At 43.5% G+C, this 72089-nt stretch overlaps 1 long non-coding RNA gene across 2 annotated transcripts; it reads left to right on the top strand.

Annotated features, from left to right (window-relative positions):
* The first annotated feature begins 6837 nt into the window (after positions 1 to 6837).
* On the top strand, positions 6838 to 28375 carry LOC116882198. 2 transcript variants are annotated; one of them, XR_004385578.1, is made up of 4 exons: positions 6838 to 6966; positions 7202 to 7261; positions 26667 to 26727; positions 28339 to 28375. It is a non-coding gene; the product is annotated as an uncharacterized LOC116882198 (long non-coding RNA). The 2 variants fall into 2 exon arrangements; XR_004385579.1 differs by lacking the exons at positions 6838 to 6966; positions 7202 to 7261 and adding an exon at positions 9016 to 9054.
* Positions 28376 to 72089: the final 43714 nt, after the last annotated feature.

Raw genomic sequence — 72089 nt, forward strand, 5'->3', positions numbered from 1 at the left:
GTATTTGATTCTGGGCATCAGAAACAGCTCTCGCTGAGACCGGCTTCTGGTGTCCGTGGGGCACACGGGGTCCCTGTCCGTGCCACTCAAAAGTGTGGTTCACCTGGGAGTTTGCTGAACGTGCACAATCTTGGGCCCCATCCTGCACCGAATGAATCGGTACCTCTGGGGCGGGGCCCGCAATCTGTGGTTTAACGAGCCCTCCCAGTAGTGCCCATCCACGCTCACGAGTAAGAACCACGGGTGTACACATGACGGTTCCAGGAGCTACGGCGACTTCCCCCTCGCCCTCCCTGGCTCCCCCCCGCACCATTCAGATCTCCCTCCACCTGCTACACACCGGCGCTGTCATTGGACTGACATATTCTCCGTCATGTACAGCTTTGGATCCTGCAAGACACACATGGCTACGAGCCTTTCAAGCTGCCATTGGTTATTTATATCTTAGTATGAATGGTTTCCTATTTTTCGTTTTTTATAGAAAGGCAGACTCAAGATGCTGACCTTTGGCTGGGGAGGGATCTCTCCAGCCTTTGAGAGGAAAATAGTACAACCAGGAGGGAGTGGGGACCTGGGTAAAACTCCCTTCAAGTTACGTTTCCCTCAGTGTGAGCTTCGTGTCCTATTCGTCTGAGACACTTTGCAGAGGAACGTCAAAGGACTAAAAACTCCGGGGCGAACCACACGGATATTGAAGGATCCAACCCATGAAACAGGGCAGAGTCTTGTCTTAGAAGTGAAAAGATGAACGTTAGTCAGGGTAGCCCCCAACTATTAACAATGAGGAAGAGAACCCACCAAGGAAAGTGGAGGGGGACAGATACACAGGGGGATGACTGTCTGTCTAGATGTTTTGACTCAGGATTCTTTGAAGGCTTTATCTCCACCGCAGAAAGAAAAAAGAAAGAGGTTATGATCGAATTCCAACCCGTATCACTAGAGCTTGCATCTGCTATGGAAACACAGGGGAATTTCTCTTTTCCTCACTGACGCTGATGGGGCAGCTGGGCGGTGGTCCCAGAAGGCGACGTCTTGCCTGGTGAGCTAAGCGTGGAAATCAGAGACAGGGAACCCAGCGTCCTTAATCCTAACTCCGCCGTCCGCTCAGGCAAGCCTGTGGCTGGTCTCGTAACTTCTCTGTGGCTGTTCCCTCCCTGCAAACCAGGAATAAAAACATTCACCTGCCCCTCAGGGCGACTCTTGGGGACTGACTGGCAGATGACAGGGCTGCCCTTTACATTTTCAATGTGCCACATAAAAGCTGTTTTGCTTGTTGGGGGCACGCTTTTGTCTGGTCTCCTCACAGAGCAACCTTTCATGATGCTTTAGAAAATCAATTCCTTTTGTAAACTCTATCAAGTAATCACACGGAACTTGGAGCTTTAACTTTGAAACTCAAGTTGCACAATAGGAAATTGCCAAATGTGGATATTATAGGAATTTGAACATACGGAACGCGGCCTTGCGCTGGATAATAACGGTATTGAGGAATGTGCAGCTGCTTGTATGGGAGTCCCAGTCCTCGGAGAGCAGGAATGCCAGGAACTGCCTCTAACTATTGTAACCTACAAGATTATCCCATTAATCATATTCGTCTCTGGGAGTACCTTCGTTCTAACTCGAAGTGCTGTTTTTCCCTTGGTACGTCACATGCGAGAAAGCTTCTAATTGAAAACATTACGGGCACAAATTTCAAAATGTTCTTAAATGCAAGAGGAGTTTTGCTTGCCAGTAAAAGTAAACCACACACACCAAAACCGGCTCTGATGACGTTTTTGTTTTTTTTCCTGTCTCCCCTCCCCTTTTTTTAAACCTGTAATATGTTATCACTTGTTAGGATCTGAAACACTCTAGGGTTTTTCTTAGGTATCGCAAAAGCCTGCTAAGTGCTCTAGGCCTGTAGGCCGGTTGGGAAAGGAGGGGGAGTGACCTGTCTTCTCTCCTTTCCACTCAGAATTCAACAAGGCCTGGGAGATGCAGATTAGTCTGGGAACAAAAATTAAAAGCACATTTAAAAAATGAGATTCAGATGCACGAGGATGGGGTGATAAGACTTTTATTAATGACATACTATCGGAGCTGTGCGGCCAATCGCGGCAAGTGTTTCAAAGCTCGGGCAGCTTCCTCTTCAGCAGCTGGTGTGACTTTCCACGCTGCTCTGGGGCTTTCTCCTGCTGAGAACCTGCACAAATTTTAGGGTGTGTGTGTTTCATCTCAGTAGCTGTATAAGAATCCAGCACATGCCCCATCCTGGGAGTCACAGATCCACTCTAGGCATTTGCATGGGTCTGGGCAGTTACATAAGTACGGTGTATGTTCACACACAAGCACACGTGTGCACACACGCATGCATGAGCCATTCACTCGACAGGTTTTCATATAGGTCGGAGCTAAAGACCGAATGCTGACAACAAGGGACAACAAGTAATTTGACTTGTGAGTCTGCACTTGAACTTGAAGCGAATGAGGTAACTTTTTGTTTACCTAACAAGGTCTTGCATTGATTACAGACCTCTGAAGTGTAGAAGCACATTAGTAATTCGGCACAATATTTGATTTCTTGGGTTATAGATAACTGGGAAACGTGGCCCAGCTGGTATGTTCAAACTCGAACTATATTAGGAAAAAAGACGGAGTGGAATAGGAAGACCGCTGTTTCTGCCCCTGAACATACAAACTTCATGGGTTTGTTGACTGTTTTTCTTGCAGTCAACATTACCTAATACTCAAGCCTCAACCAAAATATCTGACTACGACGTCTACCACTATCTGTGGTCTGTGTTTAATGGGCTTATTCATTCAGTAAATATTTATTGGGTGTCAGTGATGTGTCAAGCATGAGGGGGGCACAGCTTTCACTGGGGATCAGACGCGTGTTAAATTTTTTCTTTCTTCACCATTCCATACTATTTTCTCTATCTCTACCTCCCGGACTCCTAAGGATTTGAAAAAATACGATTGCTCTTACAGCTGAATAGGTGGATGCATAACACGTGTCTTTTGTTTGAGAAACCACAGCCTTTTAGAGTTTGCTCCTTTAAAATGGACCCCCAAGCCCTTGCCCTCCCCCTGAGCCGCAGCTGTGCCCTCTTCCAGGCGAGGGAGGGCCAGGTCCCAGTCCGGACCGTCTCTTTCCTGCTGTGTGATCTTCCGCAGTTCACTTCACGTCTCACGCCCCCGCCCCCCAGCTCTTCAGACGGAAAGACAGCAAGAGCCACCCACGCCTTGTAAACGGTCAAGTGCTGCAAAGAGTGGCGAGGACTCCGACCCCAAGGGACACAACCAGCCAAGGTCCCGGTGCTGTCCCATGAGGTGTGGGGCCCGTTGGTTCTAATCCACTTCCTCGCGCCGCAGCCTAAAATAGAGCAGCAACATCTGCAGGCCCTGTGCGAGCTGTGGGGCCGTCTGGCCGGGGGCCACAAGGGGGCCGACGGGCTGCCAGGGGCCCAGGTAACCACATGATGGCAATAAGGGGAACTGAACCTTCTCAGGCTGCCTTCCTGCTGAAGTCAAATGGCCTTTGTCAAGTAGCTTGACAAAGTTGCTGCTTGTCTCTAGTGGACAGTCGCGGGCTGGGAAGAGGCACTGGGTGCACTCTCTGCTCTCAGCCATGAGTTGCTGCTGCTTTGCTTTTAGGAGGGGAAGGAGAATGATGGAGCATGGAGGGGACAGGGTGGGGTGTCCCTTGGGGGGGCCCCCTTTCCCTCAGTGAAATGGCCTCTCGTTGTCACTGTCCCCAGCTCCTTCCTTTCTGACCAAATACGAAAGAGGGCATGGATGTGCACAGAGGCCCAGGAGATGGCCAGAGATGGAGGGCCTGGCTAATTGTGCTCGCTGCTTTCAACCCCAGTTTAGTGATCACCTCTTTCTGGAAGACTTCCCCAAGCTCCCAAGCCTTCCCCAGATCACTGTGGCGCTTAGGACGTGTCACCGGCATTGCCTGCTTACTCCTCTCCTCCCTACCCCGGACCAGACTATAAGCTCCAGGGGGACCAGCTCCAGGTGTATCTTGTTGATCCCCGGGTCCTATACCTGACGGGACCCCAGGTACTGGGAGTCCAAGATGGCTGGGATGCCGGAGAAGCATGCCAGGAAAGGCCTTCTCTTTGCCCCCAGGACTGTCTTCCCTGGGATGGGCCAGGGGAGTTGACATGCCTGGAAACAGCCTGTGTTTTCCGGCAGGGTTGAGGGGGTAGCGGCAGCAACAGGAGGAGGGAGGGGTGTCAGAGCAGAGAGCCGAGGGCATGAGGCGGTGAGCATTTACAAGAAAGGCAAGAAGAGCCGGAGAGGCGGAGGTGGGGGGGGGGTTGACGGTTTTGTGCAAGTTTCCCAGAGAGCACAGTGACTAAGATATCCTCCTCAGCAGCCCTCCCAGCGACCCAGCGATCAGGTCCAAGCACACTCACAGGGAGAAGCGGTTATGGTATGAGCGATTCGCCTTTGCCAAAAGGAACCTGGACTCACAATCCAGCCCACGAGTCAGTCATTGTGCGTAGACACTGATGCAATTCATGGTTCATTGTCATTGCTAAGTACCATCCAGTTAGGGCTGTGTCTTTGTGGTGTAACTCAGTCAGACTCCAGTTTAAGAACTGTAAATGGTGGGGCACCTGGGTGGCTCAGTGGGTTAAGCCTCTGCCTTCGGTTCAGGTCATGATCCCAGGGTCCTGGAATTGAGCCCTGCATTGGGCTCTCTGCTCAGCAGGGAGCCTGCTTCCCCTCCTCTCTCTCTCTGCCTGCCTCTCGGCCTACTTGTGATCTCTTTCTCTGTCAAATAAATAAATAAAATCTTTAAAAAAAAAAGAACTGTAAATGGTTATTGTTTATCTTATTTAATTTTTAATTTTTTATTATTATTATTTTTTAAGATTTCATTTATTTATTTGAAAAGGAGAGTGCACAAGAGCAGGGTGGGAGGCAGAGGGAGAAGCAGTCTCCCCACTGAGCAGGGAGCCCGATGTGGGGGCTTGGTCCCGGGACTTTGGGATCATGACCTGAGCGGAAGGCAGACAGATAATGGACTGAGTAACCCAGGTGCCCTGGTTTTTTGTTTTGTTTTTTCTTTTAATTCATTTGTTTATCTGTGAGAGAGAGAGAGAGTAAGCGAGCAGGTGCACATGCAAGCTGGTGGGGAGGGGCAGAAGGAGAGAATTCCAAGCAGACTCGGCACTGAGTACCAACCCCATGCGGGGCTCAATCCCAGGACCCTGAGATCATGACCTGAGCTGAAATCAAGAGCCACACGCTCAGCCGACTGAGCCACTCTGGTGCCCCTGGTTAGCATTTAGAGCAGAGATGCTCTGGCCTCGGTGATAGCTAACAATGGTGGCTCCCTGTGGTGGAATGTTTTCTATATGCCAAGCCTTGTCCTAAGTGCTTCACGCACAGTAACTGAAAAAATTCCTCATCTCAACAGTGCGAGGTAGACAATACCATTATCTTTCATAGTGGGGAAACTGAGACAATTTGCTTCAAGTCACACGGCTTACATGGCAAGGGTGGGGCTTGGACATGGGAGCCTGTACTTGGGCCCCTTCACATGGGAGGCCCCTGGAGGTGCTACAGTCTCTGCTGGGGTGCTCACAGAAGCCGGGGAGGGGTCTGCTGTCTTCCAGCTATTGGGGCCAGCAGACGGAAGGGTCATTACCAAGGTTGGTGGGCAGTCACTGTTCCTCTCTCCCCTTAGTATCATGGAAGGCCCTGGATTTACCTTCCAGGTTACCGTGGATCGTTTGACCAGCTTGCCTGTTTCTCTGGTTCCCATGGTGGTGACCACAATTTGCCCAAAGTGTGTCATGCATGACCAACGGCAGGTTAGAAAATCTGAGGTCCAGCCTTCTAGCACTGAAATTTGTTGTCTCATATTTTTTTAAGAGCAGTGGTGGCATTTATAATAGAAAGAATGCTGGCTTTGCCTCCCTACTGCCAAAAAGCTTTCTATGCATCTCCTGTTTCGCATCTAACTGATTTTTTTTAGAGGCCTTCATGATTTAAAACTTTTCTTTAGTCATCTACTGTGTAATTTGTATGGCTCTATTCATAGTTTGGAGAATTTGTTCTTTGTCTCTCTCTCTTTTTAGAGATGATATTTATTTATTTGACAGAGAGAGAGAGAGTGAGAGAGTCCGAGCAAGGAGAGCAGCAGGCAGAGGGAGAGGCAGGCTCCCCACCAAGCAGGGAGCCTGATGCGGGGCTCAATGCTAGGACTCTAGGATCATGACCTGAGCTGAAGGCAGTTGCTTAATGAACTGAGCCACCCTGGCACCCCTTTCTCTCTCTTGTTTTTATTTTATTTTATTTTATTTATTTATTTGACAGAGAGAGATCACAAGTAGGCCGAGAGGCAGGCAGAGAGAGAGGAAGGGAAGCAGGCTCCCTGCTGAGCAGGAAGCCAGACACAGGCTCGATTGATCCCAGGACCCTGAGATCATGATCTGAGCCAAAGGCAGGCACTTAACGGACTGAGCCACACCTAATTTAATTAATTTTTTGAGAGAGAACATGTGTGCACACAAGAGGGCGAGGAGGGGCACACAGAGAGAGAATCTCAAGCAGACTCCACATCAAGTGGGAGCCCACTATAGGGGTTGATCTCACGACTGAGATCATGACCTGAGCTGAAACCAAGAGTTGGATGCTTAACCAACTGAGCCACCCAGGCACCCCCTAAAGAGTTTATTTTTAAGTACTCTCTCCTCCCAGCGTGGGGCTCGAACTTAACCATCTGGAGATCAAGAGTCGTGTGCTCCACGGACTGAGCCAGCCCGGTGCCCCTGTGCTCTCTCTTTTTCTAAATTTCAAAATAACCTCCTTCCTGGGCTAGGCAAAATCCTAGCTCAGCAATGTATAACCAAACGACAACCGTCTCTCTAAAAGCAGGAAGCTTTATTGCAGTTGGGGAGAGGCTGCCTGGGAGTCAGGAGACGTGAGGGAATTCCAGGCCTGGTCCTGCCGCCGCTCCGCTGGGTGAGTCCCTGCGTTTTTCTGGTCTCGGTTTCCTCATCTATTACGCTCGAGGGTTGGAATGTGGCAGCATTTACAATGCCAGCCTGCTCTGAAAAGATTCTACGAAATGGCAGGGCAGTGAAACGGTTCTCAGGCTCTTCTGCTGAGACCTCTTGGTTCCTCTCGTTTGTCAGCCTCTAAACTTTAATTTTCTTCCCCTTTCCCGTGACCTGAGTGCCCAATGGAGACACCTCAGTATCCCCTCCACTGTCACGGGCAGGAAGATGCCCCGCGGTTTCCACTGACTCTCTGCCAGGTAACTTGTCTTCCCCTTGGTACGCGAGTCTGTTTCTTAGGTCTGTGGATTGCATAGTGTCCTGGAAACATGAACGGGCAAATCGTTCACAGTTACAGCAGTGCCTTCAGACCCTTTTCTGAGCGCTTTCATGTACATTTCGTAGAATCCCTGCTTCCTGCGAATGCAGAACTTTGCTCTCGGGGAGTGTGGGGTAAATAATTAGCCAAAAGACAATACATAAAGCAAACCCTTTGATTTTACATATAAAGATGTTGAGGCAGAAAGGCAACCTGACTTCCTCAAAGCGCCAGTGACCTGGTGGTCGAACAGGGGCTGTTCCCCAAGTCCGCGTTCAAGCCACGAATCCAGGTCACGCTTTGCGTTCCAGCTGCAGCCGGCATCCCGTTCATGGTCTCATTTTCTAGTTTCGGTGCAGAGTTTCCCGCCTATCTTTCGTGTTCAAGGATGACACCAGCTTCCTAGGCTTTTCCTCAGTGATTTCTCCGACTAGATGGTATGGAGACCGCCCCGTGGTGGCGGCATGCAGTCTGGCCTAAAGGGCTTGCTTGATAAATATCATTGGAACCGAAAGAAAGGAAGATTCACTTCCACCACAGATGTGGAGAGTTGAATAGTTATTGTCAGGGACACGTCTGTAAATCTCATCGTTTAAATCAGTTTCTTCAGCTCTGCTTCTGCTTCCCAAACATTCTCGACTGTCAGTGTTTTTTCAAATACCTGCCACTTCTGGGAACGGATTTATAGGTGGTCTTCAAGAAGTGGCACGGAACCAACCCCCATCTAGTGAACTCCGCTGACGTGGGAGGCCGTGGGATTGATCTCGATGTCTGTCTTACCATTTTGCCGGATGGAGTCTGGGCTGGCAGTGGCAGGAGCGAGCGTAAGGTACCTAAATTCTCCAGGCACCTGCAAATCTTTACATATTTAGAACTTTCACCTTCCTTTTTTTTTTCTTTTCTTAAATATTTTCTCACAACTACTAACAAGAAGCAACACTAATCAATGTGGTTTTCAAGTTCTTTCTTTCCCCTCTCTCTGCCATGCTGGGAAGGGTCCAGTAGTTAAAACAGAGGCTGCAGGAGAGAAAGGGACAGGCAGAGGGACATGTGCAGATCACGGACTGGATCCTCAGCCTCTCTGGCATTCTGGGATCCGGGCATCCTTTCCTCTCCTGCCTGATTCTTAACCCACCCCCCCATCCCCCCGGCAGGTTTCTGTATTCTAGTCACTGCCCTGGGCAAGTGCAAACCTCTAGTGCCTTTCAAGTGGATCCAGAAGCTATTTTTGAACATTTTCTATGTTTAGCTAATTCACCCAAGCACAAAGTATGAAATACAAGAAGCTGTGAATTTTGCTTACACCAGAGCGCTGAGGGGTGTGATATGTGTGTGTGTGTGTGTGTGTGTGTGTGTGTATGTGTGTGTGTATGTGTATATATATGTATATATGAATGATACATATTTAATAAATAGGGAAAATGCACATGTAGTCTATGAATATTTGTTTTAAGGACTCCTAACTTTTGGTCCCATGTGCCCCATGTTTTGCAAGAGAGTCATCTTAGCGAGCATGGCGGCCGCCTCGCCAACATCCTATTCTGGGGAAACTCAATGACTCCTGCATCCATTTCATGCAGGTGAGCTGTGGCTGGGGGAGCCAGGCTGCCTTCCTCTGTGCTCTGCCGCACACCGTGGTTCCTGTGATAGGACCACTGGAGGTGCGCATGAGAAAAGAAGCATACGGCTGCCTACCAACAACCAGGGAACTCTTCATTTATCCCACGTTCAAGGGTGGGTAACCTGCGCTTCAGGGACGTACCCGAGTTCCTGAAATTAACTGCAGGAGAGGCAGAAAGGGTCTTGGGATTCTGATTTCCAATCCCTGGCTGGGTCCTTCCCTGTTGAAAATAAGCTACGTTAATAAACATATTTGATGCTTTCCTCTCTGTCCTGATTGATGCTACCTACCATTTTTCTGTCACCCTGGGACATAAACAAATATACCTAACACTACTCAGCCACTCCCAGCGTGCCTTAGTATCTTCTATCCATTTGGATTTGTGCTTTTTTTCATACAGTAGCTGTTGTTCCTACACGTTCAATACTTCTGCTTCAAGAATGGATGTGTTACCAAAGGATGCTGGGCAATCGTTTTCTTTTTTAAGATTTTATTTACTTATTTGTCAGAGAAAGAGAGAGAGAGAGAGCACAAGCAGGGGGATGTGGCAGGCGGTGGGAGAAGCAGGCTCCCCACTGAGCAAGGACACTGATGCGGGACTTGATCCCAGGACCCCAAGATCATGACCTGAGCCGAAGGCAGACGCTTAACCGACTGAGTCATCCAGGCATTCCGCAATCATTTTTTTAAATTGACTATTTCTCCTTGCACTGTATTTTCTGATGCTATTTTTGTTTCTGATTAGACTTTAATAAATAAGTTCTTCTTACTATCTCAAATTGATCACCTTTGTTATTAATTTTTCTAGCACGTTCTTATATCAAGGTTCCCTATTAAGTGATTATGGATTAGCAAATATTCCATTAAATCTGATTTTTTATAATGGAGATACAGAATAGTACAATGGTCATAGAATGGGATTTGGTGGCAGAAAAGACTTGTGTTTGAATCCTAGCTTTTCCCAGACTACTTGGGTCACTTTATGTAAGTTAGTTAATCGCTCTGTAAAATTAGGATAGTAATCTTCTTAGCGTTGTTGAAGTATAACATGAGATAACATACACACACCTATTAGAGCGCTTGACACATAATAAGTTCTCCGTAAGGGTTATGTATCATTACTGAGCTGCGGTAGGTACTGGGCTAAGCTCTTGAGAACATAAGGGAAAACATGGGAGTGACAGGCATGTAGACAAACAACTATAAAACAGTGTGATACAAGCCATAATGAAAGCTCAAGGTGCTCTAAGGACATGGGAATTCATACAGGGTAGTGATATTTAATTTTCACAAGTCAGATCAGACATGGCTTGCTTTCTCTCTCTTACGTGTGCTAGATGGCTATCTCTTCTCTCTCTCGTTTTATCATATACTGTATCTTCTTATATATTTTATAAATTCGTACCTGCGTATTATAAAAGTGGGTTTTACTCACAAAACTCCACATACTGAACCTCATGGGAGATTTGGGAGATTTTGAAGCATGATTTTAATATTTGTGATTCCAGCCCGATGACTCTGAAACACCCCCTTCCTTCTGAGCTGCTCACCTGTAACCAGATTTGCTCTGGGGAGCCGAGCAAGGTCTGCCAGATGGATTCACGAATCTAGAACATTTACTAACCCAACGGGTCCTGAGCTGACATCACAGCCACCCAGTGTATCAGTTGTCCTCAAGGGCTTCTATCTGAATAGGGGAGACAGCTTGGCAACTCATGCTCAGTGTGTCTCTCGAGGTGTGAGGTAGACGCAGTGGGGTGGGGTGTGATCAATTCCCCTGGGGCAGCCAGTGCAGCAGGAGAGGGCTGGGAAGGCTGGCCAGCGCAGGACGAGTGAGGGATCCCTACCAGGGAGAGGCAGAAAGACCTTTCCTTCCTCAGAGGAAAGTGCTGCAGGTAAGAGCCCACAGGTAGACTGCACGAGATGATTAAGTCAGACAAATACCTCACGGAGTTTCAGTTTCTGGGACTTGAAAAGAAGGTGCCGATCTCAGCGGCAGGCTTTTATCACGGATTTCATGACACCAGTGGGTGTCCAGAGATCTTCGGTGGGGTGGGCAAAACTCATGCTCCCAAACTGACTTTAAGGAGAAATGAACAAGGGAGAAGTGTCCTGCAACCTGCTTGAGGAGTGTTCTTTCCATGTTCATTGAAAATGGAAAGCATCAATGTATTTAATTATGGAAGAAATTGAACACTATGCATAATTTTATAAGAAAGAAGGAGGGGAAAGCCCTGTAATCTGGCCCTTCTAGAAATAACTACCATGGCATTCTAATGACCAGTCTTTCAGGTTTTATAATGTCTGAAAAAGAATGAATATGAGATCAAAGGATACATGCTATTTTGTAAACTCTTTGCTCTTAGCACTCTAGCATAAATATCTTCCTATATAAAAATATGCAGCTTATTTTTTTTAAAGTATTTTCATATACATAGTCACAAGGCAGAATACTTGTGTTATAACTTTAAGAGTGAAAAAAATAGCAATAATAGAAAAATGTTATAATGGCTAGTAAGTATAACTTTGGAGTGTCTGCTAGACCCTGCAAGTCTATTTAAAAAACAAAGAAAGAAAACCACCAAAGAGAGACTAAAAGATAAGGATAGAACCTTATTCTATAATTGCTATTCTATAAAAGTAGTGAGAATTCTCATACAAGACACTGACTGCCTGGGCATCAACCAACATGGGAGACACATGTTCCTGTGGGACAGATAATCAAGTGGACATCCCCTGGGCCCCCTTGCCTTGACCCCAAGAGAAGCAGAACCTCATAGACAGCCTGAATCCCCTCCTCTCTCAAAAGAAGGTCATGGGAGGTCTTCTCCAGCATGTGTTTTGGCTCTGTCAATCTATGGCACTGTCTTCTGGGAAAATGGCTTATTTTAGAAGCATAAAATAACAGTTTAGAAGAAACCTTGCTCCGGAAGGGGCTGCAAGATGCATTTTGGAGAGTCTGAAAAGAGAGCTCATATTGTAGCCCAATTCTAAAATGCCGATTTAGGAGTTCCAGCCCTGGTCCGAGGACCTGAGATCAGGCTGGAGAAGCACTGGGCAGAGGTGGGCTGGGGAGAGGGAGGTGGGCTCTGGTTTCCTTGCTTCTCTTGCCTGCACTGACAGCCACTCCTGTGTTCTTTGGCAGCTCAGGTCCTCCATGATTCTCTGTCTATGTCTCCAGGGAGATGAGATGGCCCACAGGCCGTTTAGGTGGGCCCCCTCATACCCCGGCTGCCACTGCTTGATGGGAGAGAGCCTCGCAAAAATGCCCCCTACCAGGGACTGGAATGGGCAGAGTCTGGAGAGACAGATGCTCGATGCCAGGAAGAGGCTCAGTGTGAACCCCCACGGCTGCCCCATACTTAGAATTTACTAGGTCCTTTCTCTGTCAGGGACGTTGGTCTGCACTTTTGGTCTGCACCAATCCTCAGAGGTAGTCTGAGGATGCTGTCATCATCTTTCCGTGATAAGACAACGGAGACTCACAAGTTAATGAACTTGAGTGAGGTCCCACAGTCCAAGGCAGAACTGGTTTCAGAATTTATGCGATTTCACTCAGGAATCCTTGCCATCGGCACCGTGGCACGCCCCTCTGCAGGTGGAGAGGACTGGGGGGGACACACGGAGGGGGGTGGGAGGGGTGGGCAGGGACAGATGTAAATAAAAACTGACAGAAAGGTCGAAGTCCAGAAAGGAATCTGTTTTGATATTTTGTGTCTCGTCCATGCTTTTTTAATAGTTTGCTTATTTCTCAAATGGGTTTGAAGGCATTTAGATATGATATCCAGATTTCCCAAAATTTTGCTTATGTCCAAAGACTGAATGTCACTAATTTTTAGTCTGGCCCAGTCACAAATTGCATCCCAGGACCTATGAATTTTTTTTTTTTTTTAAACGTATGACTGTCTATTTTTAGGGCTTATTGGGAGTGTATTTTATTACTTGGCTATAGGTACATTTAAGAGTGATTATAATTCCTGATCATATTCAGGTTTCAGAAATGTTGCATTTATGCTAAGAGTTCTGAGGTAGGAGACTTGATTAAGCAAATGAGTACTAATGAGAACAGAAATAAACATAAGGCTGGTTAAGAATAACCAGAAAATGTATCATCTGCTTGGACATCGATTGGTTTTAGCATTAAAATATATGAACCAAAAATAGGGCTTTGTCTTTTTATAAGTAGTTACACTGTGAATATTTGAACTTTATTTTTATGCTTTTGCACGTGAAGCTGTTCCTTTTGTTTGAGTCTCCAGCTGCTAAGCCATAAAATTAATAATAGTCAAAGAGTGGCTCTGGGCACCATTTCCATTTATAAAATAAATAAGTCCTAGGGATGTCCTGTATAGCATAGTGACTATGGTTAACAATACTGTACTATATATTTGGAAGTTATTAAGAGGGTAGATCTAAAAAGTTCTCAACACATGAAAAAAATTGTAACTATGTGAAGTGATGGACATTGACTCAATTTATTGTGGTGGTGATCATTTCATAATATACACACCGCAAATCATTATGTTGTACATCTAAAATGAATACAATGTTATATATCAATTGTATCTAGGTAATAATAAAAAACAATAAGAAAAGAATGGCTCTGGGAATACTGCCTAAGGTTGTGTCCTTTGCCCTTTGGCCATTTTTGTGAGATAGAGAAGAGAAGATGGGATGCTATTTCTAAAGCTGAGCAAGGCAGAGCAAGGCAAAGGTGATGAGAAACGAACCTTCTAGAACCATGTTTAGACTGGGTCCAGTGACTCTGGAGGCAGTGCTCTTTCCAGGAGACTCCTTCTCCTCTCTTCTCTCATTTTAATCAAATTTGAAGACTCCTATGAAAATGAGATATTTGGGACACCTGGGTGACTCAGTCATTAAGCATCTGCCTTCAGCTCAGGTCATGATCCCAGAGTCCTGGGATCAAGCCCCACATCAAGCTCCCTGCTCAGCGGGAAGCCTGCTTCTCCTTCTCCCACTCGCCCTGCTTGTATCCCCATTCTCACTGTCTCTCTCTCTCTGTCAAATAAATAAACAAAATCTTAAAAAAAAGAAAGAAAGAAAGAAAGAAAAGAAAACGAGATATTTGAATGGCCAGAACACACCCAGACAGAATCTCTTGGAAACATTGCAAATGTTTTACAGGGAGAAGGGAGAGCAGGATCACTCCCGAAGTCAGGAGTCCAGACTCTTGTCTCAGTATGGTCACTAACTAGCTGGGTGACCCCAGGTATTTAGTATTGCATGACTAAAGAATTACTATCCTTTAGGTAGTTAGAAAACTACTCTGTGAGTATGAGGTAGAACGATTTTTTCTTTAAGGAAAAATTTCTCCCCTCAGTGGTGAATTTTCTTTTTACTGGCATGGAAAGATTTTTGGCTTGATGGTGGCTTTTCTCTAGGTCTGTACGTATGTCTTTGTCGGGCTAAATAACCATTAAGTTCAGCTAGATCAACTGTCTGGGAATCAATTTTTCATTTTGGAGACTCAGCAGATTATCTTAGCCTATAGTCACAACTACTTCATTCTTTCTTTCCTGGTCTTTGCTTCCAGGTGTCATCTCTTCCTCATGACCTGAAGAGGCTGGGTGTAGAGGGGAAAAAACCAGTGTCTGTTAATTTGGCTACTCCTTGGCATTACTTTTTTTTTTTTTTTTTTGGTGAGTGGAGGTTAAAGCTGACAGAAAAGGTGAGGTGGCTTGGTGAATCTTATTTGTTCAGCCTCTTTCTGTTCCTAACCTCCAAGCAAGGTTGGCTGAAATTCCCAAAGGATTTATGATTTTTTTTTAAGGAAAGCGAAGAAGAAACAAATTTGGTCAAAATTCCCTCAGTTCTTGAGGATTCATTTTGCTTTATGTTTCGTCATTTTGTTTTTACCTCAGGGCTTTGGGGAAAGCAAAGCCAAACTACAATTTTAATATATGGTAACAAATTAGAGGTTCCGCATATATATTCTACAGTTCCCTTCTATGGAAAGAGTTGTGGTTAGTCTTCAGATGATGGGGGATTTTGATTAAAGTCATGGACTGCATGATCAAAAACTAGCATCTGAGATAGGAAATTAAGGCATTTTGTCATAATTTAATTTTTATTCGTTTCTAGAAAAAAAATTGCTCAACATAACATAAGCTGGGCCCACTCAAATGGGGGCATGCATATGTTACCCGTTCTGTCAGGCTTGCAACCAATTGGAGTGTTAGCTATTTATAAATTCAAGGTTGAGTGAAACCATCTCGCCACCACACAGAGCTCCCTCCTTAATAGAAGAAGATCCACTGGTAGGTGTTGGGAGCAAATGTTTAACAAGCATTTTCCGGCCCTGAAATATGGAGGAGGAGAGGAAACGTATGGCAGTAGCAACTGAGGCCATAGACAGCAGTATGAAAGACTGCACAGGAAGGACGGTGTTAGATTCAGTGCACCCATATGGGGACCTTCATTGACGGGGAAACTGGAGGGGGAGGGATGCAATGGAGAAACACAAGGAGAGAAGAATGAGAAATGCACAGACCCCTTTCAAGATGGTGAACAGAAAAGCAGGTGGTTATTTTGACTCTAGATGGACCTATTTCCAACGGACCCTAAAGGTGCTCCTTTGGGAAGGGAAGTCTGAGCCATTTGTCAAGCTGTTTCTTCGTGTTGCTCTATTGCTGGGAAGGAGGAAGGCAAGGAGAAAATTTCATTCTCTTTTCCCACAGAAGAACTTCAATCTGGGAGCTTGCAGTTACTGAAGGGCAGGAGATGGGAAATGAGTTAACACTCATTGAGTTGCAATGGGCAGAAAACCCAACCAAACTGGCTTAAAAAAAAAAAATGGAATTTGTTGTCTCCCTTATGGAAAAGTCCATGGGCAGTCTGGTCATAAGGGTAGCTTCAGCCAGGACCTCAACAATAGGTATGGAACCTTCTGTTTTTCTATCTCTCCTTCTGCCCTCCTCCACGAATGCTTCATTCTTGAACTCGACATGTTGGAACCATGGCTGTCTGTACCTCCAGGCTGATATCATTCCAGATTTCTGTCTGTAAAATATTTTAGCTTCTTTCCCTTCACCAGGTGAATAAAAAAAGAAATCTTGTGTCTAATTTTCCTTACCCTGAATTAGGTCACAGCCTCATCCTTGAACCAATCATGGCAGTTGGGAGACTGAGATGGGTCTTGAGTCTGGGTCATGTGGCTGAGCTGGTGCAAGGGGTATAGTCAGAGCCAGCGAAGCAGAAGGACTGAGACCAGGCAGGGCGCCGTACTGGACAGCAATGGGAACCAGGGCAGGAAAGCTACAGTTTGTGGATGCCACCTACTCTGTGTTTTGTCCATAAGCTCCCACCTCTTTCCTATGAGGAAGTCATTATTCCCGCCATCCTGTAAATAAGTACACTTACTCAGAGAAGCTAAGTAACACATGTGAGAATCCACGCTAGTAGGTGGCAGACCTAGGGTCTGAACCTGGGCCTACTGATTCTCAGTTTTCTTTATGCATCTAGCCAATGTCAAAAACCAGGCACTACTGATCATCTAACCAAATCCTCCACATCTCTTTGCCATTTTCCATTTTCCCCCTGACCAGGAAGTTGCTGAAACATTTGTCTGTAGGAAGGGTGGGGAATAGCACCTTTGCTGGCATTAGAACTCCTTCAATTTAGCTCTGTCAGAATCGTTGAGCTGCCCTCTGGGGGCTACTGATCGCCAGGGTCTGGGATTAAAGGAAGTGTCTCCATGTCTCTTCCTTCTCCCTTCTATTAGATTATCATCACCTCACACCTCCTTTAACGTTCACCCTGGACTCTTCTCTCGGCAGAAACACCCTCTCCAAACTGTTAGACCAACCTCTAATCACCTCAACAACTTACCACCTGTCCTACTCTGCCAAACCTTAGTCCTCTGTCTGGACTTCAAAGACCTTGGTCATCAGCTCCCTCATGGCTTTCCCAGGCCACTCTGCCAATCTTGTTTTCTGGTCACGTCCTCTGCTCTATTCAGGTTTGACTCCTCACTGTCCCACGAGCAGGTGAGGCCCATTCCCTTTTTTGCACCACAACTTCCTATCTAGAATAACCATCCTCCGCTCTCCTCTCCTGTCCAAAGCCTCCAGGACCCAGCTGGTCAGGGATGTCTCCCTTGACCACTCCCACGCTCTGGGTCTCCTCTCCTCCAAACACCATTCCATTTCAGTTCTCATGTAGAGTCCCGAACACATCCATGTGTATGTATGTATAGATGGATCTGTATGAACGTGTGTGTTCACCTATGTTGAAATATTGACCCTATGAGAACATGACCTCCTTCAAATTAATTTTCTTTCTCTCTTTCAGGAGTCCCTTTATGCTTGAATTAGTTATATACTTATAATAGACGTTATGTGAACAAAAACTTATTGATTGCTTCAGGGGCACCTGGGTGGCTCAGTGGGTTAAAGCCTCTGCCTTTGGCTCAGGTCATGGTCCCAGGGTCCTGGGATCGAGTCCCACATTGGGCTCTCTGTTCATCAGGGAGCCTGCTTCCTCCTCTCTCTGCCTGCCTTTCTGCCTACTTGTGATCTCTGTCTGTCAAATAAATAAATAAACAAAATCTTTATAAAAACTTACTGATTGCTTCAAACAGTTTATTAAAGAAAAAATGGGTATGACAATATATAAAATAATGAAGAGCAAATGACAGATAGAAACAGTGTCTCGCTCCACTTCTCTTCCAGTTTCAGCTGTTAATGCCACTGGTCATTCTCTCACTCACTGTAGTCTCCATAGTCTGCTTATACAGTGATTCCTTGATTTACCATCTTAGATAATAATACTGATTCTCCCATGGGAAAAGTGAGATTTGACCTCATTTTCACTAATTCCTTCCTCCCAGTGTTTGATATTTATATTGTTATTTTTATTCTTTTGGCTGCCCTTCTAATTTTGAATATTATACTTATTCCTCTATTTTTGGCCCCATTAATATACTTTTTTAAAAAAGATTTTATTTATTTATTTGAGAGAGAAAGAGAGCAGGGAGAGCAGCAGAGGGGGCGAGAGATAACAGACTCCGCACTGAGTGGAGGGACTTGGTCCCACCACCCTGAGATCATGACCTGAACTGATACCAACAGTCAGACTCTTAACAAGCTGGGCCACCTGGGCATCCCTGCCCCATTAATTTTCAAATATAAATTAGTATATAACTGATTATTTAATGGGAAGAGTTTGAGCTGATAACACCTTGGCTGGGTATTAACAATTCCCTTCCATGATATTATGAGTACATCAAAGAATGTAACTTACATGCAAATATAAAGCCTAGCTCTCTCATGCATCTAAAATAATTGAAAAGCAATTGACATCGTTACTACAGATTCTTGTGAAAGTGTTAAAAATGAAATATTTTAATTCATAATGATTTTTCCATGACATACACTTCTAATTTAGTGTCTATTCTTTTATCCCGTTACATAGACTTAAAGAATTATAAAACAATACTATTAAACCGAAAGGCTCGTCTTTTACATGACTCATTATCATAGTGTGCTGAATTTAACTCACTTATCACCGAAGGGATTCACCTTATTCTGGAGATGAACAGAAGGGACAAGACAAGCGCTGAGACTTGGTGAGAGACAGGATTGTGTCTGTGAGGGACTGGGTAGGAGGACAGGGAGGGAATTGGAAGGGAGGGCAGGCAGGTAGGTAAAGGGAACCACTTTTTTGGGGGGGGGAGGGGAACTACTTTTGATGGCAAAATTTTTCTGAAGATTAAGGTATTTGGGGCCCAAGGTTTTATTAGGACACAGATTCAAACCACATGGTAGAAAACTAAAGGGACACAGGAAATACGTAGTGGGAAGTGCATGTTCTTCTGATTCCTATACTCCAGGCATTTCCTTATCAGTTTCTTGTGTCTCTTGCTAGAGATGTGCATATACAAGGTACGACTCTATCTTTATTTCCCCCGTACACTGTAGCATTCTGGGAACACCTGCGTGCATCTTGCTGTTTGCCTTCCCTACAATTTAATTGGGATAATTTCATAAAAACTCATATAGAGCTACTACATTTTTTTCTTTTAACATTCTATAGACGTACCATTGTTTATATAAATTATTATGGAATGATTTCAAAGACAGGTTATTTGAATACACTTTCTGAACTTGTTATTTAAAAGCCCCAAGGAGGGCGCCTGGGTGGCTCAGTGGGTTAAGCCTCTGCCTTCGGCTCAGGTCATGATCTCAGGGTGCTGGGATCGAGTCCCGCATCGGGCTCTCTGCTCTGCAGGGAGCCTGCTTCCTCCTCTCTCTCTCTGCCTGCCTCTCTGCCTACTTGTGATCTGTCTGTCAAATAAATTAAAAAAAAAAAAAAAAAAAAATTTAAAAGCCCCAAGGATAACTTCTTCAGTGGTTTCCAGTCTTCCTCTACGTTAAACAATGTTGCAGTGAATATCCTTTTAGGCACCAAGTTTTGTACATGTGTGAGTATATTAGTAGTTTTAATTCCTATACGTTACTGAATCAAAGGGTATGTGAATTTAAAATTTTTGTAGGTGTTATATATTTTAAAATAGTATCTATATTATATATCTATAAATAGATATTTGCTAAATTTTTCTTCCCAGAAGTTGTATCAATTTACACTTCTACTTTTCTTTTTTTGTCAAATCTTTAAAAAAATGGTATTGTGGTAAGAAAAAACATAAAACATGAAACTTAGCTGTCTTAATCCTTTCAAAGTGTACAGTTCATTAACGTTCAGTATATTGACACTGTTGTCCAACCGGTCTCCAGAACTTCACCTTGTAAAACAACACTCTTTATCCATGAAAGACTCCCTGTTGGCCCAGTCCTTAACAACTGCTGTTCTACTTTCTGCTTCTATGAATTTGAATGTTCTAGATACCTCATATAAGAATCATACAGTATTTGCCTTTCTGCGACTGGCTTATTTCACTTAGCATAATGTCCTCAAGGTCCCCCCATGTTGTCAAGGTCATCCAAATTCCTTTCTGATGCTGAATCGTATTCCATTGTATGTATCCGCCATGTTTTTCCTACCCATTCATCTGTCCACAAACTCAAGAGTTGCTTCTACCTCTTGGATCTTGTGAATAATGGTGCTACGGACATAGGTGTACAAATATCTCTTTGAGATCATGCTTTCAGTCTTTTTGAAGAGATACAGAGAAGTGGGACTGCTGGATCCTGTGGGAATACTGTCTTAATTTTTGAGGAACCACTATACTGTTTTTCCATTGCTGCCATACCATTCGATATTTCCGTCGTTGGTGCACACTCCTGCTGTTATGATTCAGAGTGTCTGCTCTCTAAGACCCCTGCCAATTATAGTAATGTGATCGGCACTTCACTTTACTTGGCGTGAATCTATCTATCTCCCTTTTTTCCTTTCTCTCTCTCTGTATTTCCCTTTTCATAAATGAGTTTGAGCACCTTTTCCTCTGTTAATTACCCTTATGTATTTCCTTTGCTGTGAACTGTGAAAATAGCCTTTGGCCATTTTCTACTGGATTTTTAGCCTTTTTATTTGTAATGATTTTTTCTATATTAAACAAATAAGCCTGTTTTCTGCGATATGAGATCCAAATATTATTTTCCTCCTTGCTATTGTCTTTTGAGTTTTGGACATGGTGATTTTGTTTGCCCCTACACATGTTCCATTTTGTTGCAGTTGAATTGATCTATCACACTTTAAGACTTCTATGTTGTCTTATATTCTGTTTAGAAAGTCCTACTCCTGCTTCAAGATTATAACACATTTTCCCATATTTTCTCTGGGCATTTTTATGGTTTCTTTTTAAATGCATGATATTTGATATGTGTAGAATTCATTTTGTTCCAGGTGTGGGATAAGGATCCAACTTTATTTTCTTCCAGAAGCCCATACATTGGCTCAGCAAATTTCTAGTATTTTTTCTCCCTGATATGTGGAAATTATTAGAATTGGAAACCTGTACTTTGGAAACTTGTTCTTTAATATGATTTGCAAGTCCGTTTAGCAATTCTTCCTCTCACACACCTTAGTTCATCCTAAACTGGAAGATAACCTGCTTTGCTGAGGTAATAGAAAATGGAGATTTTTTTTCCGCTTGGGCTGGGAATTTCGCGAAAGAGGTGGATACATTTGGAAGTTGTACTGACAGCAGAAAAATCCAGAGAAGGATGAGATTATGGAAAGAATTGTTGGACCACTTGCACAGTCTCTCTTTACCCTAAATATTGTGCAGCATTGGGCTCTCCCATATTGTTAATCACAATTACTTTATTAATTTTGTGATTAGCACTTTAGTACTAATTTAGTACTGATTAGCACTTTAGTACCTATTTCCTTCATTAGACTGTACACTCCAGGAGGGCAGGGAACATGTACACCATTTCTTATTGTATTGTTAGCAAGCAGCAGAATGTCTGCTTTCACAAGTATATCATGGCAGTCTGGATTTCTGAAATCCCCAAACATATCCCTCCCCGCCTGTCCCCAGCAATCCGTGCCCTCTTCAGGGAGAGAAACAGCCTCTTGGTTTTCATCTTCAGGAGCCTTACCATGGTGCGTGTTCATTCTATGCTTTAAGAATAGATAAATTCCCGCTGTTAATGAAGACGACTGTGTACCAGCTGCTCTATTTTGCGGACTCGGAAGGTGGACGCTTGAGTCACTCAGGTTTACAGAGCTCTTGGGAAATCAGGAAGTTGAGGAAAATCTCAAAGCCTCACACTAGATCAATTGGAAATGTTTTTCATTCATCCTTGCAGGCATCAGAATTTGGGCTGTGTTTTCTCATTGGCAAAAGAAAGGATGGGGAAAACTGGAACATTCCTATTGCTTGCAGAAGTCTTATGTTGAGAAGATCAACTTGGAAACATTGACATTTCCACTTGAATTGAAATGAATTACATATTTTATGCCATTATAAGTTTATAGTTTAAAGCTAAAAACAAATAAAAATAACATTGTTTAGATGCTAATTAAGGGCAGTTATTTTATTTAGAAAAGATTTATTCCCTTCCCAATGAGATCATCTTAGGCCTCCTAGCTGGGGTGCTTAAAGATTTTAAAATGTAACCAGATGGATGCCTACTTTTCAAAAAACATGCATTTTGTGAAGTGAAGAATGCAGGTTGCTATTTCATTTCCTCCCAAGACAAAAGGGAAACCAAATTGTTTTCAAGCTTATGAAGAACTTATTTTTAAGGTAAAGCATGTGTCCTTTCACCCTGGTGAGTTGACAAGAATGCTCTCTTTGCAAGGAATTAACTTTCCAGGCTGACAGATCAGCAAGAATGCGGTCCCAGAATTGTCCCATTATGTGACATCCCTAAAGGGAGAAGGGGGTGCTTTCAAGAGAAAGACAAAAAAACAATCACAGAACTCAAACCGTCTAAAGAACCGACAGTCAGGAGACCACCAAACTAGACCAATTGAGAAAGAGACTCATCTGGGGCAGAAATACAGAGTCGCTTTTGCTTGGAGAAGCTTGTAAAAACACTGGTGATAACTACGCCTTAATTAGGTGGCAAATCAACCTTACTGCAATGTCTGAGTTACGCAACATTCTTAAAATAATTGTGAATCTTTTTGGTAGGTTGTACCTGATAGATGAAAAAAAATTACATGAATTTAAAGTACCCAATATTTGCATTGTTTTGTATACAGTTGCACTTAGTACTGGTTCATATTCTACTCTGTTCACTGGACATGATTTTGTATCCATACTTGCTTATAGCTACATGGTCGTACACTCCTGTTCTTTTAGGAGATACATAGTTTATAGAACTTTTAAAAAATTTATTTAGGGAAAGGAGTTTTATGACTTTCAAATGCGTATGCGTAAGTGCTGACAGGACGAGGGGAAGTGGGAAAGTGCCAGTTGCCTATGCATTTAAGAGAATCCTGTAAGGGCTTTCACAAACAGATAAGATGTGCTTTGAATGAGCTCATCCATCCTTTGAATAAAAACTGCTGGGAAGGTGGTGTTTAAGCAGTTTGTGGTCTTTGATGCAAATGGGGTTGACATTCCCGTTGCTTACCACATTGTTCAAGCTCCCTTTCAAAGTCTGTACCCAAACCTCAGCCCCGGGAGTTCAAAGGCCTATGCAGAGCGGCTGGTCTGCAGCCCCGTCTGCCTGTTAGAACCTCCTGGTAGGAATTCCCGGCACCCAGTCCTCTCTCTGATAGACCCCTTCCAAGAAGGGGTCTGGACGTTGGTATTTTTTTTTTTTTTCAAAGCTCCCCAAGTGATTAGAATGTGTGGCCAGTGCCAAGAATTGCTGGTCCGGGGAATATATCCACAATGCCATTTTCTAGATGCTTTGATTTCTATAATCGAGTAGATGTAGGTCACCGGAAAGCACAAGGTTTATCTTGATTCCTTGTGTAGCAAACTTGTCAACATATCCCATCCGCTATAGTGCAAACAGGCCTGCCTGAAACGCAGATGTTAGATGGAAAGATGGGTTTGACAATTGTGTATTAAGCTTGTATTATATGCTCTGTTTTAGGCAATATGGATGATTTAAAAATGAGTAGGACATCCTTTCCCCCGTTTTCATAGTATAATCGGAAAGACAAAAAATGTGAAAGGAATGACAATACTTAGTATGGTCAGCTCCGCTTTGATTCACAAGGTCTGTTTGGTGTTTCTTCCAGTGGGGAGGCCTGGAGGAGGACGGGACTCATGAGTGGCTCCTGCCGTTGGGGATCAGGGCGCAGGCTGAGGTGTGGAAGGAGCAGGAGGGGAAGCCGAACCTGAGGGGGCACAGGGAGACCAGGCAGTGGGAGAGAGCGTGGGGAGACCCGGGAGGCAAGCAGTCCTGGGGTCCCAGCTCTATTTGCAGGGAGCAAAGGGTTAGAGGGCCACATAACTCAGGTCCTACATTTTGTGGTAGTCACGCGAAAGGGGCCTCATGAGAGACCTGTTGCCTCCAGAAAACGTGGGAGTGTGTTGATGTAAAAATCCAAGAATGAAAAATGCTCTCTTTTGATAGAAGCCCAGAGAGGTAAAGACGTCTAAATCCATCCCTGTCTGGCCTAAGTTTTCTTAGAATTGTTCATTCTCCCAGCACGGCCTCTGGGAAGGCTGGGGAAAGGCTCTGTGTTTTCCCCCACCGCCACATTCAATAATGGTTAAGGACTTAATTATCTTTTTATGAGTCCGACAGTCCTGGTTTCTGTTGCTCAGACACAAAGACATCATCTGTCTTGGGCAGACATTCGGCTGTTGAATAGTGATGAAGGAAAGGAGGCAGCCAGGGCTGAGGGGTGTGGGGGTGGTTGGGGTGTGGGGGGGGTGCAGGAGGCCAGCAGACGGGAAAGTGTGCCCTGGAGACACCTAGTCCTAGAGGGGCTGACCTGCGAGTGAATGAGATAAGGCACACAAGTGGGCCCCACACTATGCTCGGCCCCTGGTCTGTACAGAGTAACTACCCAAGAACTCTTAAACGATCAATTAAGAAACAGCAAGCCCAATGCAGTAGGAATCCTGTTTTTGTTTTTGTTTTTTGTCATTTTAAGCTATCCTTTCCCTTCATTTCTTAAAATATTATCATGCAATATGACAAAGATGAGTGTAGGATATTAACCCTAAGCTTTTACAAGAATCTCAGCATTAGGCCATATTTGCAGCACTTTTTTTTTTTTTTTTTTTTTTTTTTTTAAAGGAGTAAGACTTAAATACAAATGTACCTACAAAAATCTTTGCTGGTTATGGTTTTACGTGTGGACACAAGTGGTGTTTTTTTATATACATTGTGTGGCAACTTCCTTTTCTTTTACTCAACATTCTCATATGAGATTTATTCATATTTTATTCCCTTTGATTCCCTGTTTAAGTGTATCATGTTCCATGAACATACTGCAACTCGTTTATCCATTCCCATTAACAGACATTTGGGTGATTTTTAAATGTCTACTTTCCAAGTGATGCGATGGTGAATACTTCTGTTTGTGATTCCCTGTGCAGATGTGAGGGAGTCTCTAGGGCAGATGCCCACCAGGGACAGTCTTGGGTCATTGGATACAAGTGTTTCCAAGTTTATATGATCGAATTGCTCTTAAAAGTGGTGGCACCAATTGAAATGTCCACCAGCAGTCTAGAAGAGCTCCCAGTTGCTTCAACTACTGTTTTCCACTCAGTGGTGTCTCTGACTGTGCTGTGAGTTTAGTGGTTGAGGGGTTAAGATGTGGGCAGTCAGTAGGGGGTCTTGGGATAATAAAAATTTTCTTAATTGGATTGTGGTGATAGTTGCACAACTCTATAAATTTACTTGGATGATCAGTGAACTGTATGTTTAAAACTGGTGCCCAGGGCACCTGGGTGGTTCAGTCTGTTGAGTTTCTGACTCTTGGTTTTGGCTCAGGTCATGATCTTGGGGTCCTGAGATTGAACCCCGAGGTGCTGGGCTCCATACTCAGTGTGGAGTCAACTTGTCCCTCTCCCTCTGCCCCTTCTACCGCCCTACCCATCTTCCTACCCATCTTCTTCTTTTACCCAAATGAAATCAAATATCCCACTGGAAAAGGCTAGACAGATTGATGCAGAAAATGTTATTCACGATTGATAGTTTTGTTTTGTTTTGTTTTGTTTTTGCATTTTAAACAGAATCGTGGAAAAATAATTGGAGTTATGGAGTTTGGAAAGTTATTAGATAGTCTGCCCAGGCTGCCATGATAAAAGACCATAGATTGGGGGGCTCCAACTGCAGAAATGTATTTATTTATTTCTTCATGGTTCTTGAGGCTAAAAGCCCAAGAGTAAGGTGCAGGCATGGTTTCTGGTGAGACCTCTCTCTGTGGCTTGCAGATGGCTGACTTCTTCTCGTGTCTTCACTTGACTTTTTCCGTGTGTACCTGCCCTCCTAGGGTCTCTTCTTCTTCATATAGGAGAACAGTCCCATTGGATTAGGGATCCACCTTTATGATTTTATTCAACCTTATTTACCTTCTTAAAGGCTCTGTTTCTAAACACAGTTATGCTGGGAGTTAGGGTTTCAAGGTATGAATTTTGGGAGAACAAAACTCAGTCCACAACAAGATTTTACAAATAGGTCATTTGACCTTATCACTTGCAGATTTAGAAGATGCTGATGAAAAAATCTATAGATTGGGGCGCCTAGGTGCCTCAGTCATTAAGCATCTGCCTTCTGCTCAGGTCATGAGCCCAGGGTCCTGGGATTGAGCCCCACATTGAGCCCCGTATTGGGCTCCCAGCTGAGCAGGAAGCCTGCTTCTCTCTCTCCCAACTCCCCCTGTTTGTGTTCCCTCTCTTGCTGTCTATCTCTCTGTCACATAAATAAATAAAATATTGTTAAAAAAATACAAAATCTATAGACCTTTCAAGAAACCATGACCATTTTACTCATTTAAACTAATTTTGGAAAAAGCAAAGTCAATTTAGCAGTAGAAAGACTTCACCAGAATATTTTTTTTTCCAGTTATTATTGCTATGTAACAATTTACCCCAAACACTGTGGTTTAAAACAGTTCATTATGCTCTTGGATTCTCTAGTCAAGAATTTGGGGGGCACCTGGATGAGTGGCTTGGGCTCTGGATCTAATGTGCTGTGGTTAGGTATGGCAGAAGCTGAGGCTGGGCAGCTGATGGGGTGGCTCTCTCTTCTGTGTGGAACAGTGGCTTCAGGGTAGTGAGGGCGCTGCTCTCCAAAGGCTCAGGTCGTAAAGAATCAGGTAGAATATGAATTGCCTTCTAGGACCTAACCCAAAGTCACGTGACCTCTCTTCTCCACAGAGATTCAAGGGCAGGGAATACAGACCCCACCTCTCAAAGGGAGGAGTGTCAACATCGCTTTGTAAGTAGAGAATGTATGATGGGAAATATTATTCTGGCCATCTTTGGAAAAGGCAATTGGCTGTAATTTTAGAAAGATTTATTGATTCATTTATTTTTTAAAAAGATTTTATTTATTTATTTGACAGACAGATATCACAGTAGGTGGAGAGATAGGCAGAGAGAAAGAGGAGGAAGCAGGCTCCCTGCTGAGCAGAGAGCCCGATGTGGGGCTCGATCCCAGGACTCTGGGATCATGACCTGAGCCGAAGGCAGAGGCTTTAACCCACTGAGCCACCCAGGCGCCCCAGAAAGATTTATTTTTATAATGATTCTAAGTACACACTGAAGAAAAATTTGCACAGGAAAGGTATCTTGTTTTCCTTGGGGAATCTTTTTCATTTGCATCCAAGCAGGGATAGGACAGCTTGGGATTCAGGCCGTTGTCCTTGTCAACTCCTTCAATTTTTATGAGTTAGTTCCATGTCTGGTTCAGTTAACTATCTCTTAGGATGTCATATTTCTTTTACCAAGCCACAGAGAATATCCCTTCTTTAGATAGTGGCTGTGGGGCTTAAACGCTACTCATGGTTACCCCATGTTTACTGTTATGGGCTGAATTATGTCTCCCTAAAAATCATATTTGAAGTCCTAATTCCCAGTACTTCAGAATGCGACTATATTTGGAGATAAAATCTTTAGAAAGATAATTAAATTAAAATGAGGTCCTTAGGGTGGGTCTTAATTCAATATGACTGGAGTCCTTATAAAAGAGGGTTTGGACCCAGACACATGCACAAGGAATACCATGTGAGGATATACAGAGAACACAGCCCCCTATAAACAAGGGAAAGATGGCTCAGAAGAAGCCAAACCTGCTGATACCTTGATTTTGGGGTTCTAGCTTCCAGAACGGTGAGAAGAAAAAAAAAAAACCAAAAAAACCCCAGCAACCATAAATAACAAAAACCTGTTGTTAAGCTACCCAGTCTCTGGAATTGGTACTTTGTTAAAGCAGCTCTAGCCAACTAATTCACTTATCAAAGGTTTGACAGGGGGCGTATGTGTGGCTCAGTGCGTTGGGCCTCTGCCTTTGGCTCGGGTCATGATCTCAGGGTCCTGGGATGGAGCCCTGAGTCGGGCTCTCTGCTCAGCAGGGAGCCTGCTTCCCCCTCTCTCTCTGCCTGCCTCTCTGCCTACTTGTGCTCTCTGTCAAATAAATACGTAAAAAATCTTTAAAAAACAAAGTTTGACAGTATGAAATGTGTATGATGGGTATCTTTGAAGGGTCTCTTTCTCTGGGCCATGTTTTCAAACTTATTTTTTAAAGCAGCAGATACTTTTTTTTTTTTTTTTACATAAGTAGATAATATATTAAGTCCTCAATCTATAAAATGTACAAATAGTGTTTTATTGGTACAAAATTTTCTTAGAAGTTTGAAATATTGCCTTATAATAAAGGTTCTCAGTAGAAACAAGGAAGTGGCTGTGAGGACACCAGGACTCAGAAACCTAGGGTCTTTGGGCCAAAGATGGCTGCCAACTCAACTTGCTGTCTTGTTCACCTAAGAGAGTCTCTCCTTACTACCTCACACTCTTACTCTTGCTCACAAACGTCAACATTTTGTATTAGAACAGCACTTCAACCTTCCCTCAGGCCAGAAAAATGCAGGCAGACACTTAGCCTGCAAGTCTTCGAAGCCTGATGGTCTTTCCACCAAACTACTTATATAGTCTATACCAAAGGCCTAGAGGAAGCCCCATTAAGACTGAGCAAAGCTGCGCAGTAGCAAAGCAGAGAGATCTGACACATCTGCTGACTGTTCACGGCCCAGGGAGACATCTGTGGGCTTTGGAGCCTGATGACCCAGCTGTGCATCGCAACTTGACCATTAGTAGCCATGGGACATGTCAGACGTGTCACCTCTCTGAGTCTCAGTTTCCTCATCCGCAACAAAGGGAATCTGAACACCTGCTTTGTGGGTTCTTGTGCAGATTCAATGAAGGAAAATGTGTGTCTACTCAGTGCAGTGCTTTGCATATGGTTCATTAAATATTCATTGTCTTTACCCGCGGGAGAGCGACTGTGGGCTCAGATGAGATCATGGAGACGGACGTAATCTGTGAAGACTCATCTCTGTGCCAGTTGGAATCATGATGTGGTTTGACATTGACTCATTCCTGTCTGGATGGGTCTGGAGTAGACATAGTCTAAGTATCTCTCGGGTGAGAGAAACGGGGTAAGAACTGGCAGAGGGGAATATGGGGGTGCTGGCAGCGGCCACTCGTGCAGGCTCCAAGAGCTAATGGGCAAAGTGAGTTTTGAAAATGTTTCTGCAAGGCTGTGTGAACTCTTTTCAGTCATCAAATGACCAAATTTATGAAGGATTCTGAAATAGAATGGAAGCTCAAGAGTTCGTGCTGTATCCCAAGAGGATTTATGTCCGAATCGGACCAGATAATTTCCCAGGTCGTTAAATTGACCACTGGGACATGGACATATTAAATATTATCAAATAAAGTTGGACTATAGTTAAGAGTCAGTTTTATGGATTGGCCACATTAAAAAAATTTTTTTTTGTATTGGAAATTGTGTTTAAATCTGCAATGAATATAGTCGTTGTGATGTAAAGAACAGATGGGTCTGAACGTGGTGGTTTTCCTTGAGCAATCCTGAACTAGCATCATAGATATCGAAGATGGCACGTGCTGATGTTACCCTCTGCCAAGAAAGACAGCTGTATCCTCAGGAGCTTTCCATCCCACCTGGGGACCCCCTCCGCTGTGGGTTGGGCTCCAGTAAGTTCATCTTTGCCTTTCCTCTTGCTGTTCCTCCCAGTGATGTTCCTTCTGGAGTTGGGTTGGTCTTCATGATACATCCCACAACCCAAGTCTGTGACATCATGCTTTTCTTTATAAGCACAAAGTTTTCGCCTCGATTTCACAGTTCATTCTTGCTCTGCCTTCTGAAAAGATTCGTCTTCTCCTGTTAGTTGGCCCTTAGCTAGTCCCCATCTCTGGGGGATAGTATATGGACAGGAATGAGCTAGTAGAATCAACAGTTGCCTTAAGTAGCTAACTGCTTCTTTCCAAAGAAGCCCCATTTATGGGGCTTTGTAGATTTTTTAATTCTTTAGTTTTCTCTTATCATGAAACTCCCCCGAGAGAGCTGATCACCACACCAACTAATAATGTCGTAGCCAGCCTCTGCTACAGTCGTGGACCAGCAAGGGAGAACCAGCTGCCAGAGGGAACTGGATTGCAATGGGTCTTCTTTAAGGAAAAGGGTAATCCTATGGGTGTCAGAAAGATTCCAAAACATCCTCAGTTTTTCCTAAGGTTCCAGACTGAATCAGAGAGAAGGATTCATAAGTGCTGCTTCTTCTTCCTCCTCTCCTCCTCCTCCTCTTCCTCCTCCTCTTCTTCCTCCTCCTCCTCCTATTTATTCAAGAGAGGGGCACCTGGGTGGCTCAGTTGGTTAAGTGGCTGCCTTCAGCTCAGGTCATGATCCCAGCGTCCTGGGATTGAGCCCTGCATCAGGCTTCCTGCTTGGTGGAGAACTTGCTTCTGCCTCTCTCTCTGCCTGCTGCTCTGCCTACTTGAGCTCTCTATCTCTCTGTTAAGTAAATAAATAAAATCTTAAAAAAAAAAGATTTTATTTATTTGAGAGAAAGAGAGCATGAGGTGCAGAAGGGACAGAGGGACAAGCTCTGGGCTGGATCCTAGGACCCTAAGATCATGACCTGAGCCGAACGCAGATGCTTAACTGACTGGGCCATCCAGGTGCCCCTCTGCCCACAAGTGCTTTCTTTTGTTTTAAAGGGCAAATTGGTTCTAATTGGCTCAGTGTGAGAATTAAGAGGGGTGAGGTCATGTCTGTTGATTGCCATTTTGGGTGGAGTGTGTGTGTGTGTGTGTCTGTTTGTCTATCTGTCTTCTGTGTGTCTGTGCATTTCCCACAATAAGTGATGGCAGTTGACATTAGTGATCTGAGGGAGGAGATGCCGGTACGGATGGGAAGCTGTGAATCAGCCTGGTGCTTGTGATGGTGGAGATGTGAGAAACGGATCCCTGCTCTCTAGAAAACTTTCACCTAATGGAGGATCCAAGATGTTGAGGGAGAAATGCGACTTTGCAATAGAAGGCCATGTGTGTTTCGAGCCAAGAGTTCAGAGGAGTCTGGACAGGTCAGGGGAGGCTTCCTAGAGGAGGTGGCCCTTGAAATTGGCCTTGAGGGATGGGGAAGATTCTGAGGGCAGAGTATTCCAGATAAGGGAAAGCAGGGGTTTCCAAATTCTGTCTGGAGGGCAGGAAGGGAGCAGTTTGCTGGCACCCGTGGGTTTGTCAGGGAGGAGAGGCCAGGAGAGATAAAGAAATTTCTTGAGGTAGTTTGTGGGGAGAGTTTGGTGCATGGAAGGGACCTGTGAATGTGCAGGTTTGGAATTCAGGAGGCAGGAGGTAGAAGAGGTGCCCTGGGGTCACCAGGAGAAGGCAGCATGGCCTTGCGTGAGGGCTAGCCCTTTGAGTGAGCTGTAGTTCTGACGCGGGGCGGCAGGGGGTGGGGCAGGAGGAATTGGGCTCAGTGGGTTGGGGAGAGGGATGGCGGGCTATGGTGGGAGGGACTTCCTGACTGTGGTGGGAGAGACTTCATGGAGCTGTGGGACCAGCTGCTGTGCTCTGAAACCTTGGGGATTAACACCAACATGGAGAGAAGCACCAGAGGGACAGGCAGATTCAGAGAATCTCATGGGTCAGCTTCTTCTTATCCTCTTCCTTTTCTTTTTCCTCCTCCTTTTAAATATAATTCCTTTCAGATTTTTTTCTATTTTCTTTATAATAATTTCCACCTTAAACAAAAGTTGCATGAATAATACGAAGAACTTTTTTCTTCTGAACCTTCTGAGAGCAAGTTGCCAACCTGATGTCCTGTTACTTCAAAACACTCTAGTGTGTAATTTCCACAAACAAGACCATTCTCCCATGTCCTATGATAAACCACCCAAATCAGGAAGTTGATTTTTTGGTATTATTACTAATATAGGATCCTCAGACCTTTTCCAGATTTTCCCATTTGTCCCAACAATGTCCTTTATAGCAACAGGACCCAGTTCAGAACCACACATTGTATGGATTTACTGTGTCTCGTTAGGGAGGAAGAAATGAAGGGGACCAGGGAGGAGACTAGAAGGAAGTTTGAGATTTCACAAACACTCAGCCCTGGCAGGAAGTAGCAGCAGGCCCTGTTCAATACTTTGTTCCCTTCACAAGCCAGTCAATGTTCAGTTATTTGCCCAAATGAGGGATAGCATGGACACATTTAGAATAATTTTAGATTTTTGAATGCATTCGCAACCGTCTTGTAGATTTTTTTTTCTTTCTGGTTTCATGTGACTCACACAAGCATATCCGCAGATCAGAGACGTGCGGGGAGAAGTAGACACCGGTTGCTGTGATCTGTTAATATGCCCCAGACTGAGTAGAAAACCGAGATTCTTTTATATCGTCGTTATTCCTAGAGTGGATCGGCTGGACCTAAGCACAGCCCTTAAGGCACAGACCCTGCTCCAAGCGTGGCCGGAGTGGATGCATTTGTCGGGATTGGCAGGTGTTGCTTTAGTTCTGTCTTGCAGTCCAGAGACTCAGGCTTGCCATAATTGTCTATTTCGTGCAGCTTTCATCTTTCATTTGGCAAAATGATTCATGTGGAGTGTAATGTGCGTCTCTGATTACTTACCCAGAAATTTGTCTTCCTCTGATAAGATTGCTTCTTCCCTGCACAAATATGGGAATTTTCAGATAAGGTGCTAAAGCGACCTTTTCATCTCCTTTCATTCCTCCCTTCACTTCCTCATCCAGCTTGCCTTTCGTGAGCATCTACTATTGCCATCTCTAGGGGCACATACCCCAGTAAGAATAACTCTGCTCTCAAGGGGAGAAGAGCTTATGTGAAAATGACCTTCATGGCCGAGACTGACAGATGCCAAGGTCAGGCCCAGGAGTAGCACAGTGGGAGGTTTTGATGGTGGGGAAAATTGTAGCAGGGGCTGCCCCGTGGGGGAGCAGGACATGGATGTGAAGTCCGTGAAGTCTGAAAGGCTGGTTCACTGCTTACTCACAGCCGGACGTATAAATTCCTTCAGGGTATTTTGTTGGCATTCGCCACTCGTGTTAGTTCTCCAGTGTTAGGTGGGACAGGTCAGGTAATACTTAGAAGCATAGAACTCAGGACGTCCTAGCTTCTCAGGGTGTTCCCAGCCCTTCACGAGGAATTGATCATCTTCCTTTATAGACAAGGAGCCGAAACCCCAGGAAATGGGATTCTTCCATCCAGGCACCCTACTGAACTGAGAGTAGAGCTCCGTCCTCCCTCCCTCCAACTGAGTGCTCCTTCCACCATCCCCATGCCCTACACAAAACCTGGGCCTGTGTGGCTCAGAAATTCAGTCAGGGACTGTGGCTTATGAACAGGAGAAGTGCTGAGATGACTCTAGATGGTACCCCTCTGTCATTCATTACCATTGACGCATGAAGACAGAAACCACTGAGCAGTCAAGCCCCACAATGGTTCCTTTTAGACCTGTGCGTAGGGCCCAAAGGGAGAGGCCAGCACTGTATGGTTTAGGGAGAGAGGGTGCAGAGCGGGATTGAGGCCAGTGGCTGGACACATATGGGACAGGGGGTGCCCTGAGAAGAGTTGGAGAAAGATTTGCTGGGGCCTCTGACCTGGAGGTCTGCTTCTCTGGGCCTTTTTCTTTGCTAGTCTCCCTCCCACTCCCATCCCTCCCTTAAATTTTTTTTTTTTTTTTTGATTTTAAAACAATTACTGATTCACAGAATGTTGTGAAAAGAGTACAGAGAGTTCCCCTGTACCCTTTTTCATTTTCCCCAATGGTTATATTTTACATAACTATTGTGCAACTGCCTACTTGGTTTTCAAAAACTGAAATCCCCCATCCCTCCCTGCCCTTGCCCCCAGCATCACCAGTCTTCCTAGTGTAGCTGTCAGGCTCTTCCTTAGGCAAATGTCTCACATCAGCAACTTGAGAGCAATTCTGTTTTCCGGATCCCCAAATACCTCTCTCAGAGAGAAGAGGGGACGTTATAACTGTTTCAGCCGATTCTAAAGAAAAATCGAAGTGCAAACAGGATGGTCCTGAGTATGCAAAACCGATGGCCGCCATATTTAATAAGGACTAAATGGGTTCCAGGGTTTGGGAGCGGAGACTCAATTTCAGCTCTGGTACCCTGGGGTGGTGGTGTGGGGAGTGATTCTTTGGGAAGCCTCTGGACTATTGAACAGGACCAGTCCCTGAGCTGGGGGGCACCTCCTGAAAGAAGTAAAGAGGAAGAGTTCCTTTGCTCCTGCCTCTTTTTGGCTCTCCACCCTGGTGGGTCTTTCCTCAAGCCAGTCCTGCAGATGGCAGTTTCTTCATGTCTTTGCCATGTCACTGAGCATCTAGAACTGGGCTTCCTGTTCCACATAGAGACTGGGTCAGGAGCTCTTCTTCCCAAAACACAAGGCTTGTCATTGTGCTCTTTTTCCTGAAGTTCATGTTGCCTGACACGGTGCAGTCAGTCTTTTGAAGGCACCGCTCCCCTTTATGTGCCCCCTTCAGGAGCACCCCAGGGACTTTTTACCCCAGTGTGCAATCTCGAATAGGCCTTCCCAGGGTTCTTCCTGTTGGAAAGCAGATCCCCGGAGCATACCATGTTCATCTTCCTGTGGTCTTCCTGTAACCGGTAACGACCTTCCCTCTCCAAATCCTACCTTCACTCTAAGGTGTGATCGAAGCCCCACCTTCTCCACCAACTTCTCCCTGACTGTTCTAACTCATAAGGGAGTTCTAGCTCAGAATTCCCACTATCAGTAGCCTATACTGCCTTCTTGGTATTTTATCATACAGTGTTTATTGTTAATTTTTCTGTGGTTCGATGTTCAGTGCTGCCTTATAATCAGGATTTTCAGGCTGCCATGGACAAGGATCTACCACATATGGTGTGAGAATTTCTTCTTTTGTTTTACTTTCATGTTCCCATTGGGCAACCTTTGCATCTTACACTCAGGAGGCAAGTCCTGGAGTTTTGAAATGATGCTGTCCCATTCCTGTGCCCTGCGCACCTGTAGGAAGAAGGAGGAGTGTCTGCCCCTGTTGGTGAGGCTGCTTTAAGAGGAGCATTAGGAATCACCCAGAAAGGGTCTCTCAAATAGTCAAAATGTTTGGTTGCCAGGGAGCCAAAAAAGGACAAATGCTCAGCAAATGTTCACCATACTTATATATGACAAATTAAATATATTTAATATTTTTTAAGTCTCAATATTTCTAACTATGAACTGAGAATAGTAATATTTACCAAACAAGGCTCTTTGAAGGATTAAATAAGATGATCTGTGTAGTCACGTACTGCCTGACATAAGTTAGCACTTAACAAATGTGAGCTCCCCTCTCTTGCTATTAGTTTATGAGTCATTGACTGGGACGATTATTCCCCATAATCCTCTAGAGCTTCTCATCTGTTATAGCAACTTTAAAGGACATCTCTAATAATTTCCTACTCCTTTTTTGTGGTCTATTGAACAATTCCAAACCTTTATTTATTTATTTTTTTTTGCAACAAAAGAACAGGCTGCTTTTGTTTTATTTTATGATATGCCTTCCTTAAATATAAATCACCACTTAAGAGATTTGTTGATATTTATTTTCTTTAATTTCTTCTTGATAATTTTGCAGTTGAGTGGGTTAGGTTTAATTTGGCTTTGAGGTTTCGGGCTGCTACTGTCTCAACGCCTCTCATAATTGGCAGCACCAAGAGGACCCTGGGAACAAGAGCGGACGCACTATCGATTTGACTGAAGGTGTGGACGTCATTATGATGGCAAAGTCATGGGCAGAAATGAGTCTGTGGTCTCAACTGAGTAACTAACAGTAAACCAAGAATTGATTCTGTTGTAAGGGTCAAATTTCTCCAAAGAGCAGATGAAAGTGTTCGATTGAGTCTCACCTCAGGTCACAAACACCTCTCTTCTCCTACCCGAGAGTAGGTGTTCCCTTCAATGGTCCCCTATTATCTTGACTCAGTCTTGACAAATACCCACCGTGGATATTTGGGTTGGGGCTCTGGTGCTGCTGCTGTTGTGAGCAACCTTTACAATCAAGTCATGCTAAGGAGATGAGTCATTTCAACATGGTCTGCGTGGATCCCACTGCCCCGTCCCAGCCTGTGGGGACGAGGTGAAGGGACTGCACTGGGGATGCCAAGGAAGGAAGTGGGAGCAACTTCCCTCACTCATCGAGAGCTACTTCTGGGCTGCCATCTGGCAGAAGAAATTACTTCTCCAAAATTGCTAGTGTAAGTTAATGGGGCCTAGAGTACACATAAGTGGCCCATCAGCCACAACCTGGACTGATTTTCTCCTGCTTATCGCACACCGAGACAGCGATCCACTGGCTCTGGTGTGAGCATTTCTTCCCTCATTTTTCTTTCATATTCCCATTGGGTGAGTACATAAAAAGTTCATACATTCTATAACATGACGCCTCTTTGATGTTTAACTCTTTACATATGACTCCATCAAGGGGGGGCTGGGTAGGACGGCCAAATTCAAAGAGGGGCCACACAGAGACTAGGAAGCTTGAAAACAGCCTGGCTTTATGGGTGTCCTTGTAAAAGCACATCTCCCTTGGGATTTACAGCACTCATTTTATTCATCTGTTTCCTTCTTTCTCTCCCTTCCCAAATAATTAGTCTACATGCCTCCGCTGTTGGTGCCTCAATAAATATTTGCTGAATGAATGAACGAAAATTACTCCTGCCAGTATGTATCAACCCTCAGGACGTGCAAGGGGGACCGAAAAGAGGTAGATGTAACTGATCTTTTTTCTTTCTTTCTTTCCATTTTTTTTTAAGATTACTTATTTATTTATTTGGCAGAGAGAGAGAGAGGGAGAGAGAGAGAGATCACAAGCAGGCAGAGAGGTAGGCAGAGAGAGAGAGGGAAGCAGGCTCCCTGTTAAGCAGAGAGCCCAATGTGGGGCTGGATCCCAGGACCCTGAGATCATGACCCGAGCCAAAGGCAGAAGCTTAACCCACTGAGCCACTCAGGTGCCCCAGTGTAACTGATCTTTACTGGGGCCTCAGCTCACTCCCTTGATCAAACAGGAGGGGTGGCAAAGAAAGAAGAGAAAAGGATGAAGACACTTGGTTTTATCCCATCTGGGATATCAGGTTTCCTTTTCAAAGAAAGTTCAGGAAGGGGAAACATCGGCAAGTAGGCATGCAAAGAAGAAAATGTGCTTTAGAGCCAAATGTAGTCCCTTGGCTTCGGATGGTGATAAATAAAGGACTGATGTAGATGAATGATCCACAGTGAAGTACTAGATGATTCAGAGTTGGGAGTCAGCCACCTGAAGTCCTAGGGGGTTCTTGAGGTGGCTTGCTGTTCTTGAGGCTTAATTACCACTGTAACTCATGACACATAATTGCATGTCAGATAGGCTAGTTTTCATGCTGAACTGCAGCCTTGTGGAAATAAATGATGCTTCTTTCTCCTTCCCCTGCAAACTGACCCACCAAGCATACTGGTACACATTTTCTTATTCCTCTTTCTTAGAGTTCTTAAACACAAAGAGGAGCAGTAACATGATTTCATGTAGAACTCACATAAGACATGTAGAATCATAGAATCTAAATATTTTCAGAGTACATATACTTGATTAAAATCAGGAAAGAAGTAAGTCAAATTCCAGGGAATTTGAGGTTTAAAATAAGTTGAATTTTAATTCAGGAACTTTGAAATCTCTTTTTTTTCTATAAATAGTTATAACCCTCCCACACCCCACCACCATGTTGGATCCGAATCTCACTACAGTGCAAGGTTGTGTGAATAGGAAATGGATATTTTCTTTTGGAATAGAAAGTCGAAGGTAGAACCCAAAACCACGGAGAAAAATCTAGAGGAATTTTATTATCGAATCATGCGATTACTATACTAAACAGATCGTGAACAGTAGTCCTTACATTTTTTAATATCTGTTTTTCCATAGAGCCAAACTTCATTACCCTGTAGCCATTAATTTAAATTTAAAACCAGAAAATGCTCATGATTATCAAAATCCTGAATATGAGACCAGATGTTTAGAAGATTATTTCTAACATAGGACTTTCTCACTTTTTCTTGAAGAGATTTCTTTTGGTCTCCCATGAACTTGAGAGCATCTAAGAGGACCTAAGCAAGGGAGAAGTCTGTAGTTGAAGATTTATATTTATAGCCCTTGATGAACTGAATACATTTACAAGCTGCATTTTGAAATCATAATGATCTAATGTGAAGCAATCAAAATTCCAAAATCATCTAATCAAGAATGACATCAGAGGCAAACAATCTCTAGATGGAGTAGGTATAATTCCCTCCGTAAATTCTTCGATTTGGAGCAGATGTTCTAATTCTGTGGATTAAGTCAAGAAGTGTCGAGCTAAGATGTCCAGAAGACAGTTATTTAGAAAAGGTGTACCCATATGAAACTTTTCTTTTTTTTTTCTTTTTTTTAAAGAGGAGGTCATTAATACTCGTTCTTCCAGCACCTAGCTCTTAACCATCCTTCCTGCATCAGTTGAGGAGGACTGGGTTACCAGGAGAAACAGGGAGCTCATTGTCTGCAAGAAAGGGCTGTTTTCGAAGAATAGCCCCAGGGTAACCCAAGTCCTAGAGAAGTGTGAATATTCTCTTGTCTTTGCGATATTCTCCTCCTGTTCTCATCTCCCAGCCCTTTCCTATAGGACTGAGAACAAAAAAGAACAGTGGCAAGTTCTTAACCGTTTTTCAATTCCAAAGAGTAACTATTTTGGTTCATTGAGTAAGACATATGGATTCAGAAACACAAGATCTATACATTTTCCATCTCATCTTTTGGCTCTCGATTAGGGGGACCTCCTGGCGTGGGAGGGCGGGTACGGCCCGTATTGACATGGCCCCAGTTACTGCGACACCCGAGCCATGACCCCTGATCTAGAAACAGAGCTGTTGTCTCCAAAGGTCTGTTGTTAACAGTTTATGCAGTGTTGTCAGAAACTGCATTCATTCTTTACTGTTTTCTTATTGCTTTTATAATAAATATTTACAGATTTATTGCATACTTATTTTCCAAATGGATAGACATTTTTAGAAGTGACATTTCTGAAAGTGCAGAAGCTATCTGGCGCATATACAGTGTTTCGTACCATGTGTTTTCTGACAAGAGCATCATCGAAACTGTCTCTGTAGTTTATCTGATGAAACTCTATTGCAATACGTTGTATCAAGTTTATGGCCCCATTCTTCTCCTCTATGCTTTTTATTTTTACATCTGACATAGGGAACATGGCAAGATTTTCTTTATTCCCTAGCAAAATAATACAGAGAAGCTGCAGGAACCTTTCTCTTCTCACCAGGGTAGCGGGAGATCCTGCATTCTGTAGCTTTCCCCCTCGGTTAGGGAAACTATTTCTAGTCATATGTCCATATACTGAGTCTTTCCTCTTGAGGAGAGAGATGGCTGAAAGGAGAAAGTCATGGATGAAATGATAAGATGTCTTAACGTTTAAACTCTACATTATTTTTAATGAGCCTTGACATTGGAGTAAGGATACCACAGCAAAAAATGTTCTAGACCCTTTTGGTATCATGGTGTCATTTGAAACAATAGGGTTGCCTATCTCTCTGACAGACTATGAAAGTATTCTAAAATACCCCCATTAAAAAAAAAAGTTCTATGACATTCTTAGAATTATAGGATAATAGGGCAGAATAGGGCAACATCTTATTTTATTGTTAGTTGTCTTGGTTTCAAAAGAATCAGGTATTTTGGTCATGGGGGACTTTTAAATTTTCAATCAGAGGTTCTGGTTTTAACAGAATACCTAGAGAGATACACATGAAAACCAAGGAAAAGCACTATAGCCTCTATGGGATTTAGACTCTGTGTTTAAGAGGAGTTGGTTTGAATAGCTTACAGCACTAGTCAAGGCATCTGTGCTTCTAACTGTTAGCTCTTGACTTCGAGGTGGTAGAGGAGACCTAGTTTATGATAATTCTTCTTGACCTGTTTTGCCCCCCAAAGAGTCCCAATGGCAGGTAAATTGTGCCATTAAGGAAAAAGAAGATAAAGGACAGGTTATGTGTCTATTTATATAGAAATTGCAACTAAGACCAATGGGTGGTTTTTTTAAAGAGGGAGATTTTGAGGAACTGTAAGGAAAACGATCAAATCATAGAAGATTTTAACAATGACATGACCTTCTTGGAAAGAGTGAGTTTCCTGTTAATAGATATGTTCAGGCAGAGGCTGGCTAATTACCCGTCAATATCATTTTAGAAGGGATTCCTGCATTGTGGTTTATCTGATGTTTTAGGTGCCAATCTTATCAATTATAAGCATTCTAAGAATCTAAATCTATCAATTTACATATGTAAAATTTCATTAAAGTAAGATTTCACTAATTTGTAATTTGGAATAATTGGGCTGAAGTCTTTCATTACATAACACATATTTTTTTCTTTTTAAAGAGAGTATAAATAAAATTAGAGGAAGATTTTAACATCACTTAAAATAGACTGCTGGGTTTAAATGCTCTAGAAACACTGATTTATTTTAAAAATTATATACTCATTATAAGCCATTTATTAAGTATTGATTTCTATTAGATATCTCTTAATACAAACTTGAATGTATTAAAATGTATTATATAAATATGCATATATTTATTAAATAAATATTAAATATTAAATATTAAATAAATATTAAATTAAATGTATTAAAAGCATTGAAATTTTCTGTAGACATACTCTAATCTAAAAGGTTTTTTTCCCTTCTAAAATAAGTTCAAGTTAATGATACTTTATATATGTTTATCTACATATGTTAAAGGACTTTCTTAAAGGTAAAACCATGATTTATATGAATAGAAAATGAACACATGTCAAAGATTTTATTTAACTTTTTAATTAATGAGACAACCAGAAAAGTATTATAACTGGTTCAAAGTAGAATCCAAACACCAGATACATTTATAGGTCATTAGGAATGCCAAAATAAATTTGTGTAAATAAATGCAAAACTGACTTCTTGCACAATGGGAGAGGGATGTCAATTTAACTTCCACTGGACAGATTTTTTTCATTTTTTAAAAAAAGATTTTATTTTTAACTAACTTCTATACCCAACATAGGGCTTGAACTCACAACCCTGAGATCAAGAGTCACAGGCTCTACTGACTGAGTCAACCAGGTACTCCCAGATTTTTGCATTTTATGGACAGGGATTAGTTGCATTACTACCAGGTTTCTATAATTTGACTTCTGTCTTTTCAGAATTGTTAAATAGCCTAACCGAAGACAATGAGAGGCAGAGAAAACCTGAATGAATGAACGAGTCAGGCAAATCAAATTTCAAACTCTCCATTTTTACTCCCTCTATTTATGTCAAGCTCTATCACTGGGAAATTCTAGTGATGCTGTTTTGGACACAGTATCCCTATCTACTGATATTGAACCGACTCTTTCTACATTTGAGACTCAAGTGAATTTGAGACATTCAGCTCATCAACCTTTCTAGTTGCAATATGGGAGGTGATTATTATACCGAAGAACATAAGATTTATTAACAAGGCGAGTAAGATGGCTTCATGGAGGATAAGAGGTTTACTCATTGTGCTCAGGTGCACATGTCCGGGTAGTGCTGAACAACTTTAGTGGTGGTGTGGTACCTTCTGTTTTTTAAAGTTTCAGATAAACGATGAAGGAAAGGGGACACCAGGAAAAATGACGCCATTGTCAAATACAAGATAATAAAAATGAGTTGGGGGAAAAAACCCATCTAGATCATACACTATTCAAATGACAGTCTTTTTTTGCAAGGGGATCATGTTAGAAGACTGAGCAATTAGTGGTCTTAAGAGCGTGAGTACCTTTTTTTGATTATCCTCAAAGAGCTGACCATCTTTGTGATGAAGACATTGAAATTTCCCTGAGTCCTGTGTTCCCAGAAAACAGCGCAATGGTTAAGAAATCTCCGCACGCTTGCTGGGTTCTAGGGAGTGGATAACCACAAAGGACAACCTTCCTTGGTGTATTCCAGAGATGAGATCCATTTCCATCATGCCTTATGACTCCTATGACTCCTGGTATTAAAGCACAGATGATGATTTTCTTATTTAAGCAAGCCATGAAAAGCAAAACGTTCAGAAACACCATCCAATAATGACAGCAATACTAGTATCAGTTATAGCCTCCTAGATAAGCATATTGAGATGTGTTATGTTATTTTTTTGAAACCACTAGTTATAAAGTACAATTTCCAGTATGTTAAAGGAACCAGGGACATGGCCCACGCTGTGCCTCAGTTTCCTCATTTGTAAAATGAAGAGTTTACGCTGATTGCTAATATTCCTTACCTCTTTAATACCATGAGCTCTGGTCATTCCTGGATTCTTCTTTTTTAGTACAATGGCATTAGTTGGTTTCAGAGTTTCCACGTAGTTAAGCAGTGAAAAAAATTAAAGAATTGGTCTTCTCCGTAATTCATCTCTGATCTGCATTCTTGAATGAAACCTATTCTATTATGCCGCGTAGTTGCCAGTTGTTTCTTTTTTTTTTTTTTTTAAAGATTTTATTTATTTATTTGACAGATATAGATCACAAGCAGGCAGAGAGGCAGGCAGAGAGAGAGGAGGAAGCAGGCTCCCTGCCGAGCAGAGAGCCCGATGCGGGGCTGGATCCCAGAACCCTGAGATCATGACCTGAGCCGAAGGCAGAGGCTTAACCCACTGAGCCACCCAGGTGCCCCTTGCCAGTTGTTTCTAAGAAAAATAGGCTTTTATTTATTTTAAACAATCTAATTTCCTCAATGAGGATCATGCAATGCTAGAGTAGGGCAGGCTACGGGAGAACTTGAAATTACTGTCTTTAAACACTGAAGAGAAATCATTTGATTTCTTTGATTTAAACAATAGAGTATTCAGGCTAAAGGCTACCTTGTAGCACTTTGGGTATGCCAGGCGCCATTCCAAATGGTTTAAACCATTAATGAATTTAATCCTTACACCCAATGCAGTAGGACTATAGTTAAATTACTGCCATTTTCCTGTTGCGGACACTGAGATGCAGCGAGTTGGAACAGTCTGTCCAAGGTCACAGAGTTGCAAGAGAGAGGGCTGCGGGTGGAGCCGTGTCATCTGGGGCTGACTCCACGCTCCCGAGCCCTCCGCTAGCCTGCTTCAGCAGAGTAGTGGCAGTCTTTGGTGGACACTGACAGCCCTATTATCCCACAAAAGGAAAAAGAATCGCTCATGCCACGAGGCAAACTCACCATTCACAAAGGGTATAAGCAGCCAGTCCCAGGGTAGAGACGTTTAGATGAATGAAATGCCTTACCAAAGGTTATAAAACGACTTGGCTGTGAAACGGAGGAACCCACGGTCTTTTCATTTCTAACTCTCAACCTCTTGTTCATTGCAAGTTTATCTTGCGGCTGACATTGTGGAGAAAAATGAGTCTCTTTGAAGGGTTTCTTCCTTAGAGCTTGTCATGCCACAGAATTCTGTGATGTTTGCAGCTCATGATAATATGTGGTCTTTGCTAGAACTCCTGTGGTTTGACACCAGCCTATACCGGAGATTATGGAAGCTTTTGTTTTCTTAAAAAGCGGGCCGCTCTTGGAATTTAGGCTTGAGGGAACAGAAGTGAGGTTGGTTTGCCTCCAACAAAGCAGTCAAGTGTAACTAATACTGTGTTATTAGCACGGGGTGAAATTTTCAACTTTCAGTATCTTGATGAAACATAGACAATAAAAATTGCTCGGTGACTTTTTCTAACCTTTCTAACCTGTATTTTACTCCCCAAGACCACGATCCGCTTTGCATTCTCAGACAATGAGCTAGGGAGGTTGAAAGGGTGCCCCTCATGGCGAAGGACAGCTTCCCCCTAAACTAAACAGCTACGTTTGGCAAATTGAAGTCTCAAGAAGTCTTAAAATTTTCCAGGTACTGAAATGTTCTTCCTGATGACAGATTGAAACGGTCGTCAAGGCTCCGATGGTGTGAGAAGCTTTCATTAAGAACGTCTGAAGAAATCCAAGGAGCTGAGCTGGTCAAGTCCCCAAGTGCGATAAGAAAACATTTCCTGCATCCCTGTGGATATTTAATTAATCTAATTGTTTTGAGATGTTCTCTTTAAAAATACAGTAGGAATAAAACAATACAATGTATTAAAATCACAGTGGTCTTCGTCAAGGCCCATTAACACTGCTAGTACAGAAATCTAGACACATCTCTTCATTGGGGGTTGTCTAGCATTTCTCTCCTTTAGGCATTTTGGAAGGCTTGGAATATGGTGTATGACTTTGAAATGTACCTTCTAGCTGTCAGGAATTAAGTGATCAAGGACAGTGTATTTTTGCATTCTTTAAGCAAAACGAAGGCTGTTGTTTACTCCTTCCAATTCATTCTTTGCCAGAAAAAGAAAACTGTAAGAAGAGTCAAGGTGAGGTCATAGTTCAATAATGAGACCAACGTGGAGCTAGCCTCTTCCATGGGCTCCGTGGAATTCTCCTCTGCTTCTTCCATGTCCCTCTCTGATGGGACCAGCCACAGGCTGCTTTCCTCCTGGATTTATCCTAAGTTCTTGACCTATCAGCGGGCTTCTCCTTGACTGCAGACATTTGTGGCTTGAGAGGAAATTGTGCATTGGAGTTGGGGCGGGCACACACTGGTGCCCGAGGTGTAGGGCCATCCTTGGTGGTGGTGAGTAGGAGGATAGTGTGTTGACTGGAAAACTTACAGAATTAAGTGCCAGGAAACACAAATTACCATTCTAGTCTAGCGCTGACTTCAGACTTTGAGAAATATATTTAAAGCCTCTGAACACCATTTTTTAATTCCTTGGAAAATAAGGGCATTGGGCTTGTTAGTAATTCTCAAACTTCTTTTTGCCTCCGGACTCATTCTTCAAAGGGAAATGTATGTGTAGGTATAAGGTCGAGGGGAAGGTAGAGTTGCTCTGTTTGAATGGGGGCAAGACGGACCCCTCTCACCCCCTAGGTTGTCCCTGCAGGTATGCTCCTCTTTAGCCTCATTTAGCTCTGAAGGATCCCGAGGAACTTGGTTTGAGAACTAGATCAGTTACACACTGAGGACTCTAAAGGATTCTGCTCCGTGGGGGATGCGAGCAGAATCTCTCCTTCCACATGTAAAGATGGAATGTGTGTTGGGGGAGACATAGATGAAGGATGTTAGATAATCAGAGGAAAATCACGTGCTACGTGGTGAAGTACTCACCACGTAGAGAGAACTGTTAGATTTGCCTTTTCCCTAGTGAGACTTACTCATGACCATGCCCTCAAAATAGTGAGTCTTAACCTTTTTGGTATTTGCCCCATTTGAGAAACTGATGAAAAATGCACCTAACAACCACAATATTTGGGAAGTGATTTCAGGGTCTTTTAGATGCCCAGTGCCCAAGCTTAGATTGTGGACTGCCTCAAAGGCCTCTTATTCACTTCGTTGATAATTTCTGATTCACTCAAAGGCATTAGTGGTTGACATTAGATCAATGCCGGAGGCGTGTGCATTTGGGGGGAGGGTTTCTGAAGATGATATAACTCAAAGGAAGGCCTCTAATATTGGGGATTTGGGGGCCCACTGGCAAGCCAGTAAGGGGTTCTTGTTAACAGTCTTAGAAAAATAGATAATATTGTTTGCAAGGAAACAAACATTATTATTTTTTACTAAGTTCTGAATGTAATTAAGATCAGTTAAAATCACCTTGTTTTAAATGTCGCATATTATCGGAGAAGGAGTCTGCATTCTTTCCTGTTCATCTGGGGTAGATTGTCCCCAAAGATGGCCCAAAACTCTCAATTACGAACATGCATGTTCCTCTTCCCACTGAGAGGTGGAAGTAATTTTTTCTTCCTTCTGATCTGGTCTGGTCTTGACTTGCTTTGACCAACACATTGTGGCAAAACGGACACTGGGCCAGTGACGGGCCTCACACTAAAGAGGTCTTGCAGCCTCTACCTTGGCTCCAGCCTGTGATGCTCTAGTTGCTAGATAAAGAAGCTTGAGCTCAACTGCTAAGTGATGAAGAGTCACAGGAAAGGGCTTCTGGGAAATGAGATGCCATCTTGGATGACCCAGGTCCGGCTGAGCTTCCAAGTGAACAGCACCAGAGGAGTGATCACAGCTTCTCCCTCATGCAGCGGAAGAGCTGACAGAGAGCTCTGTCAACCCAGAGAACTGTGAGCAAGAATGAATTGTTTTGAGCCATAAGGCCCTGTTATACAACAATAAATTAATGAAATGTTATCCCTTGGGCATTTATAGGCAAAACAAAATTCTAAGATTTCCCACATGCAACTCAAAATCTTGAAGCTATTTAACTGTTGAGCTGTCCCTCATTTAATCTGTTGCTCCCACACTGGTTCTCAGAATCCCACAGAAAACACATTTATCGCACGTTGACCAGTGAGGGCTGTCTGTGGGCCAAGCCCTCACTTTGAGGACTGGCTTTTTCGAGGCAACTCCAGGTCTGGAAAGATCTAGATATGTGATTTTCGACTTTATGATGATCACATAAATCATTAACTTGTTGCCTTTCTCTTACCCCAGGTAAATAAGGCAAGTTTCTTTTCCAGGGAAAGTGATCCAGAGTGAAAACCACAAATGGCTTTATTGTAAGAGGGTGGTCTCGGTCTTACACCTAAGAAGTTTCCGTGATTTATTGGTTATTTTGTTTTCTAAATGGTCCTGTTTGGACTATGTCGTCACAGTAACCATAAAATGGTTGAGTGAAAAATAAAACAAAGTCCAACGAGACAGTGATCGCATGCCTAAGAGAGTATGCTAAAAACCAGAGATTTTCTCCGCTCCTCCTTCTTTTGTTTTTGTCCTGTTTCTGTTACCAATGACCGGGGCAAATACTTGGTGCCAATGGTCAGGGGCAGCAATAAAATCAATTTGTGTAGGTTTCCCTCATGGAAATGGTGTTTATGGGACTGCAGCTCCTACACAACCCCTCCCTGAACCCCTCCTTTCCCCCAACAAGTTATATGCTGTTTAGAGCCCAGAAATACAGGAGAATATGGGGCAGAGTGGTAGTGATCATAGCACAAGATGATCATCATTTATTGATTTTACCTAAAAATGAATTTGCTGCTGCTTCTCTCTCTCTCTCTCTCTCTCTCTCTGTGTGTGTGTGTGTGTGTGTTTGTGATTCTAACCAAAATGTGTGGTGTAATACTTGGTAAGAAACAAAAAAATACCAAGAAGTTTTACACAGGAGAGGTCTGGGTAACACAGAAAGAGGAAATGAGGTTTATAGAAAGGAGAGGGAGATGAATTTGGGGCAGGCAGTTGGAAAGATACATGTCCTCATCAACCCTTTCTGGCCAAAGTCCCAGAGTAGAAAGGTGTTCTAGAACACTGAGGAGATTATCATATGTAATTCAAAAGAAAAAAGAAACACCCAGTTCTATTTATGGAATTTTGTAGAGTTAAAAGCATCTACTTAAGAGCAAAAGAATTTCCTTTCTAGCTAGGCCTATGTGGGGCTGAGTTCTGGATGATATAATTGTGGAGTAAGGAAATTCCAAGTACAAGAAAGAGAAATCAGCAGCTGAGCAGGGGCACTTGAGCTGGAGGGGAATCAGGGCCTAGGTTTGGGAAGAGAGGACAAGGAATGAGTCAGTGGAGAACTTTGGGCTAAGGGAGAAGTGGAGGAAACTTGGAGGAAATGAGCAGATCAGGAAGGGCCAGAGTCGGAGAAAAGGCAAGATGGCAAATGAGAAATGGGCATGAGAGTCTGGGTAAGCATTTCAAGAATCAGAGGTCTTGCAAAAAAGTGATTTTCCTACTCATATGATGTGGCCCCCCAGTCTCAAAATCAAATGTGTTTGACTGACAAGCAGAAAAAGCAATGACACCAAGGTCATGAGTTTTATATCTATGTGGGTCACATACTAGCTCTAAACTACATTCTGTAACTTAATTTTGGTTAGCCGTTCAATTGTTCATGTCATTGGTCCCAAGGGACATGGAAGAGAGAGCAGGCATGGCCTCTAGACAAGCCAGATTTATGACCAGAGAGTGGCGCTTTGATAATTTTATCTTTGCACACCCAAAGAGCGTCGTGCTGCTGTAATGTTAATTGTATCATCCATCCATTATATCCTTGGTAAAGCACCCATAATTTTCTTTCTCTGACCTTTTGAATAGGTTGATGAAGACATAAAGAGACTATGACTCCTTTCTTTACTAAAACTGAGTAATTTATTGTTGTGTGTGTGTGTGTATACGTATATATATATATAGAATATATTTTATATATATTATAAATATAGAATATATTATATATATAAACTATTTTAATGAGGCTTAAATCTGTATCACTATCATCTTCAAATTTATCTATTTAAATGATCCATATTTTCCTTTGTGTCTTTACACAGATTGAATTTTTTTATTGTAATAAGAGTCATAGTTTTAATTAAACTTTTTATTTTGAGACACTTAGAGATTCACATGCAGTTATAAGAAATAACACAGAGAGGTCCGCTGTACCCTTTACCCAGTTTCCCCCAATGGTAACATCTTGCAAATACAATTTCACCATCAGGAGGTTGACATGGATGGAGGCAAGATCTGGAATATTTCCATCACCACCAGGATCCCTCCTTCCGCCCCTTGTTAGCCACCCCCACCTCCCTTCATAGTGTTTGTTTAACTACAGTTTGCACACTTTGGACATCTGGTTGTTTCCAGGTTTGGGCTATTATTAATAAAGCTGCTATAAACATTCGTGTACAGGTTTTTGTGTGAACATAAGTTTTCATTTCTCTGGGACAAATGCCTAGGAGTATAATTCCCGGGTTGTATAGAAGTTGCTAGCTTCATTTTTAAGGAAACTGCCAAGCCGTTTTCCAAACTTCCAAACTGTTTCCCTTTTATATTCCCAGCAGTGATGGAGGAGTGATCCAGTTTCTCTGTATCCACGCCAGAATTTGGTATTATCATTATTTTTTGTTTTAGACATTCTGATAATTGTATGGTAGAATCTCATTGTGGATTTAATTTGCATTTCCCTAATGGCTAATGATATTAAACATCTTATTCATGTGCTTATGTGTGTGTGTGTGTGTGTGTGTTTGTGTCTGGGGAAAAAAAAGCATTTACTTGTTCTTTGATGTTCATTTCACATACTTTGTTCTCAAGTCACTAGCGTTAATATGTGGAGAAAGTCAACGCCAGCTTCAGAGAAGAAGCTCAGTCGAGATTTCTAGCAAACCGGACAAGGAAAAGAAGTAGAAATGTAATTTGGAGCTGGATGTCATTCTTAGCTAAAAGGAAAAAAAAAATTGTTTTGTGTAACATCAGTGTAACACAGTATAACAATAATACAGGTTATTGTTTTATACCCCCTTGCAGGTCTAGTCCTTTTACCTCTCGTAATGTTTGGAGTTTTTGTAGCCATCTTAAAGACGTTGTTATCTTTGGCAGAAGCATGGTGGCTTGGCTCAGGAAGCAGGCAGTAACAATGATATCAGTCCCTTTTTATTTTTTCCTTCTCCTGGAACACGATGTTACCTAGAATACATGAGAATCTGGCAGAGGGCTGTATTTTCTTCCCCTGTATTCCTTTCACACCATCTGTTTGGGTGTGCTAGAATCCACTGGAATGTCTTTACAAGGTGTCAAAACTCCGGGAACTCCAATCCATTTGGCAGCAGAGAGAAAAAGGATAAAGTGATCACGGGAGTCGTATGGAAGGGGGAACCTGGGGGAGTGTCTGTCACAATTATAAGAGACAATTTACAGCATGAGAGAGTCCAAGGTTAGTGTCACTCCTCTCAGGATCTGTTTCTGATCAAGGTCTCAGGAATGGGTGCCACGGAGGCTCCCTCATTCTTCAAAGAGGCAAGCGTCATGTGATGCGGCCTACTGTTCCAGAACCTTCCCCGTGCCTGCCTGGAATGCCCTCAAAGAGAAAAACGCAGATGAGCATTTGACGGCCCGAGAAATCCTCAATTTAGTGCAAGTCCATTTTTGTGATGGGTTAGAAATCCAGCACGTCTCCACGTCATTTCAAAGGCAGAATTTTAATCTTGTTCATTAAAAATATAGAAAAACAAAACAAGACAAAACAATCTCTCTTCCTCTGAAACTTGTTTATGAACTGGATCATGTGAAAATACAACTTGGAAAGGATTCTAGTTTGACTCTAAACCGGTTGTTCACAAGCTCATGGAGTAACAGGGTTCTTGGATTCATTAACTCTTATTTATAAACTTAAGGTTGTTTTGGAACAGGAAGCATAACATTTACTGAAAAGAACATTGAAATGTATTTGTCTTTTTAATTAAAAAAATACTAAGAAATGAAGTCTGCAAAACACAAAATCTTAATATTGCAGTAGGATTTTCCCTCATTAAAAATATATATCAAACCATTGTCTGATTGAAACTAAACACAGTTAAACATATATAGATATAAATTATATAATTTACATTTATTATACTTAATCCAGGTACACATGCAAACACATTTGTATATATAAATTATGTATGAAATACTCATAGCTAAAATTTATGTGGCTATATTTGAAACTGTGACATCAGAGATAGGCTTAAAGAACGTTTAATTACATTACCAGCCTGTATAATCAGAGTTAGAACTACTGATAGATTTTGCTGACAAGAATTATGGAAAGTAGCAGCTAATTCAGGATTGTTCTAGTACAGATATTACAGGGGAAGCAAGTCTGGAGAGTGGATTTAGAATCCCACACTGTTCGCTTTTGGTGGGAATTTTATTATTTTAAAAAGCAAATTTCTTCATGTAGGCAGGTCAACTCTAGAATAAAGTGATCATCATTTTTAATAATTATTTGTGATTTTCTTCTCATGTTCATGTAGCTGAAATGCATCGTAGGTCACATAAAGATGCAAAAAATGTACCATGTGAAATATATAATATTGTCTTAAGACAAGGACACTTGTCTTAAGTGTCCTTTTAAAAAGTTCATTTTCAGCTTGGAAACATCTTCTGATGGAAATGGGGTAGTTTTTCCACAACCACAGCAAAAAGCGATCTTCTTTGACTAGAATCTTTAAAATGTCTCTGGACCAAACCACCTCACTGAAATAAATGTACTTTTTGGGTTGCATGATCACTCTAAAAAAAAAATGAGTGGGCATAGTGTTTGAAATGATATTTAGTAAATTAACATCATTACCAGCGACTAATAGAAATGTCGCGTTGGCAGCTGCAGCTTTGAAGTAGTCCAAACAATGTGGTATTCTTCATCACAGACCTTTAAAAGGTGCTGATTCACTCATACCCATTTGTATCTTGGAAATTCTTGCCTTAAAGGCCATTAATACATCTCATCTATAATTAGGGTTTCCGGATCCTTAAGAATGTAAGCCAGAATAAGGAACCATCCTGTTGCTGATTCTAATGTGTGTCTCACTATTCTGGAGGTTCAGGGCCTGGGAAGGTCCAGTGTCAGAAACCGGTGGGCACTGTGGACAGCCCACGTTGAAGTGAATTAGGCATCTCCCTGGCTCAGGGAAACTTCCCCTCCTGTAGGTGGAACTTCTCTGATCCTGGCAGATAAGCCAGACTTTGCAAAAGAGCAAGTGGATTTTTGTGCCCCGGTCCCCTCGGCCAGCATTTCTAGAGTTTAGGTTGGGCTTAGGTTTGCTGTGGGATATTTCGGTGTGGAATATAGTCTGGCTTTGGGTGACTCTCAGCGGTAAGCCCCAAAGAACCTATGAAAAGCAGGAGCTGGAAATGAGGAAAACGCTCAAGTTCAGAATCCGTGGTGTCAGTGAAACGTGACCGTTTTTGAAAGTCATGGGGAAATCTGAGAGCCCAGTGAGTAAAGAAAATCTCCGCAAATGTGAGCAAATGCTTTCCAGTTCTGTTATAATCATTGGGGTCTACTTGTAAGTGATTAGTCAAAGGTGGATAACATCATCAAGTACATGAACATATTGTAAACAGATCAGGTGGACAGGATGAGAGAGAACAGATGGCCAGAGATCACTTCTGAGCTAACTCCAAAGGCTGGTGGTCCAAGAGGGAAGGATTCTGCGGCTGTCACAGCCGAGCACCACTCATTGATTCATTCACTGCACTGTTTACGGAGTGATATCAGGGACCCTGTGCCAGACCCTCGCTTGTCTAGGCTCTTGGGATTCATAGCGAACTACAACAAAGGCAGATAAAAATCCCTGCCTCATTGAAACCTTTACTCGAAAACACAAGCACGTTGTTAAAACGTTTAATACTCATCAATAAGTAAGAAGTTATTTTCAAATAATGAAAACTGTTAATAATAAAAATTCAGAAAAATAAGGCCACTTCACGTATAAAGAGAAAAAGATTTACAAATAAAATTTGACTTTTTGCTTTCAAAAAGGAACTGGCTTGGAAATGGGGGTTACAGGTAAACAACGTTTTAAAATAAATAAACCCAAAAAGCAACTTCCAATAATTTTACTACCAACTTCTTAACTAGATTATAATCTCCATTTTTTTCAAATATGGAAGTTAGAACTTCTTTCAAGTATGACCGGAAATTTTTGTCTAGTATTTTATTTCCGAGACTCTCATGAACTGGTCAAAATTGTATGCAGTCATTGCCTATTGAAATAAATAGGATTTTGATTACTCAGGCAGTGTAAGTGGGAAAACAGCAAAGGAAATCACCAACAAGTTTATAAATAGCACAGAAATATTATTTGAACCTTATGCTTTTTTACCTCATAATATTTGTTTCTTTATTTTATAGTAAAGGAATAGAACAGCAGGTTCATCAGTTTCCTCCGAGGCGCTCTAAGCGCATCAGCAAAGTAGGGAGCTGAGAGCATTCAACTTCATATTATATGAAAAAATGTGTGTGTTTTATCCAGTTTGACTCTAATGAAGGAACAGATTTTGCTCACTTTGGCTCCTTTCCTCCGTAACCTCAGAAAGTCTTAATTGGTGTGCAGTTCAACTAGCACAGAGCGAGGACTCCGTGAGCTTGTGGTTTCGATCACGGCAGAGGTGTTGCAAATGCCAGCTTGTTTTTCACGAGCAGAATACAGATTACTTCCCTCTTTCCTTGACGAATTTGAGGTCATCCCATAAGCGAATAAATCAACAAATGAATAAATGAGTGGAGATTAAATATGGACAGAGTGGCTCAACGTCTTTGCCAGTGTTCTGCTCAGGTTCCCATCCAGCCAGACTTAATCCACTCAGGACTCAGCTCGAGCTACTCACAAAAAGGGAGTCCTGCCCGCAGACATCTGTGGTCTGAGGTGGGGACGGACTGAGCCATCACAGTGGAGTGGGACAAGTAGCACATCGGAGGAACGTGCAGGGATCTGGGGGGCCACGATCCCCCGGTTGGAGATGACAGCGTGGATGGCAAGGGAAGGCTTTGCAGAGAGGCTAACACGTCATCATCCAGAGATCCCAGTGGTCTTCCCGAGGACTGGGAACCTTCTGGACGGAGTGAACAATGCATGCGGAGACAAAGCAGCAGGAGCTGTCCCAGAGGGAATCACGGGCTTTTCTGGTGCTTTTCATTCATTTGTGTGGATTCAGACTTCCATCCAGCATCTATCTATCTCCTTTTCGTTCTGCCTAAAGAGCTTTCTTTAACATCCACGGAGTGTGGGGATGATTGTGGTGAATTCTCTCAGCTTCGGTCTGTCTGAAAAAGTCTTATCTTCACCTTCAGATGTAAAATATATTTTGAGGGTATTGACATTTTTTTCCCTATCTTTTGGTACTTTAAATATGTTTATCCATTGCCACTTGGCTTGCACGGATTTTCACAGGAAAATTCTTATTTGTGTTCCTGTGTATATAATGTATCTATTTCATTTGGCTGCTTTTAAGATTTTCTTTTTAGCCCTGGTTTTCTATCATTTTTTTTTTTAAATATGTGCCTTGGAGTTGTTTTCTTCATGTTCATTTTGATTGAGGTTTATTGAGCTTCTTGGATCTGGAAGCCTATTGCTTTCATCAAGTCTGAAAATATTTTAGTCATTGCTTCTTTAAATATTTTTTAATCCCCCTCCTTTCCTATCCTGAACTGCCAAATACGCTGGACTTCTGGTATTTTCCCACAGATCACTGGTACCCTGTCCATCGTCTTTCAACTCTTCCTCTCTCTGTGCTTTATTTTGGATCGTTTTCAATCTACTGATCGCTTCTTCAGTGCTTTTCCAATCTAGTGAATTTAAAGTTTTTTTTCCTGATATTGTAGTTTCCATCTCTGTAAGTTTCATTTAATTTTTTTTTTTTCGTATCTTCCATTTCTCTCCTCTTCAGGTTCATGTTTTCTTCTTACCTTCTCGAACACACACAGCACATTTAGGGGACTGTTTTGACATGCTCATCTCTTAATTACATCGTCTCTGCCCTGTCTTGCCCCATTTCTATTGATTGATCTTTCCCCCTGGGTGTGGATCATAGCTTCCTCCTTCTTTACGTGCCTGGCGGTTTTGGACTGGAGGATGATGCTGTGAATTTACATTGTTGCATTTTAGCTTTTGCTGTTCCTTTAAATGTGTTGGACTTTGTTCTGGCATGCAGTTAAATTACTTGGAAGCTGTCTGATTCTTTCAAGGGTTGTTTTTAAGATTTGTTAGATCAGTTCCAAATCTGCCTTTGGTCGAGGTTATTTGAGCTCTATTACTAAGGCCAAACCTTCTGAGGACTCGACCTTATGTCCGATATATTACTTGGCTTTTTTTGTTGTGGTTCATGGAAGTGTTCAACCTACTGTTTTCCAGTGTTTTCTTCACTGGCTTTGGGTAGTTTCCTCTCAAGCAGGCAATGGGACTTTATAGATTTCTGGCACTCTTTCTCAATCTGTCTGTCTTCCTCCCTCCAGCACTTTCTTTTCCAGTACTCTGCTCTGTATATTCTATAGAAAAAGAACTGGAAGAACTCTGATTTTTGTCCTCTCCATTCCAATGAGAATTCTGGGCTTCATTTGGGTTCCCCTTTTCTGTCCAGTCACATGAAAACTGTTTCCAGGCAATACAGTGGCGGCAAGGTCCCACTTAGCTTCTTTCCCTTCATGCATTGCCTATTAGTCAATGTCTGAAAACAATTGTGTCATATATATATATATATATATATTTTTTTTTTTTTTTTTGGCTTTCTAATTTTTCTAAAAAAAATCCAGTTTCTGTCTTCCATGGGGTTGGGAACATAGTTTTTCTTAAAACTCTTTTTTTATTATGGAAAATTTCAAACATATATGTAAGTAGATAGAATGATATCAGGAATCCCCGTGTGCCCATCATAGCCTTGACAATTATCCACTCATGCCCAAGCTTCTTTCATCTATACATTGTCCTGCTTCTCCTGGGGAAGGTTATTAGGACTTCTTTGAAGCAAATCCCTGTATTTGATAATCTCATTTATAACTATTTCAGTATGCATTTTTAAAAGATAAGAGCCTTTTTAAAAGGCATAACCATGCCAGCATTATCATGCTTACAAAAAATGAATAATAATCTCTTAATACTGTGAATTATTTAGACAACATAACATTTCATGTTTTCCTAGAGGAGGAGGATGCTTGAGCAAAATATTCCCAATGATGGTATCCTAGGGCGTGGTCGTATCTGAACTTGAACTTCCCCCTCTATTTCTAAACCCCTTTCTGCTCAAATTTATCCTTCCTCCAGCAGAGAATATCCAGGAGCTCCTTCTCTTCCTTCTGCATTTCCCCACCTGATTCAAGCCCCATCGCCTTCTCTCATCACCTCCACCTCGGGTCCTAGTGCATCACGGGCAAACGAGTGTTTTTAAAGTTGCTTCCAGCTGTGACATGATATGAGAGAAAGTTACAGGCAGTTTTAGTAACAAAATGTACAGCTTCCTCTGTATCCCGACTCCAAGTGAGAGAAAAGGGCATAGAAGCATCTCTGAGAGGTTGTGTTATAATTGCTTTGCCTGTAATCGTAATATTTAATTTATCTTGAAATTTCAAATTGCTCAAAGGAAGTCATGAGACCTTATATTCATCAAAAATGGTTATGGGGTTTGAAAAGTTTGAGCAACATCACTTCATATCAAGCAAGATCCCATTAGCAGCCCCCTATCCCGCAATACCCTCCAACCCTCGAAGCCCGAAGCAACCACCAATCTACTTTCTCTCTGTATAGATTCGCCAACTCTGGACATTTCACATAAATGTGATCATATATCATGTGATCTTTTGTGACTAGAAAGGGAAGTGATTGGAAGGGATTTAAATTCATATTGAAGGAGGTACATATTCTTCTCTATCTCTTTAAATCGGCTTCCGATCTGGGGGAGGCATTGACACTTTGGTGGTAGGAGCTGGCGGTCCTCACTTCACACTGTTGGCCGGGGCAGGCCCTGGCTGTCAGCACAGAGTGTCGAAGCTTCCAGATAATCATTCAGTTGTTGGCATCAAGCGAGAAGGACTTGCTGAAGCAACCCCATGTCGAGATGCAGGTAAGCCCCGGTTACTGTCTGCCGCATTCATAAATACTGGAAATGAGACTTATAATTAGATCTCACTTAACTGACAGCTCGCCTCGATTTCTCGCTGAGCTGCTTACAGTTCCGAAGTGCCTCTCTCCTCTTCTGTGGCTTGTAACGCCAAGCGCTGAGACAACGTCGCGTAGGCTATTTGCCCGATCAGGCCAGGTAACGGGGCACCAGGCTGTCATTTTCATCATGAGGAAATAGGGCTTTTGGTGTAATTTTCCTCCAGTAATTAGTCTCTCTGTGATTTTTAGACTTTGTGTCATGTTGTGAATGCAACATGTTCGACAGCATTCCTGCCGAGGAAATATCTTCTATGATGGGTAAGCAAATACCATCTTTCATTAGAAACATCAGAAAAATTTCATCTGAATCTTCTGAACAGCCAGGGGGAGGAAAACTCCTAATGACAACAAAAAGCCCGCTTATGCCAAAATCCGCGTGAGAGTGGCTCACCGAGTAGGCTGGGGACGTAGCCTTGCCGATCATTCACCAGCCGGTGGGCTCGGGCTCTGTTTTTCCTTGAGCCACGGAGCCTTCGGAGGCAAGTGCTTTCTAGTCACCAAATGGTGCTACTTAACCAGTGGTAGGTAGCAAATGAGAACACTTTCCTAAGCCAGGAGTTTGAGAAATCAGGTTTGCGCTCTACACGCCCTTTCTCCTCTTCTGTCTTTTCCTCTTCAGAAGCATCTCAAGGTCTTTGCAGAAGGAAACAAAAAAAAAAAAAAAAAAAAAGATCACCTCCTTCTCTTTGGGGAATGAGATTAAAATCTTGATTCTTTCCTTCTGGAAGACAGATGATGTTTGAAAGAAAACCTGATTCCGAAAATCTGAAGCAAGAGAGCCATAAACTCCTTTGCTGTAAATGAAGTTATAGAGGGATTAAGATTGAATCAGGATGGGGATGTGAGTGGCTAGAATTCTCCAGCATTGCTGGTGAGAGAATAGAAAGGTTGGGCTGCTTTGGACCAGTCTTTGGCAGTATCTTAAAGTGCCAAACATGGGCCTCTATGACACAGAAATTCTACTCTCAGACACACACGGGCACGCGCGCACACACACACACACACACGAGAAACAAGTGCATACCAACTGAAGACATATGTAAGAATGTTCTTACTAGCTTTCTCATAATGGTGAGAAACTGGAAGCAAACCAAATGTCCATCAATGGGAGAAAGGAAGAATAAATTGTGGCATGGGTACAATGGAACACAACACAGCAATAAGAAGAACAAACCACGGAGACACACGACAATATAAATGAAAAATGAAGCTGGCATGATTGCGAGTGAGAAAGCTAGAAACAACCGAGTCCACCCTAGATGGTTCAATTTAGGTGATTGTGAGTAGGCAAAACCCTAGTCAGTTGATGGTAGAAGTCAGAGTTGTATTTATCTCAGTGCGGGGTGGGGGGAGCAGTACTGATGAGGGGAAGGGCATCTGGGAACCTTCTGGTGGGGGGGCTGGAATTATTCTACGGTCTTGATTGGTGTGGTGATCCCACGGTGTATTCATGTATAAAAGTTGACCAGTTTGTATCTGTAAGATTCGTGTTCTCTACTGTAAACACACATGCAGAGTCCAGCGATAAAAGGATATACTACAGAGGTGGGGCTAGAAGAGATCCGAGAGCCTGTTCCCAGGTGAGACTGGCTTATTTGGTTTGGTCCTTTTCGCCTGTGTGGCGCACCCATCATGGATCACTGCTGAGTCTCCTCTTCTTTACGGGCTGCGTGGCGTTCACCTCCCATAGGAAGAAAACATGCGATGGCCAGTCTGATACATTGTCTGAAGTTTGTGTTTGAAGTTACCTTGGATGTTCCCTGCACTTCACTATGTAGGCTGCTTTGAAAGACAATTTTGAATTTGACACCAGGGACCACCTCCGTCTACCTTCACCGCTTTTCAACATATATGGAGGCTGAGTTCCATGCATGTGTTGGACTTCTAGGCCAGGGACCCGAGGGCAAAATTGGACATTGGGGTGAGATATCAGAGAGGCGGGTGTCCTCTGTGATGGTGTGACAGAAGAAGCCAGAAAAGTGGCAGGAGTGAGGAGGGGAGGGCCCTTGGTGACGAGGCTCCATGTAAGGGAGCTGTGGATCCAGGATCTCAGGGACAGACCTGTCTTCACCTACAGGTCCCTTGATTCCTCGTGCACATTTCTAAAGCTTCCATTCCCAGTTTTTGCTTCTCTCTGTACTTTCTCTCTTCAGAGAGCTCATTTGTTTGAAGGATGCCAGTTTTCTGCTAACATCTTCCAGATCCACACTTCCTACCCTGCCTTCATCCCCAGACCCCAGTCCTGAATCTTCCTCTCTCCCTCATTTTGCACGTTGGCAGTTTACTGCAAAGCATGTATGGACAGTGTTGGGTGACGTCCTGTCGGGTGAAAAGCAACATCTCATGGAAAGCTAAGGATTGAAAATGTAATGAGAGAAGATCCTAGAAGAACTTGGAGGGGCTTAGTTTTGGACAATTGCAAGAGAAGAGAAGTGATCGATATGGAGACATTCAGATATAGAAATTTGCCTGCCTGTTTTCCCTCTTGTTTGCTGAGTTCTGCCTACAACACAATGCTAAGCACTTACGTAGCCTTCACTGTTTACCTTGCACTGTGCTATATACTTATGTGTATTAACTCATTTAATTCTCATTAGCAGCCCTAAGAGTAGGGTGCTGTCAGTAACCTAACTTTCTAGATGGGAAACTGAACATAAAATGGTTAAGAAACTTATTTCAGGCATCAGAGAGGAGGCATGCTGGAACCACGCTGTGGATTCAGTTTGCTTGACTTCCGAGTTCGTGACCATGAAGTTACAGGGCCTTCTTCTGCACACAAGTGCACACACATGTACACACACACACACACACATTTGCATGTGCTCTCAGTACTTCCTGGGGCCCTTCTTGGCCCCTCTGCTTGCACAAACTGTATCTATCTCCATGGCCTCAGGATGCTTTGCTTCCTACTAGGTTTTGCAGCCAGGAAGACCACTCCAAGGAGACCGTTTTGTGGATGGTCAAGCTGGTCGAGATGGGAAGCACCCCCGTCTACTCGGTCCCGACTGCAGTATGAAGAAATAGGGTCAAAGAAGGGAAAAGTAAGTTGAGGTTAGAGCTCAGATGGCCTTGAATTCAAGAGCGAGGAGTTGTGATGTAATTTAATTGGTGGCGAGGAGCCCCTGGCTGGGCTTCTGATGAGATGCGAGCTGTGGGGAGACGAGCCTCACCACTGGTGTGGGGCAGATCCGAGTGGAAGGAGACTGTCAGGGAGAGCTCAGTCCAGAGCCTTGTGTGATGGTCTGGGTGAGGCACCGGCCTGGCAGGATGAGTACAAGGAGAGCAGAAAAGAGAGGGGGAGCTTCCAGAGAAACAGCTTGTCCTCGAGGTTCTGGTGGGGACCTATTTCTCCGGCGTCCAAGAGAGCTTGTGGAAAAAAATATCTCATTTACTTGGTGCTTAATCAAACTTGGGTTCCCAGGTCAGCTTTCAGAGGCCTTTTGTGAATGATGCAGCCAGGCCCAGGCTCCTTTTCACCCTGTTACTTTGTTCTTCACGATGTGGGCGTGGGGGGCTGGTCTTGCCATTCCACCGACATGCTGTGACGTTGTGATGGAAGGTGGAGTTTAGATTCTGTCCCAAACTCCTCAAGCCCTCTTTTCTCCAGCTCTTCCAAATGAGTTTTAAACTCCATTCATCCCTCCTCCCCAACTGTTGCACTCATTATACCTGCATTTCTTATTCCCCTCTCTTGTGAATTCCCCAAGACCCTCAAGGCTACTCAACGCAGTTTCTCCAGCCTCATGCTTTCCTGCACTTCTTGGAGAATGCTTGGGGGCCGCCATGTTTTGTGCTCAGCCCGCGCGCCCCACAAGACCCAGCCGGGCCTGGAGCGTATGACACGCCTTCAGACTCGTTGGCTGAGGGGCACACGTAGAGAAACCAGATTCTATGTGGAGTTTTGATGCTGCAGTTCGTTCTCACAGACCAGTTTCCAACCAAAATCCTCGTGTAAAAGGCAAGGAGAGGTGATTGGACATGAGGTGGTGTGGAGCAGGCCAGACTGGAGAGGACATTGACGGTGAGTGCACACACGGGGCTTTGCTGCACTCTGCTTTGCCTTGTTCCTGCAAACTCGGGACCACACCTGTTCTGGATGACCAACTGACTTCTTCATTGGCTTTGGGAAATGAAAGGGCCCAAGGTCAAGCCCAGGGAGAGCAAATAGCAGTGAATGCCCAAGACTGAAGCAGAAGAACAACTGGGATGAACGCGCATGACCAAGATACTGATGGCCCTTAGGCGAGTTGCCGTCTTTAGAAATGCTTGTTTTAGAGCTCCATGGTGGGCACGAGCCCATGGTGCATGAACACCTCCAGCTGGTGTGTTGTGCCCCTAGCACCTGTTCCCCATGAATGGGAGGGGCTGGCTTAATGCTTCTTGATTGGTAACACGCATTGCTATTTGGTTAGCAAAAGTTCTTCCACGAGGCTCACTATTCGTGTTTAAATATGTCAGCTCCTTTCATCCTCACAACAACTGAGGTGGATAGTATTACTATCATCATTCCTATTCTAATATGGGACAACTGAGGCACAGGAGATTTTAGTAGATTGCCCAAGTTCACGTGGCCAGCAGGTAGACAGGCATTCTAGCTTCATGGTCTCTGTTCTTAACCACCACTCTGCTGTTTTTACCATTACCTGTGCTGAGTGTGTTCTGGCTGCTTGGAGACAGAGGGATGTTGTGGTCACAAGGTCCCTGGGGGGAGGGGAGCAGGCAAGGAAAAAGGAGGGGAATGATGGCAGCATCATGAGATGGCTTTGAGGATTCCCCATCATCAGACCTACAATCTGGCTGGGTGGTAGAATTGTTCTTCCTCACTTTTCACCAGGGAATCCTCAAGGCCAACCCCAGATATTAAAAAACAGCAATTAGACATCATTGTCCTTGGTAGTTCATCATCCCTGCTCGCTGACAGGAAGGAACAGATGCTGCGTGAAGATCATGCTGTCATGGAGGTTGTGGGACGATTTGGGTTTGATGGATGTCACTCCCTCACGGCTGCTCCAGGCAGACAACCCAGGGTGAGGCAGGCACGGGAGGTCTCTTATCAGTTGCCTCTTCAATCTAGACGACTTGAGCTTTCCAGGAGTTGAGCTGCCTGTGAGGGAAGGCTTTCAGCGGTGGTGCTGTGTTTGGGATGCGTTTTGGAGCAGATTTTTTTGTCAAAATCAATGCCACAGTTGTGGAAACACAGCGACATTATCTATTAATGTGATGAAACTCTTCACAGGCTAGCATTTTCTGTTTTTCTTGGAGATGAAGAGCCTTTCCTTTGATGAAGACATTTTGCAACTCCTCTGTTCCCTCTAAGGCGGTTCAAGAGAGAGCCATTTTGTGTGGTGAATGGTAAATACCTAAAATACTCTTGCCGATTGGGCAGAGAGCCTGGAGGCCTTCACGGAACTTCTCTGAAAGTCGGGAACTTGAGGTTGGTGTATTCCCTGGAAGAGAAGGGGGCTTCTATTTTTGTATAATTTGAAGGGTGTGGAAGTCTTTCAGTGTCCCCAGTCTCTAGCCATCTAGGCTGACAAAGTATTTTGTGTTCCTCCCATTGGAGCTCTGACACTTTGGGTTAAGACATCACAACTTCAGGAGTCTCCTCCTTTAAAATGAGACTTAGGTGGGAGTCTGGTGTGTGTATGTGTGTGTGTGTGTGTGTGTGTGTGTGTGTCTAGTATTCGATACAGAAGCTATGGTTCCATTACTACTACTGCATAGTCCTAAAGAAAAATCATAGAGTTCCATCAAATTACACTGAAAACCTTCCTGTGTTATATGCGTAACTGACTTGTGTCGTAGTGAGGGTGATTCTGGGACTCACGGTACCTGAAGGGGTGTGGGAGTCGAGAACAGCCATGGGGAGGGAAAGGGGGTCTATCTGTATGAGAGAGAGCTGACCCAAGAAGAAAGACTTTTTGCCAGGCTGTCTCCTGTAGCCTTGAAATACAGAGGAAGAGGCAGATGTATGGGGAAAAAGGGAGAGAATGGAAAAGCACTCACGTTTGAATCCAAGCTCCCTTTGGAAGATTCAATGTTGGCCGATGCCACACAAACTCTCGGTTTGGGGGTGCGTCGGGGGCATCTATTTTATCTGGCAGAGGCGTGATAACTTGCTCATTCACGGGTGAGTTTCAGTACTTTGGTTGTTTGCCTGGTAAAAAGGTTTTCCATGAACATAAATGAATTTCAGTTGAGTTTGAAGGGAAACTGCCACCCATCTGTCATGAGAATCACAGTGCTAACTTCGAGCGAGGAAACTTGCCAGCCCCCAGAGCACACAGCTTTCCAGGATGCGCCTGCTCCCCATCTCCATGGCTCCCCCTCATCCCAGGTAGATCCCAGCCGCGGAGCCAGCCTGAGCACCTGCTCCCCTCCTGCCCTCACCCCCAGGGCTGCTGCGCTCTTTTGCGGGGGAACAGGATTTCGTCACTGGGGCGGCTTTCCTTGGATCTGCTTCTGGCCTGACGAATGGGTCTTCTTAAGACAATACTCGGGAACTGTGTTTCCAGTTTTGCGTAGCTGGATGTCTACCTTGTCCCCTGGGGCTAAATGCCTTATCTAGGCCTTACTTCTCTTTACTACTTTCTCCTCTTCTGTGTTTCTTTTACCGCCCCCTTCCCCAGAGCATGAGTCTGTCTCCAAAACTTGGACGAGAACTCCACCAGTCCCTACAAACTTTCCTACCGTCCATAGAATAAAGTCATCCCTTGACTCCTCACTGCTAAGCTTGCCTGCCTACCAGCACCTTCTGTTGCCAGAGTTCCTACACACAACTTGCTGGTCTCTAACATCGTTTCTCAACCGTGCCTCTGACTTCCACATCAGACTTTCTGGTATTGAGCTTGGGGATTTGTCTGTTCACAAGCGCTTGGGTTGGGACCAGTGGGTGTAGACCAGTGGCTCTCACCCCTGGGTGGGCAACAGAATCAGCTGGAGGGCTTATTATAACGCAGGCTTCTGGGCCCCCTACCGGACTTTCTGACTCAGATCTGGGGTAGGGCTTGTGAATCTGCATTTCTAAGGAGTTCCCATGTTGTGGGGATGCTCCTGGTTTGGGACCCACACTTTGAGAAGTGCTGGTCTCGATTATTACTTGTCTCCATGCTGTCTGCCTGATGGAAGGTTCTCTTAGCGAGCTACAGCTGGTCTTTTCCAGCCTGGCTTCGCCCAGGAGGTAGGACCAGGGGCTTCCTCAGGGTAGACCTTTTGTGCCTGTTATGTAATGACGTATTACCGGGCTTTGTCCTGGTTTTCCCGATGACTGGCTCCTGGGCTTCAGGAGAAAAGTACTGGATGCCCAGGAACTGAAGGGTTAACGAGGGATGGCTGTAGGTACGCTAGTGCAACCATCACAACGAAAACAACTTAAAAGTCAGTGTCTTGATTCAGCCTCCTCTGGCTTTTATTCTCTCCAGGTGGAGGAGGAAGTGAAGAAGGCCGCCTTGTTTGGGGGGCAGGAAGCTCAGTGTCCAAATGAGGCCACGGGAGGAGGCCGTGGAAACCATAGCGGTGTGTCTACTGCCGGAGAGCGCGGAGCCTTCTGTAGAAACAGGTGTGTTCTGCGGTTTCCAGGCGTTCCACCTGGCATTGGTTTTGGCTTTCTTGGGCTGACACAGGTGAGTCCGGCTGGGGTCCTCGTGCAGGCGAAAGCATGGGGGAAGGCCTCTCCGTTCACTTTCTGTGCCTGCCCCAGCCGGAGTTGGGGGCTTGTTGCACTCTTGGTGCTCGCTCTCGTAAGCCAACGCTCATTTATCAGGGTGCAGGGAGATTTGTTTTTATTATTTTAAATTGTGGTAAAATACAAAATGTAACTTTTTTTTTTTTAAAGATTTTATTTATTTATTCGACAAACAGAGATCACAAGTAGTCAGAGAGGCAGGCAGAGAGAGAGGAGGAAGCAGAAAAACCTCTGAGCAGAGAGCCCTATGTGGGGCTCAATCCCAGGACCCTGGGATCATAACCTGAGCTGAAGGCAGAGACTTGAGCCACCCAGGTGCCCCCAAAATGCACCTTCCTCCGCCTGCGGCACCTCCGTGCTCCTTCCTGATGGACTCAGTGCCTCACGTCTGTGGAATCACACAGTCTGTGTGTTTTTGTGATTGGCTTATTTCACTTTGCATAATATCCTCGAGGGTCATCCCTGTTGTAGCAGATGCCAGAATTTCCTTTTTAAATGCTGAATAATATTCCATTGTATCTGTATCCACATTTTGCTTATCCATTTGTCTGTCAATGAACACTTGGGTTGCTCTCACCTTTGGCAATGGCTGCCATGGACATGGGGGTACAAATGCCTCTTTGACTTACTGCTTTCCGTTCTTTTGGGTATATGCCTGGGAATAGAATTGTTAGATCACATAGTAATTCTCTGTTTAATTTTTTGAGGAAATGCTGTGCTGTTTTCTGTATCTATTATGTCATTTTATATTCCCACTAACAGTGTACAAGAGTTCCAATAGAGGAATTTACTTTGCTTCGTTCAGTTGACCAGATGTCCCTGAGCTTCTGTGTAGTCCCTTGTCCTGGAGAAGGCTGAAATACTGAGATGGGTAGATCCTGGCAGAAAACACAGGGCACACTTAAGAGGTAACTGAAGAGGGGTCAGTGAAGGGAGAATGCAACGTAGTTGAGAAGAGGGTTAAGGAAAGCAATGAAAGGGACACCTGGGTGGCTCAGTCGATTAAGCGTCTCTACCTTTGGCTCAAGTCTTCATCCCAGGGTGCAGGGATCAAGCCTCAGTCGTGTTCCCTGCTCCACGGCAGGCAGAGGGGGTGGAGCTGCTGCTTCTCCCTCTGTCTGCAGCTCCCCTTGCTTGTGCTCTCTCTCTCTCTCTCTCTCTCTGACAAATAAATAAATAAATCTTAAAAAAAAAAAAGAGAGAGAGAGAAAGCAGTGAAAGATGGTCAGGAAGGCAGGGCCCAGCAGTGGTGGGGAGCGGCTACCACTTCTGCATCTGAAAAGGTGATTATTCTTGGAACCCAGTGAGTTCTGCCATAGGCAAAGGGACTCTCAGTAGGACTGTGGCCTTAGATGGGGGCATGGAGTCACTGTCACACTGCAGCAAGGCAGGGAGAAAGCTGGAGGGATACACGTCCTGGTCCTTTTCCTTTCCCGTCCTCTGACTGTGTGTTAGTTACTTCTACTGGCTGAAGCCAGGGTGCAAGGGAGACCAGTGCTCTAACCCACAGAGAACTGCCCCATCACTGAGCAGAGCAGAGAAGGCGGCAGAAGGGACCAGAAGAGCACACTAGAGAACAGTCCGCATGGTTGGCTTCGGATCTGCTAAAACTCTGTTCACTGCAGCTCAGCCGAGCGGCTGTATGTTTGCAGATCTCTGCCTCTGATGTTAGGATGGGGAGCCTGGAACGGGTTCAGGGAGGGGCAGGAGGGGGTCCTCCTCTGAGTGGATACTCACTTCTCATTGAATTCTTTTTCTGCATTTGCTGCAAATCACGGCAGGCTCTTTTTCAGTGGGACCCTCATTCCTTTTTTTTCTGACACTGAGTAGGGAGAGCCAGGTTTCTGCATTTGTGTGTCTCATCACATCCCTCGAATAGCCCCAAGTGAGACATAGTTTAAATAAGTTGTGATTTTGGGAGTCTGGCTAGTAGGAGTCTGAAACCTGAGGAGGTGGTATCATTATGCCAAGTGTTTGGGGTGGGGGAGGGCTTCAGGATGCAAGTGTGTAGGGTAAGTATGAGGCTGCTGGATTCCTTGGGTGGAGAGGAGGGGTGCAAAGAAGCTAATCGTCAAGAGTGAAGAGAAAGAAAAACACATTGTACTGAAGAAGGAAAAAAAAGTGAGAGGACCCAGAAGACTGACTTGCCTAGTTCATTTTGCAGATGGAAAACTGTCCTGAGATTCCCATAGTGGGAGAAGTGGAGAGCTGCCCAGACCTGTGGCGATGGGCTTCACGGAAGTGAGAAACCCACCTTAGCGCTGTCAGGCAATGGGCTTTTGGGGCTCATTTCTTACTGCAGCATAACCTGACCCATCCTGACTGACACAGCACCTAGTTCAATTGTCCCTTCCCCTGAAGCTTTCTTGGCCACATCACCAAGCCGGTTTCCCATCCCAGTTTCCTCCTGTACCTTGTCTTGCCTTGGCTACTGCACTTTATTCTACTATTTCTACAGAAACCATGAGAGGACAGGCACTGTCTTTCATGCATTTTTATTTTCCCACTGTGTTTCTAGTTTCCCACCTTAGTGCCAAACCCAACGGTAGGCCTCCTTACATTCGAAAATACATGATGTTCTCAGCATATGGGCTGTGACGGGCCTGCGTTGGCTTCTTCTAATAATCCCTTCTAGGCTGGAGCCTCTAGGTTAGAGGCTTCATTTCTTTTATTTCTTAAAGGTAACATTTCTTAGATGTTAATATGTTGAGTAATATAAAAAAAAGAAACAGTAATTGCCTATAGCTCCACTGTCCAGATAATTCCTGATGATATCAGGGAAAAAATAATTAAAGCACATAGCTAGAAAATTCAAATAGTAGAAAAGCGTCCCTCTCTTCAAAGGTAAACATCTAAAATAATTTCTTGTGTGTGCTTGCCGCAAAGTGTGCAAATATGTCTGTGTGTGTATGTGCACATGTACACAGATATGTATGTGTATATGTGTGTGTGCATGTGTGTGTATACATATAAAAAGGACCGAGCTATACATACTCTTCCATACATTTTCTTCCCCAAACTTCTAGTGGTATATCTGGTGTATGTTCTCCACACCACAATAACTACCTCACTTTTAAAAGTCTGTGCAGTATCCATGGAACAGATGTATCATAATTTTGGTATCATTGGATTTTTAGATGAGCTTGGGAACACTTTCGAAGGAAGAATGGAAAGTTTATAGAATGAATGATAAAAGTCCAGGTGGTGCGTGAAGAATGAGAAAGGAAATTGGAAGGAGTAGAAATGCCCTACAAAACTAAAAATTTAGGAGAACGTAAGATGTAACCTAACGTGTTCGAGGGGACACTGTGCTTTCACTCCTGATTGTAGACATGTCGATTTTTGTACAAAATGATTACAAAAGCAACAGTAGGGATCAGAATGACCAGAGGGGGAGAGATTCTTGGAAGCAGCCTCTAATATTTACTAGACTTGAGAAGCACATGGGGAGACGAGGCCATCTGGACAACAGTTCTACTCCTCAAGTCGAGGAGTGACCAAAACACATGGTGGCATCTTCTCAGTGGGGACAGAGAGAGGCTATGCAAACCTGGAGTTTGTGAGAGAGCGTGGCTGTGGCTGCGACCTCAGGCCAGGAGTAAAGGGGAGGAGAGAGATTTCACTATGGATGGTTGTTTTAAGAAAAGGAAGGACTAGGGTTTGTGGCCTGGAGGAGAGACAGCTTAATCTGGGGTTCATCCGGGGAGTTTAGAGTTCAGGTTAATGGCAGTGTGTACTTGTGATTGCACATGCACATTGTGTTTTTAAAGAAAAAATAGAGAAAGGAATGGTTACAGAACGAATTTTAGAACACTTGGTGGCGCCGTTGGTTGTGTGACTGACTCTTGGTTTCTGTTGGGTTGAACTCAGGGTCGTGAGCTTGAACCTTGTGGATCCTGCTTATGACTCTCTTTTCTTTTCCCTCTGCCCCTCACGCTTGTGGTCTCTTTCTCCAAAATCAATCCATCCATCCTTAAAAAACAAACCAAAAAACCACCCCCCCTTCCTACTGTGTGTCAGATGGTATGTGAGGTAAGTCATATAGGAGACTAGCTTTCCTTGTTTTGTCCACCTGCTGTCCAGGGAAGTCGTGTTCCTCCCTCTCTGGAGGTAAGGACACTGAGGTGTGGATATATTTTGAATATATTATGTAAGCCTATTAAAACGGGCAGGTGTTCGTTACATGGGTAGAATATTCTGTGGGGGACAAGGCTGAAGAGCTAAGGGGGGAGACAGACCATCGTTTTCTCTCATTCAGTGTGTATGTGTCCAGAAAACGGCCCACGTGGTGTGAGTAACACAGGCAGGGGGATGTTAGAGCACGCGGCTTGAGGGTGACTGAGACGCCAAGACTGAGTGAACGTTTGGGCGTGGTGGTGATTTGCTTTTCGAGAGAGCTCTGTCCCGTGTGGTAGGGTTGTAGCATGGAAGATGGATCAGCGATCGGAGACCGGTATGGTTGGAGCATCCAACAGAATCAAGGAGCCAGATTTGAAAAACAGAACCGAAATGTTGGCCAAAACATGTTTAGGAAAACGAAGGTACTATGAGTAAAGGGAAAGGGAAGAGAGCCCCTCGGGGGAGCTGAGAGGGTTGGATGGACGATGTTGGAACTCCAGAGATAATGGTATCAGGAAAAGCAAATATTGTTTAATGCAGAGGAAAAGGAGTCTGGAGGGGAGGGGAGGTCAGTGAGCAAAAGCACACAGCTGAAAGGGGGCGCGTGCTCATAGGAACATGGAGATGCACGCGGTAAATGGGAACCGTCCTCTTTTCTGTCTGAGTGCCAGTCTGATTCACCCTGAAACTCTTATCCACACCTCCCCACATATGGAGAGTCCATGGGGAAATGGACAGCCTGAAATGTTTGAAGTTATACAAAACCAGTTCCATATGGAAAACTTAGAAGAATAAATTATTTAAACTTAATGAGACACATCAGAGAGGAGACTTGACAACCGTTTTCAGCTGTATTAGGGTTTATGAAATAAGGCATGTTGACAGGACTAGCTACGTCCATTAAGGAGACATTAGAGAGGAAAGGCCAAACTCCATGGTATGGTGAACTTGATCACCCAAAAGCAGGCGATCCCTCTTAAGGACAGTATTTAGATCTGAAAGAAAGCTTCAGAAAGTCATTCTATGGAGAACACTGTTGTATCAACTATTCAAACAGATGTCTTCAGCCCTCTCGGATTCTATAGGGGAATTAAAAAAATGCTTCTTCTTTCACTTTGTCAGATTTTGGCCAGCTTGGGAAAGTGACAAACCTATGCAACTATATTTAGAAAGGTGATACTTAGAGCAAGTGAATTCCGCTCACCGAGAATTGATAATTATCAGTAATCTCAAAGGGGAGTCTGTTCATGCAGGGTCTCTCTGGAGGAACTGAAAACCTCTGCAAGTTCATATGAATATTAACTTTTTACATGTGCCAATTAGGACAGAGCTTGTTATTCTGAACCAAACCTACAGAGCCCCTCAGGGTTCACCTTCCATTCACTTAGATTATTTCTCTCTCGTGGTGGTCATTTCTTGGAAGATCTATTTTGCAGGCACAGAACAATCATGAATATCAGTCAGCACTTTAAGGACGAGCTTGTATCTGTGTTAATATAAGATATCTACATTTTGTTGTTTCAATCTTTTATATTTTTTATAATTTAAAAAAATCAATTTTATTATTTCATCCCTTGTACTGCATGGTGATTGAGGTCAGGATAACTGATTTTTAGGGGGCATCCGTGACTGGGAGGGGACATGGGGGAGCTTATTGGGAGATAAAAATAGTTATGATCCAGATGGTGGCCACTGGTGTATGTATATATGTAAATATCGGTCCAATTGTATACTTAAGATTTGTGTACATGAAGTAAGTTATAGCTCATTTAAAATTAGCAATACTATACCTTGTTAAGTTTTTAAAAAATACAGAAAGAAAGAGTAAAAATAATTTATTTCTCAGAAAATCATTGTTAACCTGGTGGTCTATTTCAGTAGTTTTTCAATGTATGTCCTTTACAAATTGAGGTTATGATTCATACACAGTTTATACACTTTCCCCCACATTTTAAAGCCAGCATATTCCATGTAATTATAAACTCTTAAAAAATGTCATTTTCTCCAGGGATACTGGAGTTGAGTTGGGGAGACTCATAGATAATAGACAATACGGTGGCTCCAACCTGTAGAATACAGCATAACCTGCATGGGGGGCATGTGTAGATTTGGGTGAAGGTACAGAAAAATGATGTGCTTGAAGACTTTGTGTTGGGGAGAGGAAATTAATTTTGGAAGGTCTGGATTCTGGAGGAATTGATAAACAATTCAAGAGAGTTGTAACTTTCTTCCTTTTTTTATTTTTAGAGAGAGAAAGAAAGAAGGTGGGGAGGAGTGGAGAGAGAGAGAGAATCCTTTTTTTAAATTTTTTATTAAGATATAATGTATTATTAGCCCCGGGGGTTCAGGTCTATGAATCACCAGGTTTACACACTTCACAGCACTCACCATAGCACATACCCTCCCCAATGTCCATAACCCCACCACCCTCTCCCTACCCCTCTCCCCCCAGCAACCCTCAGTTTGTTTTGTGAGATTAAGAGTCTCTTATGATTTGTCTCCCTCCGATCTCATCTTGTTTCATTTTTCCCTTCCCTATCCCCCAACGCCCCCCACATTACCTCTCAAATTCTTCATATCAGGGAGATCATATGATAGTTGTTTTTCTCTGATTAACTTATTTCACTCAGCATAATACCCTCTAGTTCCATCCACATCATTGCAAAAGGCAAGATTTCATTTCTTTTGATGGCTGCATAGTATTCCATTGTGTGTGTGTGTGTGTGTGTGCGTGTGTGTGTGTATACCACATCTTCTGTATCCATTCATGTGTTGATGGACATCTAGGTTCTTTCCATAGTTTGGCTATTGTGGACATTGTTGCTATAAACATTCAGGTGCACGTGCCTCTTCAGATCACTGCATTTGTATCTTTAGGGTAAATACCCAGTAGTGCAATTGCTGGGTCATAGGGTAGCTCTAGTTTCAACTTTTTGAGGAACCTCCATGCTGTTTTACAGAGTGGTTGCACCAGCTCGCATTCCCACCAACAGTGTAAGAGGGTTACCCTTGGGAAGGAGAGAATCTTAAGCAGGCTCCACGTCCAGCGCAGAGCCCAACATGGGGCTTCATCTCAGATCCCTGAAATACTGACCTGAGCCAAAATCAGAAATTGGACGCTTAACTGACTGAGCCACCCAGGCACACCAAGAGTTGTAGCTTTCTAAGAGATGCTTGTAGTATAGCTAAATCTAGAGCATACTACATTAAGAGACTGAAATGAGAATCTTTACCTCAGAACTTCCCTACTGGTGGGTCATGAATGGGTTACAAGTGGGCTGAGATATTTATGTTTTAATCCTTCTGGGTACCTGGGTGAAGCCTGAGTGGCTGGAGCCCCTGGGCCACAAGTAGTTTCCTTTGTTTTCCCCAAGCAACAGTCTCAATGTGAGTCACAAGGTGAAAGTGGTCTGGAAGCCCAGCTCATGTGACAAGCTGTTCCACCTACTGAACTCTCGCGTGGGATATGAGCTTAACCATGTTACATTCAATAAGCCCATACTCTAAAAAAAGAGTACCAGTTATGATACAGTTTTGGCTGGAAATGTGCAAATCTCAGTTGAGTAATAGTAACACATTAAGAATTTCTTTCTCATCTCAAGTTTGTCCTGACAAGAACGTGCAAGGTAGATGGTACAAATTTATAACTGAAGAGCCTGAAGGTCAGACAGGTTAATGGTTTGTCCAACATCTCACAGTTCGTAGGTGATGGAGTTGGGGATCAAAACCCAGATTTTTCTACTTCAGATCTTTCTACTATTCAGATGGGTTTTAATCATTAAAAAAAAAACAAACAAAAACCACAACAAACAAAACAAAAAACAACAACAGCTAAAAGCTTCCCCCCCCAAAACAATTTTTGCGGAACCATAATATATAAAGAAGATGAACGTGGAGCTGATTTGGTTGGGGGGTGCATTGGGGGGATCTAAGATTCCTTAGTGGAGCTTGCACTCATCC

This window comes from Lontra canadensis, unplaced genomic scaffold (assembly GCF_010015895.1).
Source record: "Lontra canadensis isolate GAN:19392208 unplaced genomic scaffold, GSC_riverotter_1.0 scaffold82, whole genome shotgun sequence".
Lineage (NCBI taxonomy): Eukaryota > Metazoa > Chordata > Mammalia > Carnivora > Mustelidae > Lontra > Lontra canadensis.